Here is a 72,089-nt window from a genome sequence, read left to right on the forward strand (position 1 = left end):
ACTTCCTTCCCCATCCTTTCCTCCATCCGGTGGGACTGATCACTTCGCTGTCTGGTCCTCCCCGCTCCCTCCTCTAGAACCAACCAACGACCAATCGGAGCATCAGCCGCACTAGGTAAGTTCCGTCCCATCCGTCGACTCCCGTTAATATCATAACAAAAACGGCTGCGTTTGGAGTAGTGTCCTGATCTGGAAGCGTGGACTCCGGAGAATGGCGTCGCATTATGTTCAGTGATGATCTGCGATTTATCACTACCCTGGATGACCATCGTCAGCGAATGTGGCGGTGACCTGTGGAGAGATCCCGTTCTTCCAATGCTTTGAAGAGGAGTGATACTCCTGGCCTCATGATGTGTAGTGACATTGGTTATGACTTCAGGTCAAGGCTGGTAACTACTGCACGAACTCTGATGCCTCAACTGTACAGGGTGAATCAAAAAGAATCATCCAATTTGGCACGAATATATTTCTGCAACTAATAAACATATACAACGAATTTCGTTTTTTGGTGAACGGGAAACTCAAAAAGTTTATTTTTTCACGCCTTTTCATAGGTGTTCAGTATGCCCGCCTTGAGATGCATGGCATATTTCAGTGCTGTATTCAAATTGTTCCCACACTGCAGCGAGCATGTCTTGAGTTACAGCTTCCACAAGCTGTTACGCGATGTCTCAGTTCATTCATTGTTGTTGGTAATGGGGGCACATAAACAGGGTCTTTTATAAACCCCCACAAGAAATAATCACATACAGTCAGGTCCAGTGACCTTGGAGGCCGGTAATGTATGGCTGAATCATTTGGTCCAGTGCGACCGATCCATCGTTCAGCAATCCTTTGATTTAAAAATTCCTGCACTTTCAGATGCCAATGTGGCGGTCCCCCATCCTGTTGGTAGATAAAGTAGTTCGAATCAGTCTCCAAATGTGGGAAAAGAAAGTTCTCAAGCTTATCGAGATATGCGCTTCCTGTAGCAGTGTTCTTGGCAAAGAAAAGGGAACCGTACACCTTTTTCCCTGAAACCACACAAAAACACATTAAATTTTGGAGAGTTCCTCTCATGTTGTACGACTTCATGTGGTTGCTCCGCATCCCATATTCTCACTTTATGACTTACCTTTCACTTTGAATGGAATGTTGCCTTATCACCGACACTAAGCGTGGAAGAAAACTGTCATCCTCCATCTTGCGAAGAACAAAATTACAGAACTCCACACGTTGTTGTTTGTCACCTTCACGAAGAGCTTGCAGTAGACGAATTTTGTATTGTTTCGTGTGTAAACGTCGACGCAACACACTCCAGACGGACGTTGGGGGAATGTTGAGCTGTCGAGATGCACGCCGAACGGATTTCTGCGGACACCTTGTGAAACTATGGCGGATGCGTTCGATGTCTATGTCAAACTCTCAGGGACTGCCCGGCGATTTGCCTTTACACAAAAAACCCGTTTCTCATAATTGTTTATGCCGTCGTCTAATGCTCTGTGATGTAGGAGGATCCACACCATATCTAGTACGAAAGTCACACTGAACAGTTATTACTTTAAACGCACTGCGTGAAACGTAGAACTCAAAACGCTTTCTGTTGTCTCGATACCATTTTTACTAGAGGTGAAGTGGGCGTACACTGCTGCCATCTAGCGGGAACCATGTGAAACTCGTGAGTTTGTTCTTTCCAACAGTATGTTGTTCACGTACACATCTCCAATAACATAACAGTTATGATTTTTAAAATCGGATGATTGTTTTGATACACCCTGCACATCACGGACATCTTGCATCCTCATGTGTTAGCCTCTCATGCGACAGTATCGTTGTGCCTTTTTGCAACAGGTCAGTCAGTGCTCGTCCACATATGACACATGTCTCTATGAACAGTCTCCGTGATGAAGATATTCTCCAGTGACCGTCAAGATCATCAGATCTGCCCTTGAAGGAACGTGTGTGAGACTAGCTCGGACGTCAACTCCACCCCAGGGCCAGTTTCCAGGACATCAAGGAACAGTAAAAACAGCTGTGGGCCAGACTGCCTCAGGAGAGGATACAACGGCTTTATAACACCCTGCCAAACCGAAGCAGTGTGTGCATGCACACCAAACGGGGTGCAACGTAATACTGATTACTGGGCTCATGCTGCCAAGTTATTTGTAAATTTCTCTTGATTTTTAATCACTGAAATAACATCACAGACCCTAACAGCCTGTGAAGTTTCATTTTTTTCTCCTTCTTTTCGAATTGCTTCATTTATTTTGTCAGGCAGTGCATTTCCCATCTCCTAATACGCCACATACAGATTTCAGCCACTCTATATCTCGTTTTCCTTACTGCTTTCTTTCCAGGTATACCCTGAGCCACAAAACTCACCCACAGGTTTCATTGCTCACGACTGCAAACAGCCGATCCTTTTATTATTTGTATTTGAAGGATCCGTTTTGACCGTCTGGGTATTCAAAGAAACGACGTGTCTCTGGGAAGAACATCACTTGTCTGGATAAGAATAACAAAAATGAAGCTTGCACATATCCCTTAAGTTACACCCTGCCAATCTTACCCGTAGACACCGATTTGCCTCCTTGATTCGTTGCCCGCCCTAATGATAATGTCGTGTCGCTATCAGCCAAGTGCAAATAACATCGGCGGCTTGTGAATCACAAGCATCGCTATTCGTTTAGTGTGACAAGGCTGTGTGTACCCCACTGTATAACTCTGAAATGAACGCGAATGGGACCCAGGCTCTCGGCACCAGTAGCCAGCAATGGTCTACAAGGATTCGGCCGCTCACCCCGCTGATCAACATTTTTTGGCTTCGGAGTTAATCCATATAGTGATACAAGTAACGATGAAAAATCCCCACACATTAATACGGTGGTACGCCGTCGCATGCAACAACAATCGGTATTCCGAGAGCAAAAATTGCTCAAAAGTGTTTTGCACCATCTGCATATCTGCATAAGACGCACCAGGATGAGAAAATAAACTAGAAAACTAACTTTACTGCAAAATAAAAACAAAACAATAACAAAAATAAAGGCACGCTGTTCGAAAGTGCACATCTTATGTACATCAGTGAAATATAAATTTTCTGTTGGTTAACATTCAGTGACACTCTGTGTGTTATGACAACCTTAGATCCTCCTTGGAATGCTGTCCACAATGTGGTCGAGACATTGCGTTCCCAAGAGTAAGTAGAACTTTCATGTAAGTGAAAAGAATCATGGTATTAGTGTAATTTCGTGATGATGTTACAAACTTGCTGGGATGATGAAGAAGAAGGGTAAATGTGTCAATTTACAGTCGAAAGAGGCCTTGGTCTAGAAACGACCGAGACAGAAGTCTTAAGAGAAAATGGTTCTGATACCTCTGTCAGTTGAATGCATGTATGGGTACTGCTGTTGTTTAAGTCTGTAGCATAGGCAATCCCGACGAGGGGTTCCAACATGACGGAGCCCCACCTCATTTGGAACTGAGGGTTCGTGAACAACTGGATCTAGAGTTGCCAGATTAAATTGACAAAATTACCGATCACCGCCTGGCGAAACGATTTGCTGAGCGGAGAGTAAACACAATAAAACAGTCAGTAAAAATAAAAAATTATATTTATTATTGTTAGTTTTAGCTTTAAACAATTTTTTTTGCTTTTAATTTTTTGGTAAAAGTCGTTGCATGTTGCAAACTTCAAATTACAACGAATACATAATTCTGCTTTTACCACATCTATACTCCTGATACTTTGTTGCCGGCCGCAGTGGCCGAACGGTTCTAGGCGCTTCAGTCTGGAACCGCGCGGCCGCTACGATCGCATATTCGAATCCTGCCTCGGGCATGGATGTGTGTGATGTCCTTAGGTTAGTTAGGGTTTAAGTAGTTCTAAGTTCCAGGGGACTGATGATCTCAGAAGTTAAGTCCCGTAGTGCTCAGAGCCATTTGAACCATTTGATATTATGTTTTTATAATAGGAGTTTCATCTCCGCTAAAAACGATTTCGTCCAAACGAGTTTGTGGCCGTAGAAGTTTGACTTTGTAGTAGTTCAAAAGTTTTACTTAGTTAACGGACATCTTCGTAAAAACTGTGTTTATCACTGTCGTCTTCAGTGAACGAGTTACCAAATGTTTATGGATTTGAGTTTGCAAATCAATAAATAAATTAGTGACCTGAATGGAATCCTGAAAATACCGAACCACATCCACTTCCGTACCGAACACGGGGCTGCAACACCGAACAGTTCGGTAAAATACTGAACGCCTGACTAGCCAGCCTGGATCAAACATTCCCTGAAAAGTGAGCAGGCAGAGAGACGCCTGTATCGTGTCCAGCATGTTCACCCGATCTCAGCCCACTTAATTTCTTCTTGCGGGGCCACGCGAGAAGTCTTGTGTATGAGACGCCTATCGAGTCTGAAGAGGGTCTCCTGGCAAGAATTCTCGCTGGCTGCGATGCTGCTCAAACGACACCGGGGGGGGTATTAAAATGGGTAACACAGGTCGTTGTGCAACGATGAAATGCCTGAATTGGCGCTGGGGAACGCCATTTTGAACACATGCCGAAAATGTAGGAGCTTGAGAAACTTGTACAGGTAAATGGAATTCATTATTACTGTTCCGTATACTTACGATTGTCGGTCTGTCTGACATTAAATTACATGCGTCGTTACTAGTCCATCAACAGCGGAAGTTATCTGAAGGTATTGAGGAGTTTTCAGCGTGAATTCTATACGTCATGACTAAGGTTCGGAAGTTGTGGCCCTTGGTTTGAGCGATACACAAGGCTAAGGCGGAACTTGAGTAGATTTTCGCTTATACTTTTCGAATCGTTCGTTTACGGCCAAGGATCCCTTACCTCAAACTGATAAATTCACCCTTCTCCATCAACCCTGAATGCTTGTTACATAATTTCGGAATTAGCCTGCGTAATACAATATATTGAATTAACAATAAACTAGCACTATAATGCTTTACCTCCATTCATACCTATGCCAGCTAAGTTTAATGAAGTAAATTATAAGGAAAGTTGCTACTCTGAAACTGTTCAGTCTGCTGTTTGTAGAATACAATACTGGCCATTAAAATCGCTACACCAAGAAGAAATGCAGATGAAAACGGTTATTCATTGGACAAATATATTATACTACAACTGACATGTGATTACATTTTCATGTAATTTGGGTGCATAGATCCTGAGAAATCAGTACCCAGAACAACCACCTCTGGCCGTAATAACGGCCTTGATACGCCTGGGCATTGAGTCAAACAGAGCTTGGATGGCGTGTACAGGTACAGCTGCCCATGCAGCTTCAAAACGATACCACAGTCCATCAAGAGTAGTGACTGGCGTATTGTGACGAGCCAGTTGCTCGGCCACCATTGACCAGACGTTTTCAATTGGTGAGAGATCTGGGGAATGTTCTGGCCAGGGCAGCAGTCGAACATGTTCTGTATCCAGAAAGGCCCGTACAGGACCGGCAACATGCGATCGTGTATTATCCTGCCGAAATGTAGGGTTTCGCAGGTATCGAATGAAGGGTAGAGCCACGGGTTGTAACACATCTGAAATGTAACGTCCACTGTTCAAAGTGCCGTCAATGCGAACAAGAGGTGACCGAGACGTGTAACCAATGGCACCCCATACCATCACGCCGGGTGATACGCCACTATGGCGATGACGAATACACAATTCCAATGTGCATTCACCGCGATGTCGCCAAACACGGATGCGACCATCATGATGCTGTAAACAGAACCTGGATTCATCCGAAAAAATGACGTGTTGCCATTCGTGCAACCAGGTTCGTCCCTGAGTACACCATCGCAGGCCCTCCTGTCTGTAATGCAGCGTCAAGGGTAACCGCAGCCATGGTCTCCGAGCTGATAGTCCATGCTGCTGCAAATGTCGTCGAACTGTTCGTGCAGATGGTTGTTGTCTCGCAAACATCTCCCTCTGTTGACTCAGGGATCGAGAAGTGGCTGTACGATCCGTTACAGCCATGCGGCTAAGATGCCTGTCATCTCGACTGCTAGTGATACGAGGCCGTTGGGATCCAGCACGGCGTTTTGTATTACCCTCCTGAACCCACCGATTCCATATTCTGCTAATAGTCATTGGATCTCGATCAACGCGAGCAGCAGTGTCGCGATACGATAAACCGCAATCGCGATAGGCTACGATCCGACCTTTATCAAAGTCGGAAACGTGATGGGTACGCATTTCTCCTCCTTACACGAGGCATCACAACAACGTTTCGCAGGCAAAGCCGGTCAACTGCTGTTTGTATAAGAGAAATCGGTTGGAAACTTTCCTCGTATCAGCACGTTGTAGGTGTCGCCACCGGCGCCAACCTTGTGTGAATGCTCTGAAAAGCTAATTATTCGCATATCACAGCATCTTCTTCCTGTCGGTTAAATTTCGCGTCTGTAGCACGTCATCTTCGTGCTGTAGCAATTTTAATGGCCAGTAGTGTAGTAATGCTAAGTAGCTGGATTAAGATCTTCGAAACAGGCAGTAGCCTAATACTTGAAAGGAAGAGACGATTTAAGATCTTCGGTTTGTGGAACTCACACTTAGCCGGCAAAGTTCTTGAGGTACTCGTCTGTCTACACTATCCACTGGAGTGTAAAGCATAATACAACGATCTTCACCCACTATTGGTAATGAAACCCTGAAGGAGCACTCATGTGTTGCCGAAACTATAACTACAGACGACGAACTCAGTAATGACAAGGAGGGTTCATGACTTCCATTGCGCCCTCGGTACGCACACACCAAGAGTGAATCCCTCGGCGCAGATACCAGGATTATTAACCTAAGAGCCGGCAACTGTTTAGGAAGTGTTCCTTCAAACTTCTTACTTCCCAATACACCATCCTTCTCCAGCCTCTGTAGATAAGGCGAATTTTGATAGGAGAAGCCAACAAAGACGCCGAGCGCAGAAGTTGGAGATTAGTGGAGGGAATTGTTGGTGGCAGTGGGTGGGGGCCGGGGCCATTGGTTAGCGCAGCAGCCCTCCCCCCTCCCCCCTCCTTCCCTCCCTCCAGGGCCACGCTTTCGCTTTCAAAAGGCGGCCGCGACCAGCGCAGTCTGCAGCACAGATCTTCGCGGACAACACTCAGGTGAGGGCCAACCACTGCGCTGCAGCGAGAACGCCTCTAGGTGGCAGCCTATAACAGAACGCTCTAGGGCAGCGTTTCTCAACCGCCCTGTCGGGACACTTTGGTGTGTTGCGAGATTTTTAATGTCTTCGGGTCTTTCGCAGATGAAATGTCTACAACATAAAAAAATTTATCGTCAAATTTTTTTTGGAATAACCCAATTTACAAGGAATCGCCCCTCGTTATGCGCGACTAACACAGCGCTCGCTGCTTCGCTCATGTTTGCTTAGTAATCACAACAAAAATAATTTTATAAGCGTATTTTTCGCCTACTGAAAAATTGATGTATTATAGAGTTTCTTCTTTTTCCACGCGATTCTGGCTAAGTCGACTTACAGTAGTAACTTGTAAATAGTTTTACGTGATTTAGTCCATAAATTACAACACCTTCTAAACTTTTCACACTAATTAAAGCCATTGAAGCTTGATCTTTTCCTAATGTACTTCTGACCAACAACCAAAAAAAAAAGACAAATCGGATAAGTGCTTTGTAGTTATTAGCGCCTGTCTTACACCTAGAACTGAATTGCCGTGTCTTAAACAGGTATTCTTGTGCATAGTATCTCCCTTAAACGTACTTTCATACTGAAATATTTTCATCTAACTTTTCATCCCCTGTTTCACTTCCTTAGGAGATGCAAGTTTCAAAAGCGCTGCAAAACGTACTTTTTTATTTCTGACCGAGAAGTCAAATGCTAATTTTCATAGATGCAGCTTTAAAGATGCTTTAGCAGTTTTTTTAACAACACTTTATTTTAAAAATAAACTTCTGCCTACTACTTGACCCCCGTAGAGGTTGAATTTCCAAAAACGTGGAATTACGTTTTTTTTTAATTTCCGACGGAGAAAGCAAATACCAATTTTCGTGGTTGCAGTGTCAAAACTGACTTAATGGCGATATATTTTCAAAAAGCCTTTCATCCCCTATTACAACCCCTTAGTGTTTGAATTTCGAAAAACATTGAAACACGTTTTTTTTAATTTCTAAGCGAGAAGTCAAATTCCAAATTTCATAAATGTCGCTTTAAAAATGCTGTAGCAGTTCTTTAATAAGGATTTATTTTTAAAATAACTTTCGCTTACTTTTTCATCCTTTTAGTGGTTGAATTTCGAAAAATGATAAAATAGGTGTTTTTTTATTAATGTCGACAAACCAGATTCAAATTTTCGTAGTCCTATCTCAAAATCGACTTAATAGCGAAAAACCTTCAGTCCTCTACTTCTCCCACTAGGGGAGAAACGACGCCTGCAGTAAAAGATTAACCCAAATTCCAAGTTTCTGTTCTTAGCGTTTTGGGCTGGGCGATAATGAGTCAAACAGTCAGAACATTCCCTTTTATATATAGAGTTTATACACATATTAATAAAAAATCTATTTTATGTACTTTACGCGTTTGCTCTTTTGCATTTAGGGTAAAAAATCAGATGTAGGGTGTCGCGAAAAAAAATAATAAAAATTGAGAAATGCAGCTCTGGGCACATTCTAGGCAACGAGACATCTGGGAGCAGCCACGCGAGACAGAAATCGAAAACGTCGATTCTGAATGCTTTTCGGTTACCACTTAAAGCTGGCAGACAGCTCAATGTTCAATGCCTATAAAGAGAGACAGCTTATCGATGTATCGCATGTAGCACAACTAAGGTCCCAGCAGCTGTAAGTGGCCATTTTTGTTGGGGGGGGGGGGGGGTGGAGGCAGGGGGGAGAAATTAACCATTGGACTGAAAATAACACTATTTAAGATTATGTGCGTATGATTGAGCAGCTCTAGAAATGACAGATTAATCACATAATGCTCCATGTAGTTTAACGTTTGAAGAATATGTTCCACGTAACTGTACATTACTATATCACTTCTTACTTATTACCAGTTGGCACAAGAACTTTATTGACAAGTTGTGTTTTACTATGTTCGGCTGTGCATTATTAAGAACCTGCACCATGACATATGACTAACAGACTGTCTGCCTCACATTGTCAAAATAGCTCGCCTAAAAATCGATTGCTAACATACTCTCGTGCCAAACGATGTATGCCACTCGGCGAAATATTCGGATAATCGCAATATATCCCGAAGTCTTGACAGCTGTTCATTCGAAACTGTCCACAGCCCGGGGTCTACTATATATTAGTTATAGCAAAGGTTTGTGTTGCTGCCTGTTTGCGAGGTACCGGGTTCGATCCCCGGCCGGATCGGAGATTGTCTTCACTTGGGGACCAGGCGTTTGTGTTGGCCTAATCATTTCATCTCACCTTCTTCACAAAGACGTGCAAGTCCTTGAAGTAGCCTCAAACTGAAAGCATTGTACCAGACAGCCGAACAACCCCAGACGGGATCTCCTGACCGATAATCCTATACCATATCTCATCTGAAATAAGCTAGGCCGTAATGTAGCTCAATTATTGCTGCTTTTGCAGTCATGGCCTACGCTGCTTTCGCTGATTGTGAGTTCAGCCACAGTTGAGTTTTTACTGTACAGCGTGTGTATTTACTATTTTTCAAAGCTTCTGTGTGAAGTTATCACGAACGTTAGAAGTTAAAAATTTTAGTCACAGCATGTATAATTATTCCTCAAAATCATCAGATGGAGCCTATTGTGCCGCGACTATTGCTATTACTTTCCTATCAATTCTACTTCTACAAAACAAGCTTCAAAATACTAATCACTACAAAATCAGAGGGTGTATTTTGTATTATTTCTTAATTCAACTCCACATTACTTACCAGACTAGTTCGTGGTTCCGTAATAACTACAAATTCCAGCGCACAGTTCTTACTCAACTAGGGCGAAGTGAAACGAAACAAAACTGCACGACAACACTTAATAACTAGAGAAATGAGTCGCAGCCATATTGTCACACATCGCTGATAAGCAGCCAGTTAAACACAGCAACCACGAATCGCAGGTGATCCATCATCAGACTGCATGGGATTTTCATGTGATCAGTACTGATCGCAGTGATTTGCCAACACAAGTGCGATCTACGAAGTGATCGGTTGCCGATGCGACGGATCGCTACATACGTCGCTGGCATGTGGAGCGAGCGAATAGTACTATTATTTGACGAAACAGTGGGAAGTTAGTGTTCATTAGCAAGCAAGCAATCTTGAGAACAATATTTCAATAGGCGGAAGGTCCAACGTGAAGAGCAAAGGAAAGTGATGAAAAGTTGAAAGTCTTAGTGATATTTAGGCAGTCTTCAGCCAGCTGAAAAGCTATATTTGTGATCCGCCATACTGAAGCTTTAATTTTAAATTCTATTTTTTTTTATAAGGTAGTGTAGTTTCTATTCTAATGGGAAGAACGCCAGTACTTCATTATAATCACCCTGAACAGTTTTCTCAGTTTATAGGTCGTCTCCGCGGTCTCGGAGTACTGCTACCCGGTACGCTAGAAGTCGCGGGTTCGAATTCAGCCTCGTACATTGGTGGGGGTTTCAAATATGCCAATACTTTGTGTACATAGAGAGTCAGAATTAAAATAGACAGAAATGGGCAAAAGATTGTGTGTGACTGCGTACGAATGAATAACGAGTCTAAATATTAACGTTCTTGTTGTTGGGGGGGGGGGGGGGGGGGGAGGGGGTTGGGGTTGTTTGGGGGAAGAGACCAAACAGCGAGGTCATCGGTCTCATCGGATTAGGGAAGGAAGTCGGCCGTGCCCTTTCAGAGGAACCATCCCAGCATTTGCCTGGAGCGATTTATGGAAATCACGGAAAACCTAATCAGGATGGCCGGACGCGGGATTGAACCGTCGTCCTCCCGAATGCGAGTCCAGTGTGCTAACCACTGCGCCACCTCTCTCGGTCCTTGTTGTTGGTATTGTCTTTAGGCTGAACAGTGGTTTGATGCAGCTCTCCGCGTCGTCCCATCTCTACAAAACTAGTACAACCTACATCGACTTCAGCTGCTTACTGGAGTCAAGGCGTGGTCTCTCTCTACTGTTTTCAAACCCCACACTTGCCCCTGTTACCAAATTAACATTCTTCTTTTATGTCTCGGGATGTTTCCTATTAATCTACTCCTTCTTTCAGTCAAGTTGAGCCACAAATTTCTTCATTCTTCATTAGTTATGCGTTGTACCCGTCTAATCTTCAACATTCAAATGCTTCGATTCTCGTCATATCTGTACTGTTTATCTACCTATTTAGTTCTCATGTAAGGCTGCAATTCAAGAAAGACTTCCTTCCACCTCTATATTTATTAGATGCTAACGTGTCTCCTTAGTTTTCATTGAAAAAATGATTCAAATGGCTCTGAGCACTATGGGACTTAACTTCTGTGGTCATTAGTCCCCTATAACTTAGAACTACTTAAACCTAACTAACCTAAGGACATCACAAACATCCATGCCCTAAGCAGGATTCGAACCTGCGATCGTAGCGGTCATGCGGCTCCAGACTGTAGCGCCTAGAACCGCCCGGTCACTCCGGCCGGCTCGTTTGCAGTGAAGTTTTACTTACTCTTGTCATTTTGCGTGGTATATATTCTTTAGTTCTGCTATAGTTAATCCAGATATCAAAACTCGTCTACTATTTGTAGTGTGGAGACAACAAGGACTAATGCACTGTAAGAACCAGATGACCTAATTGAATGGCTACGTAGCCGAAAGCTAGTTTTGATAATAATAAAAAAACTGGTTAAAGCGCCCCGTGATGAATGATGGGAAAATTTCAGCAGTTCTGACAGGTTTTACCACCTCCGGGTATCAAGACTTGTTGCTTTATACGATAGTGAGTGATTAGGTCAATAGCTCGCAAACCGAATAGGTTGACGCAATTGTGCACTGAACTCGCATTCACCAGGAATTCGAATCCCCGTGGTTTCTTAAATCGATAAGTCAAATACCGAGACGTTTATTTTCAAATCGTCATGGCCAAATTCCTTCCCCATGTTTGTCCTTGTATTGATGATCTCTCCATCGACGATCCGTTAAATCTTGATCTTTCTTTCTTTCTTCGTCCATTCCGTAATACCGCCAAACTAAAGTCATTATTGGGTTATGTGTTCGGTGACAGTTGAAAATTTTGGAAAGTAACAAAACATCAAAACATCATTTCCTATTCTTGCAGTGTCAGGAGGATAGAACGGATAAGGTCAAAAGATACCCGAATCGAGGAGTGTGTTATAACTGTGTCGTTGTTAACACAGTATGCATTTTCTATCTGAAAGGACTCCATTGGAAAGAAGTCTGCATTGTAAGGTCGTTAGCCTCAGATGACCTCTGCAGTTGAGGGAAATGTTACTCGTTTTATCGTTTTGCAGGGAAGTCTCGTTACCAGAAGAAAACGTTTGATGAAATTGGATGCATGAAGGTTTTGCCCGTATTCGTCTTCAGTTGTCCACCTTGCTTTCCTTGTCAGGGCAGCAGACAATTACGTGGCTGGTCCACTCTAAGCCTCACTATGCCTTCTGAGTCGCCAAGCCCTGTGGTACACGTATGGCAAGAATATTACACTCTAATGTACACATGAGCGATGGCGCTCGCTTCAGATGTTACAGATTCTAGTTCTCGATAGTAAAAACATTTTCAACATTAGCATTAGGGCGTTACGGAGAGGACAGGTGATAACGAACGACTCTGACCACCATACTCTGTGCGAAATCCTGGGTTAAATTCCATATCTCCTGCAGTTTGCCATGGACTGAGGAAATGACAGCGCTAATGGTAATCTTGTCAGTCTGATGGGGGATTTGATCTCGGCGGCCGCCTTGATGTTATTCGAGAGGGGTACGTTGTGTGAAAAGCACCGTGTTTCACCCTCTACCTTCTTTCATCATCACGCGACATTACACTATACATACCCTCTTTGCATTCACCTGCGCTCAACAGATAACTTAAGACAATGCTCTAACACTTCGAGAAGGAATAGAGGCATTGTGTGTTAAGGAAGAAAAACCTTTCCAGTTAGGTGGCTTAACTTACCCCTCGGGGGTCTGCCAGCCTTTCATGCCATAAGACATTGGTTTCCAACCTCTCTGAGACTGTTACCCACGAGTGTAATCTGATATTAGCTAATAACCCTCTCCTACCTTGCACAACCATTATCAGCATTAGCGCCTAACTAAACTTTAAAATGAAAAAGTATTTTCTCTGAGCACTTGAAAATGACGAAAGATAAATAATATTTATGTAGTTTTATGGTTGTTTTATTAAACCACGAACTAATGAGTCAATGAGACAACTGATACTCCTTATTTCTAACTATCTTTTTTAATAGCCTGGCTAGCTGACAAATCTGATATTGCCCAGGTATACATTTTGCTAAATTTCTATGACAAACGAAAAACTTCCTTTTCGTGTACACACCTTTGAAATTATGAAGCGGTGGTATAAAGAAATATGCATAATGTACAAACGTATAAGTACAGCATCCAAATTAAGACACACTGTAAGCAAAACACAAATCCTGTATAACGTTTATGTAACTCAGAATTTGAGTATAAACGACATTTCTAGTAGGCCGAGTGCAGCTGCTTCGAGGGTCTACAACGCGATTTTGTTAACGTCTCTATGGCAACGCCTCTTCATAACTCTATAGGCAGCTATTGTTTCCGCCTACAGCCGTTGGCGTTTCGCAGCTGAAAGCTGTTAATTGTGCTGCCAGGTGTCAGGGATTTCCTTGAGTTGACTCGATGTAGAAGTGTCTTAGTAGTAAGGAATAAATGTATTAAAACGAATAATGAGACATTTTTTGACGCGTCTCAGTGTTTATGACGTCTTATATCTTGAACTATGTGTTGCCACAGAAGAATGCTGAAGATAAGGTGGATAGATCATGTAACTAATGAGGAGGTATTGAATAGGATTGGGGAGAAGAGACGTTTGTGGCACAACTTGCCTAGAAGAAGGGATCGGTTGGTAGGACATGTTTTGAGGCAACAAGGGATCACAAATTTAGCATTGGAGGGCAGCGTGGAGGGTAAAAATCGTAGAGGGAGACCAAGAGATGAATACACTAAGCAGATTCAGAAGGATGTAGATTGCAGTAGGTACTGGGAGATGAAGAAGCTTGCACAGGATATAGTAGCATGGAGAGCTTCATCAAACCAGTCTCAGGACTGAAGACAACAACAACAATGTGTTGTACAATGACATGTTTGTGTAGATGCATTCAGCAGCATATGTGGATACTGTCTTCAAAATGTGTTGCGAATAGAGTCAGTAGTAAAGAAGTAATAAATGTAAACGTCATGCACAATGCGGCAGATTTTCACGCATCTCAGTGTTTATGACGTCATATCACCTTAACCGTGTGTGATACCATGATATAATTGTGTAGGAACATTTAGCGGCATATGTAGATACTATCTGTAAAATTTATTGCGAATACGGTCAGTAGCACAAAAGTAATTTATATTAACGTGGGCCATGATGCGGTAGTTTTTACTCACCTTATTGTCTATGGTGTTATATTTCCTTGACTGTGATAGGTAGGTGGCTCTTATCGCATAGCGATTGTTGCTCGACAGTAAGGCGTATGTGAACCAAGTTCGCTTGGAATCGGTCCGGTGGTTTAGGAGGTATGAAACACGGACACGTATGTACATCAGTTTTTGTAATATCTGTGGACGATGTCGCAGTTCTCGGTCAATTGCTAGTGCTACCTTTAACTTCTACGAAAAGAATGCTAATTATCCACCTTGAGGGTAGACAGTTGTTAACAAAGCATGCTTCCTCTGCACCACTCCTCTCTATAGCGACATTTGCTTCACTCACGCCCTGCACGCCCATTTGTAATCAACCAAATTAAAATGTGTGCACTATACTTCGGCCTTTCGTGTGTGTAAATCATTTGATTGTTGGACTCCTTATTTGTATAAACCAGAAGACTTCAGACTGTCAAAGCGTTGTGTCTGAGCACAGCCAATAATAATAATCATAATAATACAGTGTAGACCCTACAGTACTGCAGTTGTGTTGTGTTGTCAATTAGAAGGCATTATCATGAGATATTTAAGCATATGTGATGCACATATGTCAATTTTACTGTCATAGATACACGATACAAACTTCAAAGTGTGTGTATTGTGGGTAGACTGGGTGAGGAGGTTGATGTCCATACATTCGTTTCGCTAACTTTAGTCTCCACCACATTGCATCACGCATTAATGCTTGTATTTGAAAAAAAAAAAAAAATGTAACTATTTGTAACTTACATACACACTGTTACATACAGTCTTATGGAATACTGATATAAGTAATCGTCTTTCAAATGTAATTTAATTTCGTGACCGAAAAATATTTGAACCCTTTTATTTTTACCCTCATAAAATTAAATTTTACCCCTCACGGGCTAATTATCGCCAGTCCGCAGCTCGTGGTCGTGCGGTAGCGTTCTCGCTTCCCACGCCCGGTTTCGATTCCCGGCGGGGTCAGGTATTTTCTCTGCCTGGTGATGACTGGGTGTTGTGTGCTGTCCTTAGGTTAGTTAGGTTTAAGTAGTTCTAAGTTCTAGGGGACTGATGACCATAGATGTTAAGTCCCATAGTGCTCAGAGCCATTTGAATTATCGCCAGGTTGGGATCCACTGCCATAAGACTTAATTTTTACCACTACGCTGTCACGTATATCCCATGTTCTGTACAGTGTCGTCGTGACGTTTATTAGACGAAAAATTTTGCACACTGACAAGTAAAGTAACGACAACAGAAACAGGTCTGCTCTCTGCTTTAGTACACTAGGCACATTTCACTACAGTTTCGACGCACGCGCAGTAAAGCTTGAAGAGTTGTTTACGAATGCGGACTGAGTTATTTTAGTAGCGCAGTACACGTAACTTCGAATACTTTCACCAACAGCGACTGGGATAGTGTTGTCACGCTATTATTGCGCTAGCGATGCGGAACTGCTACCAATTCTTCCGCCAAAGTAAACTGCACTTACCGAAACGCTTCGGGCTTGACATAGCAGCTCCTTTTGCCCTTTATGCTCAAGTATTATGACCTCTTTGGAGAAAATCTGGAGTATAGGAATCGACAAAGTTCTTGTGAAACTTTTCTCGCTCTGTTTGCCCCGTCAGAGAGCCGCAGCCAACAGCATCCAAGCTGATGTCATGTTCTTGACTTCTGAAAAGTATTCGGTACAGGTACACACTGTCGTACTGTCGTTTAGAGAACGAAATACAAACTAACCGAGTACAGGACCAAGTTTGTGACTGGATTCAACGACCCCCTAGCAGATAGAACTCGACCCTACATTAACGGGACCAAGTCGACCGATACAACGATAATTTTTCGAAAGTCCTCGGGGAGTGTTACAAGATCATTCGTGTTTACTGCGTATATAAATGTTTCAATGGAAAACCTCGGAAGTCCCAAGTGACTTTTTGCGTTCGATGCTGTTTATACGAAGACTGCAATGCACGAGGACTGTAACGAAGTACAGGATGACCTGCGGAAAATCTACTTTTGGTATTGGGACTTACATTGACCCTGAACGTAAATAAATGTTAACATATTGCACATAAATACCCGTAGAGATCCACCCGTTTTGGACTATACTGATGGCGGTGTATTGCTGGAAACAGTAACAACAGTAACATACCTAGGAATAACCATTTGCAGCCCCCTAAAGTGAAATGACCACTCTTTATAAACGACGTAGCCTGTCCGATGTTTCTCGGTATGCGTTTATTTCATTCTTCTATTAGTCCATCTCCTCCTTCCATGTCTCTCTCTCCATCTCCACCCCCACTCCCCACTCTCTGCCCATCTCCTTCCCCCTTCCTCAGTCTCCTTCTCCCCCTGTATCCGTCTACCTCTACCCCCTCTGTCCATTTTCTCCTCCCCTCTCTAATTCCATCTCCTCCTCCCCCTCTCTTTGTCCATTTCCTCCTCTTCCCTTTCTCTGTCCATTTCCTCCTCCTCCATCTCTCTGCCTATTTCCTCCTCTTTCCTCTCTATGTCCATTTCCTTCTCATTCTTCTCGTTGTCTATTTCCCCCACCCCTATCTCTGTCCATCTCCTCCTCATATCTGTGCCTATTTCCTTCTTCCCCCTCATTATCCTTCCCTGTGCACGTTATCTTACTCGCCCCAATAGAGGCGCTGCAGCTACTTACCCCTACAGTATTTTTTTCGAGTAGTGACTAATATGTGTACCAAATTTGACTGAAATCGTTCCATTGATTTAGGATGAGCTTTTTATCATGAAGAAGTAATAAATTAAAATTTCTTGCAGGGTGCGTCAGTTTCTCACGTTGGTCATTGTTTATGACGTTATATCTCCTGAATCATGAGTCACAGAATGATACACAATGAAATGACAAAACTCATCGGATAGAGACATGCCACATGACGAGAATTAACAGACTTAGAACATGGAGCGGTAGTTACAGCTTGACGCATGGGACATTCCAATTTGGAAATAGTCAGAGAATTCAGTATTCTGAGATCTACAGTGTCACGAGTGTGCCCACAGTATCAAATTTCAGACATTACCTCTCACCACAGACAACACAGTGGTCATTGGCCTTCACTTGATGACCGAGAATAGCTGCATTTGCTAGAGCTGTTAGTGGTATCAGACAAGCAACACCGAATGAAAAAACCGCAGAAATCAATGTGGGATGTACCATGAACATATCCGTTAGGACAGTGCAGCAAAATGTAGGGGTTAAGGTACTATGCCAACAGACAACCGATGCGAGTGCCTTTGCTAACAGAGCAACATCGCCTGCAGAGACTTTCCTGGACTCATGACCCTACTGGTTAAACCCTAGACTATGGTAAAATCGTGGCCCAGTCTGATGAGACCTGATTTCAGTTGGTAAAATGAAATGTCATGTGACGAGGGACTCCCATGGTAGACCGCTCGCCTGGTGCAAGTCTTTCGATTTGACGCCACTTCGGCGACTTGCGCGTCTATGGGGATGAAATGATGATGATTAGGACAACACAACACCCAGTCCCTGAGCAGAGAAAATCTCCAACCTAGCCGGGAATCGAACCTGGGCCCTTAGGATTGACAGTCTGTCATGCTGACCACTCAGCTACCGGAGGCGGACATTTCAGTCGGTAAGAGCTGCTGGTAGGGTTCATATGTAGCACAGATCCCACGAAGCCGTGAACACCGGCTGTCAACAAGGTACTGTGCAAGCTGGTAATGGTACCCTACTGTTGCGGGTTGTGTTCATCGTAGGATGGACTGGGTCCTCAGTTATGTTCAGCTGCTTGGAGACCATTTGCAGCCATTCATGTACTTCATGTTCCCAAAGGAATTTTCGTGGATGATAATGTGCCATGTCACCAGATCAGGATGGCTCACGATTGGTTTGAAGAACATTTCGAACAGTTTGAGAGAATGATCTGGTCACCCACATCGCCCAACATGAATCCCAGTGTACCACATTGAGTTGCTGCACTATGACAGGCAAAACCAGGTCTTATATTAGGAGGTATCCCATGACCATTCTCATCTGAGCATATTTTTCTACATTCATTCAGAGGCATATGTGGATACCATCTGGAAAATGTGTTGCGAATAGAGTTAGTAGTAAAGAAGTAATAAATTGAAACATGCAATATGTCACAGTTTCTCATGCAACTCAGTGTGTCATACTATGATAAATTTGTGTATGCACAAGTGGTGGCAGATATTGTTACTGTCTGCAAAAAACGTTGAGAAAATAATAGCTATGAAGTAATAAATTAAAACTTCTTGCATGATGCAGTAGTTTTTCACTCATTTCAGTGTTTATGATGTCTTATCTTGTAAACCAAATGCCATATAATGATGCAATTTTTTTGGTACATTTAGTGGTATATGTGAATACTGTATGCAAAACGTGATATGAATGTGGTTAGTAGCAAAGAGGCAATAAATTAAAATGTGGTGCTTCACATACAACGAAAATATAGTAAGTGACAAAATTTTGTCCTTTCATTATTTTGTGGCAGTTGTCAGAGAGAAAAAGTGTCACATATGTTTTAAATTATGTGTAAAGTTTTGTGTAGGTTTCTAAGTGCTCTTATTCTCAAGTATTCTCACATCATGTGCTACACTACTTTTTCACCCCCAGCCCCAACTCTTTGATAGTTGGGTGATTTTTACTACAACAGTGATTCTTTCCAGACAGTAAATAAAATGAGTACAAAGTTTGATTGAAATTGATCTAATAGTTTAAGAGGAAATATGGAACATACTTACTTAAATTCATACAAATGTACATACATCCATTATTATACACACAACAAAAAAAGTTTTGCTTCACCCCGGTTCCCAAAACTCCTGGAGATAAAAACGTTGACTAGGATGTTGTATCATAGACACAGTCCCTTTGCCTGTTCAGAGATTTCACTAAACCCACTCAAAGAAGTAAACAACCATGCATGAGAAGCACCTATTAGACAGACGGGTCCAACAGCCGATCAGTTCCAGTCATTCCACCAGGAAGGACGTACAGGGCTTGTGTTGTCTGTAGTTCAACCATGCCTCGGCGATCAATACCATGCTTCGACCGCGTCTTCATTGTTACTTTGTGCCAAGAGGGGCTCTCAACAAGGGAAGTGTCCAGGTGTCTTGGAGCAAACCAAAGCGATGTTTTTCTGACATGTAGGAGATACAGAGAGGCAGGAACTGTCGATGACATGCCTCACTCAGGCCGTCCAAGGGCTACTACTGCAGTGGATGACTGATACCTACGGGTTATGGCTTGGAGGAACCCTGACAGCAATGCCACCAACATGAATAATGCTAGTCATGCAGCCACGAGACATCATGTTACGACTCAAACTGTGTGCAGTAGGCTACATGATGCACAACATCACTCCTGATATCCACGGTGAGGTCCATCTTTGCAGCCACGATTCCATGCAGCACAGAACAGATGGGCCCAACAACATGCCGCATGGACCACTCAGGATTAGCTTCACGTTCTCTTCATTGATGAGTGTTGCATATACCTTAAACCAGACAATTGTCGGAGGCATCGTGTTTGGAGGCACCCTGGTCAGGCTGAATGCCTAAGGCACACTGCCCAATGAGTGCAGTAAGGTGAAGGTTCCCCACTGTTTTGGGGTGGCATTATGTGGGGCTAACATATGCCGCTGGTGGCCATGGAAGGTGTCATAATGGCTGTACAATACATTAATGCCATACTCTGACCGATAGTGCAACAATATCGGCAGCATACTGGCGACGCATTCGTCTTCGTGGGCAATAATTTGCATCCCCATCATGCACATCTTGTGAATGACTTCCTTCCAGACAATGATGTTGCTTGACTAGAGTGGCCAGCATGTTCTCCAGATGCGAACCCTATCAAACCTGCCTGAGACATATTGAAAAGGGCTGTTTATGGATAATGTGACCCACCAATCACTCTGAGGGATCTACACCAAATCGCCATTGAAGAGTGGGATAATCTGGAACAACTTGTGGATAGTATGCCATGATGAATACAGGCATGCATCAATTCAAGAGGACATGCTACTGTGCATTAGAGGTACCAGTGTGTACAGCAATCTGGACCACCACCTCAATTTAGTGGTACAACATGCAATGTGTGGTTTTCATGGGCAATAAAAATGGCGGATATGATGTTTATGCTGTTCTCTCTCCCAGTTTTCTGTATAGGTTCCAGAACTCTCGGAACTGAGGTGATGAAAAACTTTTTTTTATTTGCGTAATTTGTATGGACATACAGGAAGGTATATTATTCACTATAGTACCTAACTCACAACTCTGCAAGACTAATAGTAGTATTTCTATTACTCCTCTGACAAGCAAATGCAGAGGATACATGTTGACAGAAGTTGTGGTATTTGGAAGGAAAGAAGATTAGAGTTAATGTCTCATCAGCATCAAGTTCATTAGAGAAGGAACACAATGTCTGGTTATGAAAGGATGGAGAAGAATATCGGCCATGTGCTTTTCAAAGGAACCATTGGGGCATTTTCCTGGAGCAATGTAGGGATATCATGGAGAACTTAAATCTGGATGGTCGGATGGGGATTTGAACCATATTCTACTGACTGTGGGTCCAGTGTGCTAACCTGTATGCCATCTCGCTTGGTCATGCGATTTCGGAAGAATGAGTTACAAATCATGTTCTGACCATCTTAACTTAGGTTTCTCGCTATATCCTTAAATTATTCTAAGGTTCTTTAAACGAGGCCTAGATTTCCAGAATGAGATTTGCACTCTGCAGTGAAGTGTGCACTGATATAAAAACTTCCTGGCAGATTAAAACTGTGTGCCAGACTGAGACTCGAACTCGGGACCTTTGCCTTTCACGGGCAAGTGCTCTACCAACTGAGTTACCCAAGCGTGACTCACGCCCCATCCTCACAGCTTTACTTCTCCCAGTACCTCATCTCCTACCTTTCAAACTTTACAGAAGCTCTCCTGCAAACTTTTCCAGAACTAGCACTCCTGAAAGAAAGGATATTGTGGTGACATGGCTTAGCCACAGCCTGAGGGATGTTTCCAGAATGAGATTTTCACTGTGCAGTGGAGTGTGCGCTGCCATAAAACTCCTGGCAGATTAAAACTGTGTGCCGGACTGAGACTCGAACTTGGGACCTTTGCCTTTCACGGGCAAGTGCTCTACCACCCAAGCACGACTCACACTCTGGCACACAGTTTTAATCTGCCAGGAAGTTTCATATCAGTGCACTCTCCACTGCAGAGTGAAAATCTCATTCTGGAAACATCCCCCAGGCTGTGGCTAAGCCACGTCTCCGCAATATCCTTTCTTTCAGGAGTGCTAGTTCTCCAAGCTTCACAGGAGAGCTTCTGTGAAGTTTGGAAGATAGGAGACAAGGTACTGGCAGAAGTAAAGCTGTGAGGATGGGGCATGAGTCATGCTTGGATAGCTCAATTGGTAGAGCACTTGCTCGCGAAAGGCAAAGGTCCTGAGTTTGAGTCTCGGTCTGGCACACAGTTTTAATCCTTGGGGGATGCTAGATATTACTACTGTAGTGCTCAATGACTTTTTGTCAAATACTATGGACCGTCACCTTTCTAATCACAAATCTAGCCGCAACACCTGTCAATAGCACTCATTTCTACATGAGAATAAAGAGCTAGTTGTGTTTCACAAGAACGATATTTTCTGAATCTGTGTTGGCTGTTTGTCAATAATTCATTTCCCTTGTGTAATTCATAATGTTCAAGCACAGTATATGTTCCAAACTCCTACTGCATATTGATGTTAACAACCTAATTATCTCCTAAATGCCCACTTTCCATGTAGGCAAATGGCCTGAAGTTCACCAAATGCAATGCCTCCACATTCACTGGACTTGATGCTTCTTGTTTTTTGTTTTTGGGATATCTTCAAGGGTATCTTGTTTGTTCCAACCTTATCAGCCTCTCTAACAGAGCTCAGAGCTAGAATCTGCCTCACAATTGAACAAGTCACAGTTGACATGCTGAAGCAAGTATGACAAGAAATTGTTTTCAGATGGCATATGTGTGACACACTCAGTGGATCTCACTTTTAACCTATTTAGGTATATGGTAAAAAAATGATATGTTTTGCTATAATATGACATTAAAACCATGTTTGTAAGTTAAATTAATAAATCAATATGAGTTTTCAAAGTTGTAAAGTCCTTTTTGATATCGGAATGAGATTTTCACTCTGCAGCAGAGTGTGCTGACGTGAAACTTCCTTGTCGATTAAAACTGTGTGCCAGATCAAGACTTGAACTCGGCACCATTGCCTTTCCTGGGCAAATGCTCTACTGAATGGGCTATCCAAGCATGACTCATGATCCATCCCCAAAGCTTCACATCTGCCAGTATCTCCTTTCCTATCTTCTAAACTCCACCAAAGCTCCCTGTGAAACTTGCAAAACTAGATCACATGGAAGAAAGGACATTGCAGAGACATGGCATAGCCATAGCCAGGAGGATGTTTCCAGAATGAGATTTTCACTCTGCAGCAGAGTATGCAGAGATATGAAAGTTTCTGGTAGATTAAAGCTGTGTGCCAGACCAAGATTCAAACTTTGAACTGTTGCCTTTTGTGGGCAAGTGCTCTATCAACTGATCTATGCAAGCATGGCTCACAATGTGTCCTCACAACTTTACTTCCACATGTATCTCATCTCCTATCTTCCTAACTTCACCAAAGCTAACTTGCAAGACTAGCGCTCCTGAAAGAAAGGATATTGGGGAGGCAGGGTTTAGCCACAGCCTGAGGGATGTTTCCAGGATGAGATTTTCACTCTGCAGCTGAGTATGCATCTTCCTGGCAGATTAGAAACAGTTGTTTTTCAGAAGAGATAAATGCTTTTTTTTTTACCTTAGTAGCAGTTCCCCAGAAGATTATGCTGTAGGACAGTACTGAGTAAAAGGATGTAAAATATGTAAGAAAAATGGTCTTCTTAAAGTAAACTTGCATCCTGTCCAGTCAAACAGACAGATATATCAACTCAGTTTCAGTTTCACAATAACCAGAATGGGCATTTTCTAGTAGCATGTGTTCCCAGAGACATTTGTTGTGAAATCTAACAACTATTTCACTATTCAACACAACACTAACATGAGTAATACCTCCCCCCTCCATGATGCTCAATCCCAGCCCAACTCTTGCACACCCCCAAACCCCTAGACCAGATGCTACCAAGTGAGATGGCACAGTAGTTAGCAAACTGGACTCGCATTCTGGAGGATGACAGTGCAAATCCACATCCAGCCATCCTGATTTAGGTTTCCCGTGATTTCTCTAATTCACTTCAGGCAAATGGTGGGATGATTCCTTTAAAAAGTAATGGCTGGCTTCCTTCCCAAATCTTCCCTAATCTGATGGAACCAATGACCTCACTGTTTGGTCCCTTCTCCCATATTAACTAGCCAACCAACCAATCTGGGTACACTCTTGCTTTGTAAGATTAAGGTTTAACTGTTTGTTATGAACCAGTCACAAGCTTCTTCCCTTGTTCTTCTGGCTGTGTCTGTTATGAATGTGTTTTGACCTGATATTGATGTATTAGTATCATCAGAAAACGTCAGAGTTTTTGAAGAACCTTCTGATGTTGCAGAAGAATCATTTATTTATTTAAAAAATGACAGTAGGCCAAGTGTCAGACCTTGTGGGACACCTCAAAATTTTCCCCATTTCACATTTATTCATTTTCATGTTGTACCATTTGTTAATGTGACCTTGGGTCTTCTGTTGTTTAGACACAATTCCATCCATTAAAGGGGAATGGTACTGACAACATACAATTTTAGTTGCCCTGGTAGAATTTCATGATCTACAAAATCAAAGGACTTGGCAAGAACACACAAATTCTCAGAACAGTAGTTTTTCTTATCTATTTCTACCAGAAATGCATTTGTGAGACAATATTGCTTTCTCTAAAGAATGCTTTTACGCAAGTTAAACTAAGTTGTGACTAACATGTTCTCAGAGAAGCAGTTTAATACTTCTTTTAAAGACAGCTTCTGAAAAATTTTTGAGAACATGAGAAGAGAAAGATTTTATAAGTAGAGGATCACTTATTTGTTTCCAGTTTTACAAAGAAGGTTCCTCTCTATGCTTCAGTCTTTCAGGATATACACCTAGATTAATTAACTGACTACAAAAATGGGCATTACCAAATCAGCACAATATTTGAGTAATTTTGTTCATAAGTTGCAACAAAATGCTGTTGAAAACAAGTTTTGAACATTTTTGACATTCTTGACCTGCCTCATATAAATTTTTAAAGTAACCTTTGTCTAATGCTTTTGCCCATCTTCATGTAAAAAAAAAGGCAATGGACTTGCCGCAGTGGATACACCGGTTCCCATCAGATCACCAAAGTTAAGCACTGTCGGGTGTGGCCGGCACTTGGATCAGTGATCATCTGGTCTGTCATGTGCTGTTGCCATTTTTCAGGGTGCACTCAGCCTCATGATGCCAACTGAGGAGCTACTCGACCGAATAGTAGCAGCTCCGATCAAAGAAAACCATCATAACAACTGGGAGAGCGGCGTGCTGGCCACATGCCCCTCCTATTTGCATCCTCAGCTGAGGATGGCATGGCAGTTAGATGGTCCTGATGGGCCACTTGTGGCTTGAAGATGGAGTGCTTATGTAAAAGAAAGCTGTATCTCGATATTGAGTCATATTGAGTGTTTACAACTTAGTCAGCAATGAAGAACTTCCCATCAATTAAAGAATTCACTGGTGTCCATACATAAATAAGATTCAATGTCTGCAGATATGTGGTAACAGCATGACATGTAGCAATTGTTGCTCTTGACATATCTCTGTCTTGAGCAACTAGATAACATCTATTCTTCAGAAGCTATTAGTACCACTATCATTTGCAAGAAGGGAATGGGAAGAATATGTGGTGCATTGGGAAGTACCTTCTGTCGTGCAATTTACAATGGTTTGTAAAGTATAGATGTAGATGTATAAAATGAATAACAGAACATTATTCATCCATGGTGACCGTTGCAATTGTAAAGCCATCATTACACTGTATCTTTTATAGTGTTTGTTCATCTGCATGATACTGCCTCCTTCTGACTATGTGTCACACTATTAGGAACACACCTGGCATTTTATAGGCTGCAGGTGCAATTTTAGGGTTATTTTATGAAACATCTAAAGTTTTCATTTGACCTGCCAACACATCTGATGTATCCGATGAAGGTGGCACACAAGAAATACCCAAGTATAAAATAAATATGAAGTTTATTCTAACACACAAAAACATTATTCTCTACTGGGAAACAGTTTGGAACACAATAACTGGAATGAAGTCGCTTCTTGAATACTGAAAGTACAATAACAATCTCTGAAAGGTAAAGGCCTGAAAATGTCACAGTAAATTGAAAGTTCCAGAATCTAATGTCCATCCACCAAGCACACCACAATCAAAGTCTGGAAAGGACATGCAAAAATTAAATTCCTAAAGTTAAAGTCCAGCATATTGCTAATGAGAAACAAAGATAAATATTACAAAGTCCAATTGCTGATCATGGCACTTTGGTGCAGTGGCCATGAATGGTGCAGGTGCATAGCTGGCAGCTCTGGAAGATGAAGATTGGTGTGGATGGAGGCATTGCCATAGAGTGAGATCCCGTTTGTGGCAATACTTTTGCAATAGGCATATGCCCCAGGAAACTCACTCAGAGCTTACTGGTCAAGTGTAGGGCAGAGAGCCAGCCTCAATACTGCCTAGGCAACAGGATACTGGAGGTACTACTTTCAATTACATGGCTCATGGAGGAGATAAGGTTCACAGGTCCAGTAACCCCTTGTGGCACTTGGGTTTGTCATGCCTGGTGGTTTAGCAGAGTGCAGCCATCCTTTGTCTGTCATCTGAAGAGCTGTTCTCTGTGAAGTCTGTGTTGTTGGTTTCTGGATGAGTAGGCACAAGGACTCACCACAGTAATCCCCCCTTACCCCTCCCTCCTGCCCCCCCTCAAAGGGGAGGAAATGTGGTAGCATATCTCCATGTCTCTGAAATGGGCTGAGTTCCCATTGTCCCATTGGTGGCTGGGGCAGCTGAGGTCTACCTCCATCAGCGTTGGTACTGGTATGGCATGTGGGGCAGCTAAGTGCCCCTTCAGGGACTGGCCACAGGCTGGAGCTGAGATAGGCCAGCAGTGTCTGGGATGGCTACTGTGGAGGATTCTGCCTCTGGAACAGAAGATGATAACAGACTAACAGACCCAGGAAAAGGACCACAAAGAGGCCACAATTGCTTAATGTGTTTACAACATACTGTGCCATCTTGAATGTCTCTTTGGCCATGGCCTGACCAAGAAGATTGGAAATGACTGCAAGAAACCAATGCTGGCATTCTTTGTTTTGAAGAGAAGTACCCACACAAGTTGTTAGAGAGAGAAACAGTGGTGGCTGGACCAATGAGAGGAGGGGTGGGTGCAGGTGGGATGTATGACAGATAACTGCAGCCAATGTGGTTGCTGTGGAGTTTTTCTCTGTGTTGACCTGTCCTGGAGAATAGAACAATAAGGATCCAGAAAGAGCATAAGGACTTCATGAGGTGCAGTATGTATCAGCACTATACTACTTGCTTCACAGAAAGCAAAGATTCCATGAAAGCAAATTGAGGGCCATTATATGTGACAATAGTTTCTGGGAGCACTCCAATTGAAAAGAAATTGAGATAGGGGTTGAGTGGTGTGCCCTGCATACATGGTAGACTTGTGAGAGACACAGCAAGCATCTATGGCAATTAACCTGGGTTATCCCAGAAAATGATCCACAAAATCCATGTGTAGGCACGACCAGATGGCAGAAGGGCCTGGCCAAGGAAAAAAAAAATCTTGGAGGGGTAGCCTGCTTGCACTGCCTACAGGAGGCAACCATGTGGGTGATCTCTGTGTTCATGCTCTGCCAGTAGACACAGTGGCAGGCCAGGCACTTTGTCAGCACAACTTCCCATTGCCCGATTTGCACGAGAGACAAGATACACTGCTCAAGGGCCACTGGGATCATAACCCTGGTCCATCCATTGTCCCCCTGGAGCTGGAGCATATCATTGAAGATGGAGAGCTCAATCAAACAATACAAGTAGACCTGGACCCCTGGATGTTGCAGCTGCTTGCAGTCTGGTGGCCAACCATGTAGCACCAGGCAGAATACCTCATTAAGCACTGGGTCCTTGGCAGTGTGGCATGCGACAAGGTTGGCGTCAAACTTCAGCAACCTCAGCAGTGACTTCCATGTGGAAGTAGACTGTGGGATTGATTTGGAAGGCTGGGTCCTGTCCAAAGGCATGAGGAGATCAGCATTAGCGCGCTTCAAAGAAGTAGAGCCTGGCATTGAAGGCAGCATTCCATTTTGGCTGGAATATTTACTGACACCTTGGAATGAGGGAGTAAATACTTCTGGTCTGTGAACAGCATGAAATGGCGGTCATAGACATAGTCATGGAACCTTTTCTGAGCCAATTTTGAGTCCTAGAGCTTCTTTTTCTATCCAACTGGAGTTATCCTGTGCAGCGGAGAGACTCTTAGACACAAATGCAATTGGCCACTCCATCCCATCAGTCACATATGAAAGGACCACCCCAACCCATTGTCTGATGCTTCTGCTTCCAACATTGGACACTTGGAAGGGTCGTTTTCTGTGAGGCATGTGGGGGTGGAGGAGGGCACATACCAAGTCCTGGAAGGCTTTATCACATGCCAGTGTCTGATGACAGTGAACATTCTTGCATAAGAGGTGGTGTAATGGTTCTGCAACTGCTCATGGGAGCATTGTGTCCTCTGCCTTGGGAACAGGAAAAGTGTCTATGACTCACTGGGCATTAATTGTTGTCTTGAAGTCCCTGCAAATGCAAAACGTGCTGTTTGATTTCTCTACAAAGTTGATGGGGATGGCCCTTCAGCTGTTGGAAACAGGAGAGAGAATACCCTCATCCTGAAACCACTGTAGCTGCATTGTCTCTGAGTGCAAAGGGAACATTTCTGATTTTGAAGAACTTCTGTGCTGCTGATGGGAGAAGAGAACCATGTGCCTCGAAATCTTTGACAACTGAGGAGGGTTGCATGAACACTGAGCTTAACTTAGAAAAGAACTGTTCTAGGTGGTGTTTGGCAACTAGCAGCTTGACAGTACTGTGGATTTCTAAGCCAAGATAATTGAACAGATCCAGGCCCAAGAGACTGATGGCTCCCAGAGTGTCAACAACCAAAACCTGGCTGTGAGGGCAGTTGAATGGTACTGAACTTGGGCTGTAAATTGGGCACTGACTTCAACGATGTAACTGCTATAATTACACAGCGGAGTGTTAAAATGTTGAAGGGGAGAGGACATCACACGATTATAAGATTGCCAATTTATCATGGTTGCAGAGGACCCAGTATCTAGCTGCAGATTGATGAGTGCATTTTTTATGGCTACCATGAGTGATGGAGATTCCTCTGAGTGTAGGAGCACAGACTGAGGCTATGATACATCTGTAAACAGGTCCATCCTGTGATCCATCTTTGCATCCACTCACAAGAGGTGCATTAGCATACTGGTAGGAGCACAGGTGTCTCTAATGACTAATAAAATGCTAGCTACAGAAGTAGAGCTGTTGATGGTGGCATCTGGCTGCTGAGTTTTTGCCTGAATTGTGTGAATCTGACCCAGATGGGGTGGGGGATAATGACTGGGGCTGAAGGCAACATGTTTGTTGGGTGGTGAACACTTCTGATGGGGCATGCAGGGTGGATGATGATCTGAGAGACTGTTCAAAAGCTCTGACAATGTGGAGACATGTTTGTAAAGAAGGGTGATTTACTTTAAAGAGATCCATGTGCAGTCTGACATAAGGAGCATGCATGAAAATCATGTTCCAGAGGAAGAAAGCCACATTCGATTACTGACACTGAGGATTACTACACTGGAAATGGCAGTCATGAGATAAACCATAGAAATGGGTGTTCAATTCCCAGTAAGACAGTTCATTAAATTTATAGTAGCTGGAAAACTTGGGGCGAGCTGCTGCCACATGTGCATGGGAGTCAAAGTATTCTAACAAACTGGATTTCAGTCTTTCATAGGGCAGAGTGTGGGGTTCCCCTTCTGGGTTAAATTGTTGCAGGAGGTTGTAAATTACTGGGTCCTTGTATGCCAGAAAGAAGGCACACTGCTGCAGATCACCTGTGATGCTGTGGGCTAAGAAGTGCTGTTCCATGTGTGCAACATAGTGTGCCCACAGACTGACCTTCCTGTCGAACTGCTAGAACAGGGGGGCGCCATCCAGAAGCTTTGACCATGGAGTTGATGTGGGAGAGGCAGTTAGAGAACTCTGTAGGTGACATGGAAAAGGCAGGTTGCAGGTCATGAGAGTGCTGCTTCTACTAAAACATTAACATCACCCAGTCAGAGACATCTACTGATTTCATCATGAGAGTAAGTCTACTACTAGAAAGTGGAAGAAGACACACAAAAACACTATCTGCATGAGTCAGAGTAAATATGAGAGACACTGGCTCGGGGCAGGAATTAGAAGGAGAAGAGAAGGAACCTCATCACCAGACAATGTGTCCACTGAAGCCAGCATAGATGAAACCAAGTCACGTCTTTAATATTGGGAGAACAATAATAATCTCTGAATCCTGAAGATCTGAAAATGTCACAGTAAACTGAAAATTCCAAAATCTAGTGAGTATACACAAAGAGTGTTGAAGATCAGCATATTGCCTATGAAAAATAAAGACAAATATAACAGAGTCCAACTGCTGTCATGGCACTGGAGGCCATGTCTCTTTGGTGTAGAGGTTATGAATGGTGTAGGTCCATAGCTGGTAGCTCTGGAAGGCAAAGGCTAACATGGATGGTATTGGTGTCATAGAAGTGGCTCCAGAGTGAGATTCTGTTTCTGGGAAAGCTTTTGAAATCAGTGCCTGGCCCATGAAACTCAACTACTGGTCGAGAGTAGCCCAGGCACTGACCTAAATACTGCCTGGGTGTCAGTATGCTGCAGGCACTACTTTCAGACATGCAGCCCATAGAGGAGAAAAGGTTTGTGGGGTGAGTGACCTCTGGTGGTGCTTGAGTTGCCACTCGGTGGTCACATGGTATGCAGCCATTCCTTGTCTGTCATCTGAGGAGCTGTCCCCTATGAAGTCTGTGCCTGCATAATCCGTCTGGGTTGTCGGTTGCTGGATGAGTGGGTGCAACACCTCGACACAGCAGTATCTATGTGCACAACAATTTCTGTTGTCATCATTTACTGTAAAAGATAATAATAATTACATAATTATAACATTACCATTATATGCATAACACAGTCATGAACTCATTCCCTCAATATTCATTCTCATTACAAATGGACTTCTCCTTATCCTCCTGCATTCTTGTACAGAAAAGAATAAATGGGCTAACAAATAAATCAAATAAAATCGCTTACATTGTTTTGTCTCACACATGTGGAATTTCTTGCTAATGCGATTAAAAAATATTGTCCTTCTTGCAGATTATATATATGTATGTTACATACTCTAACATTGCATTACTAACTGTTCCCCATAACTGTGCTATTGTACATGTAACCATTTTGATATGAAACTGACAGTGAGCAAACACCTTGTTTCAGAATGAAGGCATTTATTTTGCTGGGAGTAATATGCTTGGTTGCACTGATGCACCATGCAGCTGGCTATAGCAGTGGTGCACCCACCAATGCTTGTGAAGATCTTGTGCCACAACACAGAGTACCAGCCCAGAAAGACCCCTGTCCCTATGTTATCACTGTCAGTAAGAGGGAAATTAAAGTAGGTGAGCCGATTAAGGTCACCATCACTGGTAAAAAAGGTGAAAAGTTCAAAGGATTTATGTGTCAGGCACATGAGCAAGGACGAGTGGGCGACTTTCAAGAAGCTGATGGAGTCCAGATTGTTAACTGTAGCCCAGGAAAGCAGGTAAGGACTTTACTCGAGAAGTAATTTATTGTACAATGAGCAGTAGAAATAATTCTGAAATTTGATAATATCATCTCTCTTAGGTGTGGGAATGGGGGTGATGGCTGCAGTGTTTTAATGGACCTCACTGATAAATGACATATTAATGTACACCATGAGCCGCACTTTGAAAATATTTATTTTCAAGTTCAGTATTCAGGCACATCATCTGTGAAATGGTTTTTATTGTTTCACAGTAACAACATGTACACATGACAATCTGTGAACCACAAAGATTCACATAATGTTTAATGGACATAAAGATTGTATACTTGACAGACATGTCAGATGATGTAGATGCACACAGTATGTGTCAATGATGAAAAACTATATACCCAAATACCAGACTGGCATATAAATACTTCTGAACTGCACCTCATGATGCACATCAAGATGTTCTTTATCAAGCTACGAAGCACTGAACATGCATGTTCTGGGCCTCATTGATGAACAACAAGGCCTTTTCAGATCTGCATGAAGAGCTGAGTTTCAGAGATGGGGGTGGCATTTGAAAGTTATACACCAAGGTTGTAGCAAATCTCCACCTTTGCCCAGAATTATGTTGGGCTGACAAACTTTAAGAAGTAATGTAGTCCTGATATAACTTTTAAGTTTATATTTTATTAATATTAAAAATGAAAACACTTCTGAAAGTTCTGCAAAATTATATTTCTTTGTTCATGAACTGGATTTCATTTTCTCAGGCCATCTTCAGAGAAACAACTGCACATCGCAAACATAGATAAACATGTTGTGCGCCTTACACAGACATTATTTGAACAGGAGACACAAAAATGACAAAATGTTTACACAGGAAAACATTGCAGTAATTACTTTAACTAAAAAAAGGGGTTAAACAAAGTTTTGATAAGGAGATACATTCACCAAATAATGAGAAATAAGATTACTGCTCAGTTTGACTCTAGTATTTGCAAGAAAAACTTAATTTAACAAAGGGTAAATGTAAAATTAGTCTGATCATTTAATACTAGGCTGGCATTCTTTGTCAAGTGTTTCTTGATTCCCAGTATTCACAGTAGAATAATCTTTCTGCTTTCCTTGACAGAATATAAAATTTCACATTTGACATCATATTAATTATTTCTGCTAAAAGATGAGCAGAAAAGGTCCAATCTTTCTTCGTTAACCACCAGCTTCTCTTGTGTTCATGTAGCCTAACTGCCACAGTTTTCCCTGACTGACCAATATACCCTTTGTCACACTGTTTGCAAGTGATTTTATATACACCACTCCTTGCCAAGGATTGTAATTTGTCATTACTTCTGATTAAAAATTATGATGTGTTATTAGTATTATAAAATTCAGATCTGTAGCTGTGGAACTTTAACTTTTCTTGCAAGATTGTCTGGAATGTAGCCAATAAATTGATTTTTGCACCAGGCCTTGTAAATGCTGAATGACTGCTGTTGACCAGAATATAGAAGTCATGTAAATTTATTTTTATTCGTCTTTGTTTTTTCTTAGAATACTATCAATCAAGGCAGTGCTTTGGCCACTGCTGGAAGCAATTTGTTTGATGGTTTGTAGTTCTGTTTGAAAGGCTGATTTGGATAGTGGAATAGATTGAGACAATGTACGGTTGAATGGAAAGTTGCATGTTTGTGATTGTGAGGATGCTGAGAACTTGCAGGATTCACCATATCAGCAGCTATGCTAAATGCATGCTTTCTTGTAATAACATTTATGTTAAGATCCATGAAATTCATAGAAGAGCCTCCCAGACCTATTATGAACTGAATTTTGTTATGTTGTGATTTTAAATGCAGTAGTAATGTATCTAATTGTGTAATGTTACTACTCCACAAACACAGCCCTCATCAACGTCTCTGAACCAATACTTGATTTTACAATTCAATGGCCCTTTTGGTAAAGAAAATTTTTTCAGAACTCTCCATGAAAATTTCAGGTAGTACAGGACTAAGAGGTGAACACATCCTTAGACCATTATACTGACCATGATATTTGTTTTGAAAGTAGAAGTAGTTCTGTCCTACACTCATTTGAGTAGCATCAATTATGTCATGTAATTCTATGAGATTTACTTTGGATTAGTGGAAAAGATCAACTGATATGTTTACAGATTCATTAGTAGGAGCATTTGAAAATAAGCTAGCGCCATTGAATGATGCTACTTTAGAACTGGGTGTGATTTGCATATCTTCCATTTTTGTCAAGAAGAGTTCAAATGGCTCTGAGCACTATGGGACTTAACATCTATGGTCATCAGTCCCCTAGAACTTAGAACTACTTAAACCTAACTAACCTAAGGACATCACACAACACCCAGTCAACAAGAGTCATAGAATTTTTTATGCCAAACTTAGGTTTAAAACTGGTTTTCATTTTAATAGTATAACCAAGCTCTTTCAATAGTAGGTAACATGAGAGCAAACAAAGATACCACTAGTGGACATATTAGAACACTATCTTTATGTAATTTGGGTAAGCCATATAATTTAGGAGCCAAAGGATTCATATTAGCTAGCATACAACTGTCAGTTTCAGATATAATACTTTTGCATGAACTGATGGCAGTTTTCATTTGTTCACTGAAAGGAGCAACATGATATTTTTATAGATGTTGGAAATTGGAACTATTAAGGTGCTGGTTCACTTTTGTAATGTAATCACCTTTGTTCAAAAGAACTTAACTGTGGATTCATCTGCTTTGGTAGCAATGACACTACTGGAGATTATTTTCTTCTTGACATACTGATCTCATTGCTTAAGAGTTCGTCACTAACAGCGGCAGCAATTTTTAAATCTTGGGCTAGCAAATGTTTTGTAGAAACATCATCACCTTTGTTAAATGTATCCCCACATAAAAATTTGTTTTCCTTATTTTCTAATTAATGTAATCATTTTAATGTTTTCTTATGTAAACACTTTGTCATTTTTGTGTCTTCTGTATAAATAATACCTCTGTAAGTTACACATAATGTACATCTGTGTTTGCGACTTTCAATTGTCACCTGAAGATGACCTGAGAAGCTGAAAGCCAGTCTGTGACCAAATAAATCTAATTTTGCAGAACATCAGGAAGGGTTTTCCTTTTGACTATTATAATCATGATCTGCCAACCACCGACAAAAATTCAGTCAATGTTTCCTATTTTATTATTTTATAAAATTTTAGATAGTCACCACTATTTCAATATAACATACTGTACACTGAGGTTTAAACCAACTACCAGTGACTACCAGTCACATATTCAGGATTCACCTTACTAATGTGTACACTCTATTTAGCGTAGAACAGCACTCAATTCTCAAAGACACTGGAGAAAATGACATGTCATCAAAGTTTCTCATATGATAAAATATCCCAAGTGCCCTCATACACTCTAGGAAATGTATCCACACAAAATATACAGGATTCATTCATCCTTTTTCAACAGCAGGGTAGTCGCTATCATTCTGCTGGGTTGCAGGGAACCTCAGGAAATGAGCAAGCAAATTTAGCAATCAAAGTGACCTACAGGGAACAAAATGTGACATATTGAATGATTCACCTGCTGACCATCATCTCTGTGCATCACTGTGTTATGCAACTGTGGGAGGAGGAGTCACTGGTAGTTGGGGACTATTAACTGTATTGGAGAAACTATCCAATGATGTGCTCACATTAGACTCCAATGGGATGAAGTAATCCTGATCCACCTCTGAATTGAACACTAACTATTAATGCATGACTTCGCACTTTCAAAAGAGGTCCCTTGAGTCTGTGGTGTAAAAATTGCTGCATTCCACATTTTAACTGAGTTACTTTCATCTTTTGCTGAGGGGCAGAAGCCAATTTAAGTGGGGGCCTGCCATCCATTTTACCTATTGGCAGCATAAGTGTGGTACAACCGGACAGTAGTCTAAGATTTTAGCAGTTAACTTTAATTCTGGATGAGAAGAGTGTAGCAGATAATATAACAGTAAAATGTCTTTGACATATGTGCTGTGTGAGTATTTTCTGTGCATCTGCAAGTAAGAGTGACAGTCATATATTGTGCAGAACATCATTGTCAATTGCATTGACTACCAGCATGTAAAGAAGACAAAATAGTTGGGATGGTGTGCAGGGATTGAGTTCTTCATTGCAGAGCAATTTTTCACGTCACTTGGCTTCTGACTACAACAAGCACATGTTTGATAGAGACGGATTCTTCAGTGCATGATAGTGAAGCTAGATGTCTTGTACTTCCATACTCATCTGCTTCTTATGTGCAGCCACCACATAACTATATTCAGTTTCATGTGAGGTGATGTGAGCCAAGAGAAACTGGCTTTCCAGTTGTGCAAACCACAATACTGGATTATAATGATAGGAAGGTGGGGGTTTCATCACAGTTGGACTAAGGATCATGTTTGCTGAATTCTGTATGCTTATCATTTGTTTGAAGTTCACAGACAACATGAATAACCAAAGAGTTTACACAAGTGTCAACAATATTTAGGTTGAAGTGTACACAGTGCCCAAAATGAGTTGTGACTGGATGTTTACCAAAAGCACAGGCATCTGGTGTCCTTGTGGAATCACTCGTAGACAGCATTTCACTGTTAGCTGCTATCCCTAAACAGCTGGGGAAAGGGCTGACTTAAGCCTGTCAACAGATATCATGAACGAAGAGTCATTGATGTCAACATTGAGTATTCTGTCTGTATATGGATGATCGTATGGTGCTTGGAGAATTTTTAGAATGTTGTGATGTCAGATAAAGCCTGTTTATAGGACTGTAAGTCATAGAAAATAAATTGTCACTTGATAAAATTTCCTTCTGAATCAGCTGGATGCAGCTAGTAAACTTGTGAGTGTAGATGTTGTACAAAGTCTGATGCTTCAATAACATTGTTTGACATTTCAATGAAGAATTCTCTAGGTAGTCAAAGTCTTTGTCCAAACATCAATTCAGCTGTTGTTGCACTGAAATCTTCTTTTAAAGCTGTTTGGTGGCCTAGTGGGACAACAGGGAAGCTGTCAGTTCAGTACTCTGTGAAGCATCTGATTGAGACCTTGAACTGTTTATGGAGCTCTTCCACGAGACCATTAGCAGAAATGTGGTAGACACAGGTTCGAATTCAGTTCATGCCAAGAAATTCTGAAAGTGCTTTGAAGAAGTAAAACTCAAATGCTTTAAAGAAGTAAGACTCAAATTGTTTGTCCTGATTGGTAGTGATGTGGAGAGAGATGCTAAAATGTGGAATTCACTCGCAGAAGAAGGTTGTTGCTGCTGTTGTATCTTTCATTTGATAGGTTTCAGGCCAGCAAGAGAAATGATTCAATTGTCAGGCAATACTGATATACTTTGGCCAGTGATAAGGATACAGTAATGTCAAAGTGGGCATTGTCACACTGTTGATTCAGTGGGATGAAAGTACAGAGCAGAACAGTAATGTGCCAATTTAGCTCATTTCTCTCAGAAGCATTGCACTGGCAGAGAAATGCCTTGAAATCATTCTTGATATTTGCCCAAGCAAATGACTTCTTTGCTAGTCATACAATAGTCCTTACTATAGATGAGAGAGGCTGTGAAGAGAGGAAAATGTTTGCTTGCAGAGATCTGCTGCAACAAACAGTCATGCTTGTGACATTGATAGATCATATTGAGGCGATTAGTCTGGGAATAGTATTTGAATAGTATTGGAACTGTAAGCCTGACAATGTTTCAGGAAATGCCTTCAGTTCATTGTCTCTTTCCAGGTCATTGGTAAGCACTATGAAGTCAAGCTCCTTTGAAGTGGCTTCAGTATGAAATAGTGCATCCGCTGGTCCATTCTAGTCACCATCAATATGTCAAATATCCACAGTAAATTGCACAATGAAGTCCAAATACTGTAACTGGTGTGGTGATGTACTGTCTGGCTTCTGACAGAATGCAAACATGGATGGTTTATGCTCTGTAACAATAGTGAAATGTCTACCTTCAAGAATTTGCCTACACTTTTTGATCGAGACACATGCCCCATAAGAGCTTGCAATCACATGCTGACCAATTTGCTTGTGAAACTGATATTTTTTTACTAACCAGAGCGAGGGGTTGCAAGTCACATTGTACATGTCACTGTAATACAGCTTCAGTGGTAGTTGACGATTCATCCACCATAACTTGAGAGATGCGTCAGGAAGAGAATAGGCAAACAATGTAGCCTCTGCAATAGCAGCTTTCATAGTGGCAAAGGCTGCTGTCTTTTCATAAGTCCACTGTAGCACATGTCTAGGTCTAGGCAAACCTTCTAGTATTTCATTGAGGTGTGCTACCAACAATGCATGATTGTGCATAAAAGTCAATAAAAACTTGCCAAGCCCAAGAAATGGCATAGTTCTGATATGGCAGTGGGCAATGGGAAATGAGAGATAGCTTCAACTGTGTCTTGAGGTGACAGGATTCCTTGTGCATCCTAAGAATTTTATTTGCACCACTTCAAAGACACATTTTGATGGATTAATAACCAAGCTATACTCTTATAGTCTAGTAAATAGTTGCTGTATATGTGCTAGATGCTCTGCCTTATTGGACAACATTACAAGCACATCATCAGCATACACATAACAGAGCTCTAATTTATTTCATTCATTAGGTGCTGCAAGGTACAGATGGCATTGTATAGTCGAAATGGCATTTGCAGAAATTCATAAAGTTTGAATGGGATACAAGCAATGATTTTCAGTATATCTTCTGGTGTGATGGGTATATGACAAAAAATGTGGATGAAGTGTATCATGGAGAAAACTGTCTTGCTGTGAATGTGCATAGCAAAGGTTTCAACATATGGCACTGAGTAATGATCGGGTATTTTTATGGTATTAAGCTGTTAATAGCTGCCTCAAAGGTGCACCCATTACTGTTCTTAGGAACAATATGTAGTGGTGAGACCCAGATACTATTTGAAAAGTGACAAATTCCTTGTGATAACTTGATGAGAACTCTTGCTCTGCAATCTTCAGTTTATCTTGAGGCAGATGACGAGGCCGTGGGTGGACTGATGATCCTGCCATGCTGAAAGTGTGATGATCTTTTGAGTATTTTTCCAATACTAGAGTTGGCAATGGATGGGTGACTTCAGAGTACTGGCAAAGCAGGGTGTAATATGGTAAATTGCCAGAAATAAATTTGGCTCCAGCATGGATGGCATGGTGTAGGTGTCCATGATGAGACAACTGTGTTGTAGACTCAAGCAGGCATTGATTGTGAAGATCTGGGAAGAGGCTGTGAACGATAAGGAAACTGCTTCAACAATTCATCATAGCACAGTGGCATCAATGGATATCCGTAGGAGCTTGAATCAAAAATTTAAATTTAAGTGTAATATGAGACAGCCACAAATCTTGATGGAATATCCATTCGCAGCATGCACATAGTTGCCATCAGTACTCTGTCATGGAGGATGAGAAGAAGGGTGAACTGAGAGATCAACCCCTGTGTCAATGAGGAATTGTAGTTTGGTAGAGTGATCTGTTATGAACGGTTGACGACTGGGTCTGCTTTGAAATCAACCTCCATTGCAGCTGATTTCCAGCAGCATTTCCCTTATTGCAGGGTGATGCCTTGATGTAAATAAATTTTCATAACAAAAAAAGATATTTTATGGATAGTCTAGGACTTCAAATGTCTGTAATATTATTGTTCCATTTTAAGTTTTCAATATTATATTGCATATCACTGACTAGTGATATTACTTAGAAAGTATTCCTGCACATAAAACTTAAATTTACAGTCAGTTTCAATCATTTGCAGGATGCTGTAACTCACATCAATGCCGACGAGAAATCAAAAGTAGAATTCACCTGGGTAGCGTCTGAGAAGCTCAATAAACCTCTGACATTTGTGTAAGTTGAAATATTTCCTTTATTTTGAAGTTATTATATTTAATAAACATAATAGATAATATGGATTTCTTTAGTATAAGTCTGAACATGTGTCAAATTTCTGAGAAAACAGCATCTGAAAATAAACAAAGATAAATTAATAAATCAGAAACTGTGCAAATACAATGACACTAAACTGGTGATTACAATTTAATGGCAACATACATAGAATCAATAATAACAGGTTCACAAAGAAAATTCTAAACATTGCTCTACTGATAAAGAACCAAAACAACTGAATAACAGAAATTCATGAATATGTATAGGAAACTGAAGTATATAAAGATATATTTCATGATTGAACAAAATTTTGAACCATAATTAACACTCACAAATTTGCTTTAAACCCCACCCCCACCAACAAATTATATTATCGTCAGAAGAATAGAGAAGGAACACAGTGAATGAATGAAGATATCTTGCAAGGAAGAGGAGAAAAGAAGTGCTACACAAATTCAAATGTGCACTGCAGTTGGGAAGAACAAAATAAATAAAAAAAGATACTAAACTGATAAAATGTTCGATAATGGTTGCCAGTATCCTTAGACCTTCACAACAACTACAGATGCTTTAAATAACCAAGACCCATGCACCAGACACTTTTCATTTAGGTGAAGTATTGTTTGAACAACATTCGTCAAAGTTTCTGCTGTGATAACTGTGCATGCTGTTTCAATTTCAAAACAGCTCATTAAGTGTAGCTTGTGTTGGTGTATAAAATTCCTTGCCATACTCCTCTCAGTTACAACTGGCTCCTTTAAGTGACTTTAGATGTTTAAGTGATTGCTTGATAAAGGTCATAAATGATTATCTCTCTGTCCCCCTTAAGCCATCTGAGTTTTTTCTTCACATTCAATGTCCTTAACAATATTACTGAGATCTTCCTTTAGTTTCACCTTTCCCAAACATGAATATAGAGCTTTAAATGTTGCAAAATTTCGTTTATAGTGCGCATCATATTGGAAATATATTGAGCAGAAAGAAAGGGTGGTAGGGTACTAGGAAAGCATGGATGAATAAGAGATTTCTTACTTGCTTACACATGGTGGCAGGAGGGGCTGAGCTGGAGGGAGAGAAAGACACCCACAACATTGACAGAACTTATAGTGTGTCATTGTAGACAACAATGAATGTAATTGTTGACATGTTTCACCACTGAAGTGTGGCCAGAGCACATTTTGGAGAAAAATAGTTACTACTGTTCATGACAAAGTGCCCAGAAGGACATTAAATACCATATTTATCCCCCTACATTGGGGAAGTGACTTTTAAGTAAAATGTTTCCCCTTTATGGGAATATACATAATGAATGTCTGAGCACCGGTTGTAGACACATGATTGGCAACATGTGGAAGTTTGGGTCATGCTCGGAGAGCCAAATCATAAGGCAACAGCTCACAATAAGCAGGAAAACCCAGTTCAAGCCATGGTCCAGTACAAATTTTCATTGTCGTCAGTCCATCTACAGCCGATGGTAGTCCATATTCACAGCTGTGAATACAGTTCATGTCCTTTGGACACACAAAGTACTGGTGGTTTTTTCCCAGTTTGAGGGAAGACTTAAAATGTGTGGCATTTCACATCTAAGACAGAGACTGCTTTACACAATATCAAAAGCCATTTTTCTAAGATCTGAAGCATTTGGTGTGTTCGTTCATTGCAAAACCACTATAATAAATCAATCAAAATGTTTTGTTGATTATTTTGATGCAATAGGCCATGTGACTTATCCTCCTTGTTTCCACAAATGCAAATAAGCTAAAATAACATAATTATTTCAGAGAAATAACTCTCTAACCTTGAGTGTATGAACTGATTCAATCAATCATAGTGAGCCCATCCAGAAGGGAACCTTTAGGGATGTGGAATGAACCAAGGTATACTTTACCAAAAAACAAACAAAAATAGAAACTTAGGTTGTATATTGTATTAACAATAAACTGTGACTACACTACTTAACACTGTTCATTTTTATGCCATCTAAATTTAATACAACATAGTAGAAAGAAAGGTTTTACTTTGAAGAAATATACTCCTTCTTCAATTTTTATAAATTTCCTTTTGGTAGCTTGATATTTATTTGATTACAATAATATTTTTCAAAGAAATTATTTACCTATATCTGTAAGTACTGAATCTTATTTACAGTGGCCTGCATTACTACTCATCATACTGCTTTATAACAAACCATGCTACTTGCCATGTAGCTAACAGAACTTTTCAGTGCTTGACTCTAAATATTCTGGTAATTTGTAGGGAAAATGGCAAATGAGGTATGTTTTTAACTTTAATTACAAATAGTGTGGATTGCAATTGCCCACCTCCATAGCTGAATGGTCTATGAGACTGACTGCCATCTGGAAGACATGAGTTTGATTTTTGGCACTGCCAGGAATTGTTCCTTGATGGGAGGACTGGAACAGGGTGCACTCAGCTTCATGAGGAGCTACTTGACTGAGCAGTAGCACCTCAAGGTCACAAAAACTGACAATGGCCAGGAGAGCAGTGTGGTGGCCTCACACCCATGCATACTACATCCAATGACACCATTGGAAGACAATAACACGGAGGTCAGTTGCTACAGATGGACACGCCAGGGCCTATGGGCAGAATTTATGTTTTTCCAGGATTCCCATGACTCAGTACTGACCCTAAAACATATTTTGAAGATGGATTGAAGAAAGGCAAGCCTACATTTATAGAATTTGTAGATCTAGAGCTTCTGACAATGTTGACTGGAGTACAATCTTTGAAATTCTAAAGCTAGCAGAGACAAAATACAGAGAGCAAAAGGATATTTACAATGTGTACAGCAAACAGGCTGCAGTTATAAGAGCTACAGGAGATGGAAGGAGGTGCAACAGTTGCAAAGTGAAAGAGATGGGGATGTAGCCTACATCTGACTATCATCTGTACGTTCGCAATGCAGTAAAGAAAAACCAAGTACAGTTGAAATCTGGTTATAAAGTGAGGTCAACAAAAGTGAAGCAAGGGCAGTGGAAATTAGTGAATTTAAATCAGGCAATACTGAAAGAGTTAGATTAGAAAATTGCATACTTAAAGTAGTAGGTAAGTTTTGTTACTTGTGCAACAAAATAACTGATGCTGGGCACAGGAGAGAAAACATACACTATGTGATCAAATGTATCCAGACACCTGGCTGAAAATGAATTACAAATTTGTGGCACCCTCCATTGGTAATGTTGAAATTCAATATTGTGTTGGCCCATCCTTAGCCTTGATGCCAGCTTCCACTCTCGCAGGCATATGTTCAATCAGGTGCTGGAAGGTTTGTTGGGCAATGGCAGCCCATTCTTCACGGAGTGCTGCACTGAGGAGAGATACTGATGTCAGTCAGTGAGACCCGGCATGAAGTCGGTGTTCCAAAATATTCCAAAGGTATTCTGTAGGGTTCAGGTCAGGACTCTGTGCAGGCCAGTCCATTACAGGGATGTTATTGTAATGTAATCACTCCACCACAGGCCATGGATTATGAACAGGTGCTCGATCGTGTTGAAAGATGCAATCACCATCCCCAAATTGCTCCTCAACAGTGGAAAGTAAGAATATGCTTAAAACATCAATGTAGGCCTGTGCTGTGACAGTGCCATGCAAAACAACAAGAGGTGCAAGCCCCCTCCATGAAAACCAAACCACACCATAACACCATCGCCTCTGAATTTTACTGTTGGCACTACACACATTGGCAGATGATGTTCACCAGGCATTTGCCATACCCACACCCTGCCAAAGGATTGCCCCATTGTGTACCATGATTTGTCACTCCACTGTTCAATCATCCAATGTTTAAGCTCCATACACCAAGAAAGGCATCATTTGGCATTGACCAGCGTGATGTGTAGCTTTGAGCAGTCGCTCGACCATGAAATCTAAGTTTTCTCACCTCCCGCCTAACTATCACAGTACTTTCAGTGGATCCTGATGTGGTTTGGTATTCCTGTGTGATGATATGGATAGATGTCTGCCTATTACACATTACAACCCTCTTCAACTGTCGGCAGTCTCTGTCAGTCAACAGATGAGGTCGGCCTGTACTGTGCGTGTCCCTTCATGTTTCCACTTCACTATCACACCAGAAACAGTGGACCTAGGGATATTCAGAAGTGTCAAAATCTTGCATACAGACATATGACACAAGTGACACCCAATCACATGACCATGTGCAAAGTCCGTGAGTTCTGCGGAGCAACCAATTCTGCTCTCTCATGATGTCTAATGACTAGTGAGGTCGCTGATATGGAGTACGTGGCAGTAGGTGGCAGCACAATGCACCTAATATGAAAAACATAGGTTTTAGGGGTTTTTCAGATACTTTTGATTACGTAGTGTATTCTTTACTACTAAGGCACTTCAGTAATCAAGTCAGTTTAAGGATATCCCTGTTTTTGAGGGCATCCGGATACTTTAGATCACATAGTGTAAAATGCAGACTGGCAACAGAAAGAGAAACATTCCTGACAAAGAAGAATTTGTTAACATCTAATTTAAATCTAAGTGATAGGAAATCTATTGTGAAGGTATTTGTCTGGATTGCAGCATTTTATAAGTGTGAAATGCAGATCCTAAGCAGTTCAGCCAAGAAGAGAATAGTTTTTGAAATGTGGTAGTACTGAAGTATGCTGGACATTAGATATGTAGATACAATAGCTAATGAGGAGGCACTGAAACAGACTGGAAAATGAAATTTATGGCACAACTTGACTAAAAGAAGAGAGTGGTTGGTAAGCCATATCGTGAGGCGTCAAGGAATAGTTGTTTGGGAATGGAGGGAAGTTTTTGAGGGATGGGGGTTAAAATTTTTAGAGTGAAACAAAGGCACGAATTGCAGTAGTTATTCAAAGATAAAGAGACCAGCACAAGACAGACTAGTGTGGAGAGGTACATGAAATGAGTCTTCTGACTGAAAACCGCTACAGCAATAGTAATCTCCAATTTTGAGCTTTATGTTAGATTCGACTTTGTTGAATATCTTCCCCCCTGGGCATATAACTTCATTCAGTGTAAATCATGGTGCAGCTTTAACTGATTTTTATTGTCAGCAAAACAAAACAAAACAAAATTAATAGAGAATGTGATGGGAAGCCACTGTCAGAATTCCAAGATCTGAAAAAGGCTTATTCAAGGCATATGGTAACAGTATCTTCTCCACACCATGTTCTTACTACTCACTTTTGCTAAATAAACTCCCTATTTAATTAAAGTGCACTGACCAGAAGATACATTTCATACGACACTGAGGAACAGAATTATCCAAAATAAGCAAACACTCTTGGTTTTCATGCAACACAGTGAATTATGCTTCTCAGGGTAAAACACTGAACTGAGCATTTTGATTACTTGTCTATGTATTGGCTCCCTTTTAAATTATTATCCAACTGGAGTCAAGGAATGTTACACAGGATGTTTCATTTAGTGTGTGATTATTAATGTCTACTTATGGTGATAACATGCCATTATTGCTTTTTAGAAATTACATAATATTAGTCTTTGTTAGATTCAGGCTTAAACTGTTAGTTTTAATCACTTTTAGGTTTGTTTGAGCTGTGTCTGATAAGACTTGCCAAGGAAACAAAATATATTAATGTCATAATGTTTCTTGTTAGCTTTGCCAGCATTTCATTTATGAAGTCCTGTATTGTTTTCCCTTTGTAAAATTCCTTAAAAATGACAAACTCAGGGGCAGTTAACATGTTCTGTCCTGTTATATGAATCAGTATGCTGTCATAGATCACTTTTTCAAATACTTTTGGAAAGGCTGGAGTGAAATTTGACTGTAATTAGAGGTGGTTTGGTTATCTGCAGTTTTATAATTGGGTTTTACTACAGAGGGTTCAAGTCTTTCAGCTGATTTTTTCCCATGAATCACTGACTGATTACAAAGATGGCATATGGATAATCCTATTATGTCAGTGAAAGAGTTTAATAATCAGCAGAATTACTACTTTTTGGTGATCCAGTGAATTCTTTATTTTCCTCGTTGGCTATATTTATGACACTAAAGCTTACTGCTGGTCTATGTAGTGTTTGCCCAACTAAATCTAATGCATCTGTTTTGGTTGTTTGTTAGTGGATGCACAATTCTCAGCCACTGTGAGAAAATAATCTTTGAACTTGCTGACCAATGATTTGAAAGTGTCACCATTTTTACTGCGGCTGGTTTTGAGAGTGTAATTTCATTTAGATACTAATTTTTATTTGTTTTTTATTTAATAATCTCCAAACTATTTTTGCCTTATTCTTGGATTATTTTATATTTCGAACATCAGCACAAGAACTCATGTAACAGCCAAAGTCCCTTGTTGAAATCTTACAGTGAATGACACAACTTGACAAAGATGACTGCATAGTCAAGAAGTTGACAAACATGTTCTAGATATCTATAGCTAACAAAATTATGTAAAGAAAAGTTGCTACTCACCATGTAGCAGAGATGCTGAGTTGCAGATAGGCAGAACTAAAAGAATGGTGCAAAAAAAGCTTTTGGCCAGTAAGGCTTCATCAAAAATAGATGACAGATACACACACACACACACACACACACACACACACACACACACACACACACACACACACACACACACACAAATGCAACTCACACACACATGACTATAGTCTCAGGCAACTGAGGCACCAGTGCATGATGGGATTAGCAACTGGGTGGGGGTAAGAAGGAGCTGTTGCCACTCCCATCACCCACTAGTGCTACACCTCACAGTGTGGGCTCAGTTGCCTGAGACTTCAGTCACATGGGTGCGAGTTGCATTTCCATAAGTATGTGTGTGTATATGTCGTACATTTCTTATTAAGGCCTTGCTGGCCAAAAGCTTTTTTTGTGACAGTCTTTTTGTTGTGCCTATCTGCGACTCAGCACCTCCACTATATGATAACAAGCAACTTTCCTTTTCGAAATATTGTTACATTCCATCCTGGATTTCCATTGTTTGATAGATGATGGTATCTGGTGATGATGTGTGTAATTTGAGGAAAACCATTTATGAAATTTACCAGGCGGGTTGGCTGTGGCACACCAAATTGAATGCTACAACCACAGAGGATTATATTCATCTTTCATTTGGGGAATTGGCTGGAGATCTCATGTATATTGCTGTAACTACACAGTCTTACATATCTTATGCAGTCAGTAAGTTAAATCAGTACAGCAACAGTCAGAATATTATTCATTGGCAAGTTACTAAGTCAATCCTGAGAGATTTCAAAAGAACAATCAACAGGAAGCTGGTCTATATCAAGGATAAATGTACCAAAACTGATGGAGCATTGTATTATGGGTTAGAAATTCACCTTTTCCAAAGTAGTGATCTCATGATATTCAAACAATCCAGCAATTCACCTGTCATTATTCATTAAAGAACTGGGACTGAGGTACGTGTAAAATGTCTCTTTGTTCAAGAACAATCACCCTGTTGGAAAGTTAACGTACAACCAAGTTTTCTCTCAAACACATAATATATTCAAATAAAGTTTCATTTAATATGTCAGGCTCTTTGAGAATTCCCACAAAAACTGGAATATCAGCCGACAGAAGACATGCATCCAAGCTTGAGAAGTGTGTTGCAGGGCATGGTCATCAAGTCTAAAATTATCAAATTAAGAATTCTTCCTTAATTTATATCATGGCTGTAAAAACTGAGGGAGCACTGTTGCTGCTACATTCTTTCTTTAGTACTTTCAGATGTTTCTTTACTTGAATAGTTCTGCCTTTTTTCTTTTATTTACAATGTGCATTGTGACTCAGTTCTCTTTAACGTTGTGTGTAGTATACATACACAGTACAGCTGTTCTGGCATTACATGTCATGGCCACATATCCATAACCTCCCCATCACTTATTTCAGGTTTTTAACTTTGCTGCTATACAGACAGCTGTTGGTGTTCTGTGATATCAGTAAAGTGACATAAAAGGTTATATAAAGTAGCACACAAAAACAACAGCTGAGTAGCATAGGAGGAAGGGAAATGGCCTTTTCTTAAAGTACTATTTTCCTCCTAATATTTATGTATATATGCATAGAGTAAACTAAGAGTATTTTCTATGATTATCACTAAGAGCAGATTAGCATTAGTTGTAATTGGTTGTTACTAGATTAGATTAGATTAGATTTACTTTCATTCCAATTGATCTGTAGTGAGGAGGTCCTCCAGGATGTAGAACATGTCAGAAAAATAATAATAGATGACAAATATTCACAGCTGAAACAAATAAGATAATGTACCTTCCACAGGTCCCAAGTGGAATGATCGTAATTTTTTATGAACACTAAATGAAAGAATCATTTTACAAACACTAATGCACTGAATTTAAAATAAAAAAAGTTTTTTTATTTGTAAGGTAATAGACATGTAATAGAACTACTATAATACTTATTTACAATAAACACATTACTGCACTGAAATGGTGCGGAAGTTAGATTGTACTTACACACACACACTTATTTACAATGTACACATTACTGCACTGAAATTGTGCAGAAGTTATATTGTCAGTTGGTTCTGCTGAGAAATTCATCAATGGAGTAAAAGGAGTTGACCGCCAATAAATCCTTTGGGTTTCTCTTAAACTGAATTTCATTGGTCGTTAAGCTTTTTATGGCTGCCGGCAAGTTATTGAAAATGTGTGTTCCTAAATACTCACACCTTTTTGTACAAGAGTATGTGACTAAATGCTTGTGAAGATTATTCTTATTTCTAGTATTTATTCCAAGAATTGAGCTGTTGGTTTGAAAAAGTGGTACATTTTTAATGACAAATTTCATAAAGGAATAAATATATTGGGAAGCAGTAGTTAGTACCCCTAGTTCCCTAAACAGTCTTCTCCAGGATATTCTTGAGTTCCCACCACATATAACTCTTACCGCACGTTCTTGTGCCCAGAAGACTTCAGCTTGGCTTGATGAATTACCCCAAAAAATAATCCCATATGACATTATGGAATGAAAGTAAGTATAGTACGACGGCTTTTTCATTTTTATATCCCCTATGCCTGACACAATTCACATTGCAAATAGAGATTTGTTAAGATGCTTCAGCAGTTCTGTGGTGTGCTCCTTGCAGTTGAATTTAGTATCAAGCTGTAATCCCAAGAATGCTTCTATCTGCTTGTCATCCTATGTTAGGCATATACTCGTGGGACTCCCCTTACAAGTTCTGAACTGCGTGTAGTGTGTTTTTTCAAAGTTTAGTGACAAAGAATTATTGCAATGTTTGTATCATCAGGAAATAAAATGAACTTAGCATTTGGTAATGTTACTAATGAAATGTCATTGATATAAACAAGAAAAAGTAAGGGCCCTAAAAAGGAACCTTGTGGGACCCCACATGTAATTAGTTCCTGTTTTGATGATGCCTGATAGCTTAATACATGTCTCTTTCCTAATAACACCCTTTGTTTCCTGCCAGAGATATAAGATTTGAACCATTAAGCAACATTTCCTGTTACACCATAATATTCTAATTTACTTAAAAGGATATTGTGATTTACACAGTCAAATACCTTTGACAGATCAAAAAATATACCAGTTGCATGCAATTTTTTGTCTAACGAATTAAGAACATTTCCACTGTAAGTGTAGATAGCCGTCTCTCTATCAGAACTGATTAGAAATCTGAACTGCAAATTTGACAGTATGTTATTTGAGATAAGATGGTTATAAAGCCAATTGTACACTACTTTTTCTAAATTTTTGGGAATGCTGGCAAAAGTGAAATTGGACAGAAATTTGGTGCTATTTCTTTATCTCTCTTTTGAAACAGTGGCTTAACTTAACCATATTTTAACCACTGAGGGAATATTCCAGTGATAAACGACTGGTTACACAGATAAATGATGTAAATAAAATAGAAAGAAACTTCCACATGGGAAAAATTGGTAAGTCTTGGAATCTTTGTTTTTAATATTTTTTTCCCATGTGGAAGTTGGTTACACAGATAACTTAATATGTTACTTAACTCAGATCACATTCCTTAATTAACTTTGTTGATATTTCATCATACCAACTATATTTTTTTGATTTTAAAGATTTTATTATGGAAATTATGTCTGCTGGGGTCATGAGGGTCAAATTCACATTATGGAAGTTACTTGAAATGTCTGGTCTGAAGTATTCCATAGGAGCATCTACAGAATCTGACAACCCCATCTTTTCAGTAACAGTTATAAAATGTTTGTTAAAAAGTTCTGCAACACTATACACATCTGTCACCGATGTATCATTTACTCTTAATGCTATTTGTTCATCTTCATGTCTGGTTCTACCAGTCTCCTACTTCACTTTATCACATATTGTCTTTATTTTCTCTTCTGATATGACTATCTTTCCCATGTAATATATTTGCCTTGATGTCCGTATTACAGTCTTTAATATTTTGCAGTATTTCTTGTAATGTGCTATAGCTTCAACATCAGAGCTGTTTCGGATTGACAGAAACAGTTTTTGTTTTGTTTTACAAGATACCCCTATTCCATGAGTAATCCATGGCTTCTTTGTAGACTTTGCTCTAACCTTGGTTAGTTTTGGAGAAAAATAATGTAAGCACTTTATTAGCAAAAGTATTATATTTTTCACTCATGCCATGAGCACTGTAAACATTGTTCTGGTGAATGTCTCTGAGGAGTGTCCTAAAGTAATCAATTTGTAGCTTATTGATTACCCTCCTGAGCTCAGATTTAATATATTTTATATCCTGTTCAGTATTAACATTTAACAGAAGGAACTGCATTTCATGGTCTGAGAGGTCATTGACTATTGGTTTTGTAACACAATTTTGTTCATTGGACTTTTCTGTAAAGATATTATCAATGGCTGTTTGTGAGCAATTGGCTACCCTAATGGGAAACTTTACAGTGGGAATTAAGTTGAATGATAGTGTTTCTAGCTCAAATAAGTTCTTATTGTGAGAGTCTTTAAGGAAATCTACATTGAAATCACCAGCAACCACTATTTCTTTGTTTTTGGTTGTTAAATGGGCCAGTACAGCTTCAAGGTGGTTTATGAACAGATGAAAGTTACCTGCAGGTGCTCAATATATACTTAATATTGTGAAGGACTTTTTGTGAAATTCTACTTCTGTTGCACATGCATCCATATGTTGTTCTATGCAAAATTTATGAATAAATATGTTCTTAAATTTATGACAGTTCCTAATGAATGTGGCAACTCCTCCTTTCTCCATTTCTGCTCTACAAAAGTGAGGTGCTAACCTAAACCCTGTAACACTTAAAAGTTCTATACTGGTGGTCACATGATCTTCAGAGAGGCAGATTATGTCAGACGGGTTTGAAGCCTGTAATTCATCTATGCAGACAATTAATTCATTAATTTTATTTCTCAGTCCTCAAATATTTTGATGCAATAAAGACAGTTGACATATCACATTGACTAAGTTAAAATTGAGTAGAATTTAAATATCTGCTGACTGTTGAAAATTCTTAAACAATAGCTGTTTACACTGATGTAATAAACTAGAATTATGTGATTTGGTTTCTTTCTCAAACTGAAGGTTTGTCTCAGTCCTAACCTCTCTTAAAATTTGGTTTCTTTCTGTCCTCCCTACCCTAAAAAAGGGTCTTTTCTGAACCCTATAACCACTGGTATTTTATCACTCATGACAGTGCCTCCCCCCTTTAACTTTCCTGCTATTTTCCCAGCCAGTTTACCCTCCCCTTTTCTGTTGAGGTGAAGGTCATGCCTACTATAATACCACCTATTTAGAGAGTCAACAGTGACCACACCAATGTGTGGCCCTGCACCCGACATAAGCAGCCGTTCCAACTCCAAATTAACTCTTTTGACAGAAGAGTTCAAATGAGGTCAGTCTTTGCACCCAAAAACAGATACAAACTCAACACTGATATGCTTCGATGCTGATGCAATCTTTGCCAGGTCATACTCTGTACTGTACCCAGGATCTCTGTCAATACTAATACAGTGCCTTCCTTAGTGAAATCTTTGAAAAGTGATCCTAAATCCTCTGTCACCTGCTCAAGACCAGCACTAGGTTCAAAAAAATTGGTAACCTGGTATTCTGATCCTAGTTAATCCTGAAAAAGTTGGCCAACACCTCTTGCATGGGAACTACCTAACAACAACACTTTCTTTCTCTTTACTGATTTCCCCACATTCTTACTTTTCAATTTGCTGCTGAAAGTTTGTTGTGCCCTGTCTACACCTGCAACTGCTTGAGGCTCACCAGCTTCTAACTGAAGCAACAGATCAAATCTATTTTCTAAATTCACCACAAAGCTGTCAGACAAATTTCTAGGCCTGTTCCTCCTGTTGTCTGTTGCCACTTCCCACCTCTCTTTACCCTTCTCCTTTCTTAACCTGTCAAGATGTCCCCTGGCCTTGTCTAACTCAGCCTGAAGGGCAGCAATTTTCCCCTCCTTTTCTAGTATCTTCCTGTTTATACTACATATCCTACAAAACCACTGATGAGTTTCATTTACTTCCCCTACTCCCATGCCTCTACAGTCACCCACATGGAAAAAACTACAGCACCTTTCACACCAAAGCACCAACCTAACAATTCTACAACAAGTCAATCACTTTTCACTCATGATAAACATAATAGTTTATTAAGAATAAGTCAGTAAAATTACAGATAAACACAAAAATATGGTTCCACAAATTTGGCCTACACGTGACTGTGTGTAAACAAAAACAACAGTGCAAAGTTTCTGAAACAACAACTTAAACTTTACGCTACTTTCCACAAATGTGAGTTAAACAACGAAGAGGTACATTGCAGTTAAATTGCTGGAGAGTACAAAGAGCAACTAAATAAAATTCTATTGATTTTCTGCGGCAAAACGTAAACGGAAAATACGACTGTACAATCTTTTTGCGTTTTCTGCTATATTACGTAGAGAAAAATGAAACCTTTAATGGTACGCTTAAAAAGCACACTAATACGCCTATTTACCACATAATCAGTACTAAACTATTTGTTTTTATAATATAAAATGACTTAACTTTACGAGAACACCAAATCGCGCTAGTCGCCTGGCTGCAGGCTATACTCTATAGAAGCAGCCTGCTGTGGGTGCTTGACATATAATTTGTCTCAGTTCATATCCTCAAAGGCTGCCCTTCATGATGGAGTTCAGAGAACATGATGTGTGTATGAATAAATGAAAGGTTTTGCAATCTTCAGACAGTTAGAACTAATTTAAAGCGACAATCTAGTAATCTATAAAATTGACAAAAATGAAGTAGGAGAAAAAAAGTGAAGTTCCAGAAATTAAACTCATGTTAAGGAGTGTGGAAGGGAGGATTGCTGTGTATCAGCACTGCTGTTTAAATTGTACACCAAAGAATCAATGAAGGAGGTAAAGTGAAAATTTGGAAGTGAAGTGAAAGTGCTAAGCAAAAATGTATGATAATGTTCAAGATAACATGGGCCATCTGGCTGAAAGTAAGGAACACCTGCTGAATGGAGCAGACAGCATACTTAGTAGATGATATGGCTTAAGGATAAACAAAACTAAAGCAGAGGTTAAGAAAAGTAATAGAAAGACAGAAAGTTCCATCCTGACATACTTAACATCAAAATTAGGAATGTCATAATGGGGTTTGTTTAGAATTAGATAACCACTCAGGACACTGGTGTTTTCAGCAGATTAATTTCGAAAATTAATGGGCTCCCTAAATCTTTGAGTAGCCTTTTTAAGGAATTCTTACACTCGCTACCCAACACATTAACTCCTCAATGGCTTTTGCTGCTGATACAAGAAATTAATTTCAGCTGAATTGTGGTCTACACAAACTACAGAAAACACAAAAATAATTTGTATATAAAGTTGGCTTCCGTGTCTAGGGATCATAAAGAAAATATTTAACAGGTCCCCATCAAAGACAAAACAAGAAATTGAGGATCCCAACCACTCCAAAAGAAAAGTAAATATGTACCTCATGAGCTATTTTATCGACAAATTATCTGAATATTTGAAGATTGAAAATTTCTGTTAGCTGTATCTCAAGTAGCAGGGTTCATTGTAAAGGTGTATGACAAGTACTTACGTACTGTAAACAGGGTTCCTTATTTAAAGATATAGTTGAATATTTTCTTTTGAAACACACCATTGTAATCAAGTAAATATTAAGCTTCCAATTGGACAGAAGCACTATCAGACAACAGCTATTTTCAAATTAGCAACTTTCTTTCTACCTAACTTAGTGACTAATTTAGTGACTGGAAAGAAACCACAAAGGAAGGTCCCTGGGTTCAATTTTGGGCCCGCTCCTATCCTTTATATATGTGAATGACCTTCCACTTATCATTCAACAAACAGAATTGGAGCTTCTTGGAGACAATACTTGTGTTATAATAAATCCCATTAGAGAGACAGCAACAGAAGAGATGGTAAATGATATTTTCCAAAGAATTATAAAGTGGTTCTCAGAAAATGGACTCTCCCTCAGTTTTGAAAATCATACGCTATATTCAGTCCTGTACATCTAATGGTCATACCAACAATGATGTAGCACATGAACAGGAATCAGTAAATAGGGTAGAATGCTCCAAATTTTTGAGTGTACATAATGATGAAAATTAGAAGAAGCATATTACTGAGTTTCTTGAACAATTAAGTTCAGGTATGTTTGCTCTTCATATAATTCCTAGTCTTGGGAACAAACAAGTCAACTTCCTGACATAATCTGTGTATTTACACTCAGTAATGTACTATGGCATACTTTTCTGGGGTACATCATCACTTAAAAAGAACCTATTGACTGCACAAAACTAAGCATTTTTCAAGGAGCTAGGCATTTTAACTGTGGTTTCACAAAGCAATAGTAAAGTCCATACCTACAACACTAGAAGGAAAAATTACCTGTATGACCAAGCTGCCAGTAGCTTGGAAAGGAAATCAATATGTAGCAACAAAAGCCTTTGATCATTTAACCAATAACATATTAAGTTTTATATCTACCTTCAGATCATTTGTGCTGGTCAGCTACTTCCCCATTGACAAATTTCTACTTAAAAACTGGGAGCCTGTAAACAAAAAAACACCTTGTTTTTAATTGTAGGACTAAAATAATAATGTGTTCATTAATGTTAACCCTAATCATGTATATATATCCTCTAAAGTGACTCATTCCACATCATTTTGGAAAAAAAATCATTCAAATGTTATATGGAACATGTAACTAACTAACTAACTTAACATGAACAGCATTAAATAGTATAGTGATACTTTATTGTTATTGCAGTATACAGATTTCTGTTGATTGTTTGTCTTTTGTTAATGTGTACCTTGACTTGTTTCACATCTGTAGAAGTTCTCCTTTTGATGGGATCTGCTGAAAATTAGTGAATGGATGAGTGATTCAAAAATAGAAAAAGTGAAATAATTCTCCTATCTTGGGAGCAAGGTTATACAGGATGATTGAAACAATGAGGATAATATAAGAATTATCTGCACAGACAAAGAATACTTTCTCAAATATAACAGCTCTCATAGTGTGAAATACTGATACATTACTGAGGAGATAATTTCTCTAAATCTACACCTAGATGTAGACTGACTGTATGGACAGGAAAAATTGTGTATGGGAAATCTGGAGAAAAATAAAATAAAACCACTTGAAATTTGGCATTATTGAATAATGTTAAAAGTAAGTGAACATCTTAAATATGAAATACGGAGGTCCCAAAGAGAACGAGCAAAAAAAAGAAAAAAAAGAAGATTGGAAAAGGTAATTGTTGGCTTCAAAATAGTTGTCAATTGGTTTTAAAAAAATTATATGCATATGTGCTTCATGAAGAGTAAACATGGTTCCACAAAATAAGTGCTTGCATAATTCATATTGATCTTACAGAGTTCTTTAGTTATGACACATATGGAAAAATTGCCTCCAAAATTCAGGTGTGTGTTATACCACACCCAAAATTAATATAAACATGTCCACTGTTTGATTTAAAATTCCCATCAGTTTTAAAAATGTCTGCAGAAGACCTATCTCTATCCAGCAACATTAGATTCAACTGGGGCAGCAACAGTGTACCAATGCAATGAACATGAGTTGCAGGGATTCACAAGCTTGATAACACTGTCTCCCTCTCACCCCACCATTACAAACCCAAAACACTGTCTAGTCTATGATGCCGTGTTGCAGCCTATGGTCCCAGTGAACTTGAATTGAAAGTGATTTGTGTTATCGGTAATAGTACAATATTTTCGTTAGTAGCTAGTTTCGTAATGGAAAAAAAATAAAAGATATTCGTATAATGTGGGCCACAAATTGAAACCAATAGCCTACGCAGAATAACATGGAAACAGACCAGCTGTGTGAAATTTCAGCATTCCACCAACACAAAAAAACCATTTGCAATTGGTGGGCTAGTACATCTACCTGGATACTCCCCAAATCACACATAAGCACCTGGCAGAGAGTTCATCAAACCACAATGAAGAACTGAAAGAAATGAAGAAGACTACATGTGCAAATGGAGGACTGACTGCAAAATGGCCAAACCAGAAGAAGACATATTGAAATGGATTCTAGGACACCATCAAAATGGCATTGGAATTAATACAAGAATGATTCAAATACACTCTCAGAAGCTGGTACTACAGTGGAACTTAACAGACTTTAAGGGTGCAGATGGTTGGTGCTAAAGGTTTATGAAGTGTCATGGACTTAGCATGCAAATCAAAACCAAAGTATCTCAGGAGATGTCACAAGACTTCATTGCATTATCATTCAATCTTTCATTGCATTATTATTCAATATCAAAAGAAAACCAGTGTGGATCTAAGCCATATAGTGAATATCGATGAAACTTCTATAAATCTGACATGCTGATTAACAGAACTACTGCCATGAAAGGTGCTGAAATCGTAACTATGAAAACAAGTTGACATGAAAAAGTGCACTACACTGTGGTCCTTCCAAATTGTGCTGATGGTGCTAAACTTAATCCAATGATAATTTTCAATGGCAAAACAATGAAAAAAACCTTCTGAAACACCGCCAGATGTTGTTGTTCACTATGTAACAAGAGTTGAATGGATCAGGCTGGTATGAAATTTTGGATTAAGAGAGTGTGGGAGAGAAGGAAAGATGCTTTATTGAAGAAGAATTCTCGTCTTGTGTTAGATCAATTTAGTAATCATTTGAAAAATTATGTGACAGAGATTTTGGGATGACTTACTTCACAATTGCAAACTCTTGATGTCTTGATAAATAAACCATGTAAAGTGTATATGAAAGAGGAATGGAACAAATGCATGACATATGAAACCCAACATGAATTCACACTGCACGGAGCTTTAAAACAACCTTCAATCAAACAAGTGTGTCAGTGGATAAAACAATCATGGTCTAGAGAGAGAGAGAGGAGACATTATTGCTAAATCTTTCAAGAACTGCAACATAAGTGATGCTCTTGATGCCAGTGAAGACCATATTGCATATGAAGAGGACAACAGTGATGTTGAAGATAAGAAGAAGAAGAAGATGAAGATAAGAAGAAGAAAGTTCAGATGATAATTTTCAGGCATTTTAAAGATCAGTTCAGTTTTATAAACTAAGAATTTTTTTGGTCTGGATTTGCAATCTATTGATAAGAATGGTAAATTTAAAAAAAAAGTGCTTAAAAATTAACATGTGTTTTGCAGCCCGTAGTGACTTACAGTCCATAAAACACGGTAACTGACCTCTCTGCTTTTCCCAGCCATACAGGACACTGGTGCTCTTCAGTGGATTAAGAAAATTAATGGGCTGCTTATTTTAATTAAGTAATCTGCATGTTTACAAAATATCAGCTCAGGTCATCTCAATAGTTCTGAAGTATTGATTGTAAATTAGTTAATGATATTATAAACCAAAGTGTATCAATGTTAACCTGTTTGTATCCTTTGTCTTATTGATAATTTTTTTTTCACAGATGTACAGTTGCTAAAGATGGAGGTACCTTCTGGGTTGCTGAGAAATCTGAGCCCATTTCAGTGAAGTAGATGCAAGCAGCGAGTGCTTTCTATACAGTACTGAAACTGTGGGAAACACTTTAATACCACATGAACAAGAAATGAAAACTCTTAAAGTTCAATGAGACTGTCAGTCCATGGCTGATGGAACTTTTCTCATGAAACAATCTTTGTGAAATCGCAAGGAACATGTTAGGCAAAATGATGATATCTAACACTAAAATATTAAATGCAACTTTCCACAATGTGACACATTGTTTATTTACAGAAGCTAAAGGACTGAAAGTGTATTTATGGGTAAATAAGTGTGAAATAGACAGACACTAGTCAAAAATAAAAATCAGTACAATGAGTACATCATACGTTCAAACTAAAATGACTAAGAACTGTTCAGGTGTAATAAATGGAAGACATCAGTGAATCTGTGTATGTCATCAAGAAATATTTCACAAATACAGAATTCCCAAAACAAACTATAATTTTCTATTTTCAACAACACTGTTGCAAATAATACCATAAAATATAATTTTCAATGACATGAAAAGAATTAGAGTATGATATTCTTTGGTAATTGCAGATCAAAAGTTTAACAACAATTTGTCGTAAATGTAAAGACCCTTCATGAGACAAATATATCTGGAAACCTCATTCTACGTATATTACTGTATTACTTACTTCCATGCTGTTTAAAATTATTTTCTTAAACATAATCTTATGTTTCTTTTAGTGGAACACATTTAATCACCTATAAAACATAAAACAACAAATATTTGCCTTTATTTTGTGATATAAAACTAACTACTTTAAGTTAATAACTCCTGCAGTGGTAAACAATACTAAGTGGTGTGGAGAAGAATAAGGGAAAAAATAGAATGAGAAAAATTATGTAAATATGGGAAGAAAACATTGGGCAAGTCAAGAGCACTAAGTAAATTCTAATGGAAGATGAACCAGAAAATATTTGTAATAGAATTTTATTATTTATGATAAACGCTATAGGGAAGTCACCCTACAAGTTACTATGACACATTATCTGTCACTTCTCTTGAAGGTAATTACTGAGCAGCAACTATGTCTCACAATTTTATAGCTTACTTGAGAGAATTTTCCTTTTGGTATAAGACCATATTAAATATCAAATGTCGTATTTATTACTCAGAATGTCAGTCTTAGTGCAGCTGGAAACATTCTATGTGGGAAAAATATATCTAAAAACAAAGATGATGTAACTTACCAAACGAAAGTATTCATATGTTAATAGACACACAAACACAAACCACAAACCACACACACACACACACATACACACACACACACACACACACACACACACACACACACACACACACACACACACACACACTCTCTCTCACTCTCTCTCTCTCTCTCTCTCTCTCTCTCTCTCTCTCTCTCTCTTCGAGCTTTCGCAACATAAGGTTGCTTCATCGGGAAGGAGGGAAGGAGAGGGAGAGACAAAAGGATGATGAGGTAGTGTAACAAACACAGATACAGATAGTAAATAGGGGGCATGTTGCAATCAATGCAATGCACAATGCACCCTCTATACATTTTCTTTTCATGTGTGCTGTTTCTTTTCCATAGGTTGTATGAGCTTCCTGAGACACTCAGTATTGTCATACATTTCTGACATTTCCTGGCTGTCCAGCTTTTAGAAAACATGAAAACCACAGAACCATATGATTGTTTGATTTGGGGTGTAAAGAGACCAAACTACAGGGTCATCCATCCCTTTTTCCTCATTCAAACAAGGCTCAAGTTAAAACAATTCCCAATGGGACTGGGAAAGGAAAAGGGAGGGAAAGTAATGGAGAACTGCTCAGAAAGAGAAAACGAAAGAAGCTAACCAAAAGGGGAAAATGTACACTAACTGGAAAAGTAGTGGAAAGTATTAAAATAATATAACAGTAGGTTGAGGCTGGCTGATCACAAGAATAAAAAAGGATGAACCAGCTGCTCTGCAACAGACTAAAACACCAGCCTAAAAGAGAAGGCGAAATAGGACAAGAAGAACACTAAGGTGATCAGACCACACAGAATGCTGTGATGGCTGCCACCATTTATTTCATTTTTTACTGCAAGGATTTCTCTGCCACATTTACAATACAGAATCTTCCACAATGTTATATCCAAAGGATAAAAATTATTTTTTAATATTTTTTCTTCTTTTCCTTGTCAAAGGATAACATCAAAGGTGTTGATCAACATGAACTGCTCCTCTCACAATACTATGTAACCAACAGTTCTCTACAAGCACCACTTCACAGGTATGTGCTGAACTGATAATTGCAAAGTCCCAGTTACCCCTCTTCATTGGAAAGCTGTAGTGTGTAGTGTCTTTCCTTTTCAAATTCTTGCTCTTTATTCCTAGTGGCTTATGATTCCAGTTCAACTTGACAGTGTCACAAAAGTTTCTTCCACTAGTTGCCAAAATATCTACTATGTGATGTACAAAAATTATAAGTTGTCAGGCAATATCTTGGGTTAAAAATGGTTTTATCAGTATCATTATAACTTCTACAGACATACAAAGATCTTTGAATTAAGTACTGAAGTGACAAAAGTAAAATATTTAACAAAATCTTATTATTTTTTTAAACATTTTTGTTACAACTTGATTAGAGTTTATTTAAAGTTTAGTTTATTAATTAAGTGTTTCTTTATATTTATAAACTGCTTTTGTTGATGCTAGCAGATATCAAAACTTGCTAGAAATCACTGTGCTAGATTCTGAGGGTCTTGTACACCTGCAGCAACACAGCCAAAATTTTCTCAGTTACCTGTAACTCAGAAATATGCTTTAACTGTCCTCATAGAATCAGCAGAGTTTGCATAGGTCCAAGTACAGTTCTGTGATGAGATCTGGATTACCTTTATGGCACCATAGGATTTCATAAATCAAGAAATGGGAAAATAATATTGCCAAAAGAGTAAATCACCATGTAAGCAGATTCAGCCTTTGAAACATCCTGCAAACGTTGTTCAGAATATTCTACGGGTGTAGTCCATAGCCACAATATTAAATCAGTCACTTTTTAAGGAAATAAACTGCTTTATGCCATTTTCAGTAAGAAAATATGTCCTTCACACCATTTTTGCATCATGGAAACTGAATTAACTTAAGACAGCCTTTAATGGCTGCTGGAAACAATACCCTTATTCAAAACATTGAGACTAACATCAATATGCATACTTTTTCATCAGATTTTAAGAAAAAAAAAGGGAGTCTCTTCACCAGATTAACACAGCAAGGAAATTTACTTTACACAGTGTAGCGCTAGAGTTCAAAGTGTGTAAACCTCTCTCACAGTTGATTTGTATTTCTTGTCTTACAACAAGTAAAAACTGTTTGAAAATACAGAAGGTCACTGATTCTGTGTACATGTCACAGAACTCAGAATTTCCTTTTTCATATTTGCAAATGACACCAACACAATTATGATATACTATATGGTCCCTCATAGCAGTGAAATTTTGTTTTAGGAACATTTTGCATCCACTAAGGACTGTGTCATGTTCAAAAACATGTTTTGTTTGTAATGATTTCTAAATGGCACGATTGACTGCTTATGACAATATTTGCAGCTTACTAGGTAGCTAGTAATAAAGTGCTACCATTTTATAAACAAGGTTGAAAATTATATTTACTAACTGTTTTTGTAGCATATTGTGATTAGTATGGCCATTGCCATTTATTTACAAAGAGTGTCCCATTCAGGCAAGAGTTCCAAGGAAAACCTGGAACAAAGCTCACTCAACCATGTTTCCCATTCAGTAATTTACAAAGGTGTTAATCAGGAATGACATTCATGCAAAATCATATAAAGTTGTTTCAAGTTCTTTGCAGCAAATAGATAATAATATGTTGATGTATGTTGAGAGGAAATCATTTTGTACATTTGGTTGCAACAAAGTGTATTAATTTTGCATTAAGTTTTGTAAATATTCTTGTTGGAGCCAAATGTGTCAACACTGGCACACGAAAATAAAGCATCTGGTTTAGTAATACACTGAAGGAGGCATTGGCACAACATCATGTGGTCCATTTGATTCATTTGATTCATTACATACTTAAACAGAACATTGAAGTTCGGCTGAAGACCTAGATGGGGAAATGAAGAAAGTCCTTCTTGACATCAGACCAAGGATGATTCTCAGACAGGAAGATACTGGGATCAGACCTCATAGCACCACACTTACAGTGTGATGTGAGAACATGGAACTGTTCATGCATATATAAGTAGTTTTTAAAGGTTAATTTCCTATAAAAGAATGGTATACATGTTATAACGTCAAGTTGAACACATATATTTCAGAACGACACAACACATATAAGTCACTGAGCAAGTTGACAAAGCAAGACATGTGAACAAGGTAACATTCGAATGAATACTGAGTCCAAGTCTAGAGGCTGCTGCGTGGCTGGCTGCTTAGGTGGCACGGCTGCTGCATGGCTGGCAGACAGCGCCACATGTAGAGGACACATGTAATTGTGCAGCGGCAATTTGAATGATCGGCGAGTCACAGCACTTTTCCCTCCTTTGAAATTTTTGCACAGGTCTTGATGGAGGTGGCCTGGAGATTGCTAAAGTCGATAGGTGTTGTTTGTCTGGCCGTAAAGTCTTGAGGAGGAGGCTTCCCGTACGGATGAAAATGTCCCCGATGATAACGGGTCGAGATGACAGGAGACGTAGGGGTCAAATCTGCTGGGGCCTGTTGTGGCAAGTCCAGTTGATATAACAGGTGATATGGGTGATGTGTCGGTGTCCGTAGGGAGGAGGAGGCGAGTAGATTGGCTTCGACAGATGATGGTCATCCTGTTCGTGCATGGGCACGTCTCCTGGTGGCGTCCGTTCTTGTGCTGGCACTGAGATGATGGTGAGAGGGTTGTGTTGTGAGTATTGAGAGATGCCAAGATCCTGAGCGTCAGGTAGAGCCAAAGGTGGTGTAGTGGCATTTGGAACAGGCATTGCTGGCACACAAGGCCAAAGCTGGCAAAGCTGGTCCAAATGACGCACTGCAACACCCGTGTCCATCTGGATTTCATACAGGCGTAGGCCACGGTGTCTTAAGATGCAGCCCAGACTCCATCTTGGCCGCCTGCCATATGCCCATACCCAGACGAGGTCGTCGGCGCTGAACCAGCCAAGTGAAGGCTTAGGTGGCGTGGCTGCTTCATCGCTGGCAGGACACGCATAATTGCGCAGTGGCACTTTGAATGATCGGCGAGTCACAGCAATAAGCACTTACGACTTGACCATCTTGTATCTGTTCTGAATGGTTAGATTAGGAAGTAGCGGGTTATAAAAAAGTATAGCTCTGCTTTCATATCTGGTAACCTTTTAAAATAACAACAATGTTCCATGATTTCTCTCTTTTAAACCATAGATAACCTGATCAACAATCTCTGGTTGTCCTTGGTACACTGACAATATCATACCTCTGTCATATAACTACATCCATGTAGTTATCGGTGACTATCGCAATTATTGCACAAGCTGAAGTTTTGTTTCCACACACCTGTATTTACTCATGGCACTGCAAATGCATAATTTCATTAACTGGATAGTGTTTATCGTGATGCCTCACAGCACTCCATCATAAGTTCATTGTTGGTAATTATAATTTGTGATGACTTCACACTTGTTAGTTGGTTGGTTGGATAGTTTGTAGATTAAGGGGATTAAACTGCAAGGTTATCAGTCCCTTTTCCCTTAGTCACACAGATCTCAGATTAAAACCATACCCTAAAAGAATCCTATTGCCTGAAATTAAATAGAATGATAAAAACCCAATTCACAGTTAAAACTTGTATGTTAGCTGTTAAGACATTGACACCAAAAATCAAAGGAAGCACATCTGGGAAATTAAAAGTCCACCTCAGGGCTGCTAAATTTGGACAGTCCAACAAGATGTGGACCACTGTCAAATGTGAACCACAGCGACACTGAGATAGGTCCTCACAATGTAGGAGGTGACCATGAGTATGGCCAAAACAGAGCCAGTAAAGGACAATGGATTCCTTGAGAGAGGCTCGCATAGAGGACCGCCACACATTTGTCATCTCCTTTATCACTCATAATTTACACTCCTGGAAATGGAAAAAAGAACACATTGACACCGGTGTGTCAGACTCACCATAGTTGCTCCGGACACTGCGAGAGGGCTGTACAAGCAATGATCACACGCACGGCACAGCGGACACACCAGGAACTGCGGTGTTGGCTGTCGAATGGCGCTAGCTGCGCAACATTTGTGCATCGCCGCCATCAGTGTCAGCCAGTTTGCCGTGGCATACGGAGCTCCATCGCAGTCTTTAACACTGGTAGCATGCCGTGACAGCATGGACGTGAACCGTATGTGCAGTTGACGGACTTTGAGCGAGGGCATATAGTGGGCATGCGGGAGGCCGGGTGGACGTACCGCCGAATTGCTCAACTCGTGGGGCGTGAGGTCTCCACAGTACATCGATGTTGTTGCCAGTGGTCGGCGGAAGGTGCACGTGCCCGTCGACCTGGGACCGGACCGCAGCGACGCACGGATGCACGCCAAGACCGTAGGATCCTACACAGTGCCGTAGGGGACCGCACCGCCACTTCCCAGCAAATTAGGGACACTGTTGCTCCTGGGGTATCGGCGAGGACCATTCACAACCGTCTCCATGAAGCTGGGCTACGGTCCCGCACACTGTTAGGCCGTCTTCCGCTCACGCCCCAACATTGTGCAGCCCGCCTCCAGTGGTGTCGCGACAGGCGTGAATGGAGGGACGAATGGAGACGTGTCGTCTTCAGCGATGAGAGTCGCTTCTGCGTTGGTGCCAATGATGGTCGTATGCGTGTTTGGTGCCGTGCAGGTGAGCGCCACAATCAGGACTGCATACGACCGAGGCACACAGGGCCAACACCCGGCATCATGGTGTGGGGAGCGAACTCCTACACTGGCCGTACACCTCTGGTGATCGTCGAGGGGACACTGAATAGTGCACGGTACATCCAAACCGTCATCGAACCCATCATTCTACCATTCCAACAGGACAATGCACGTCCGCATGTATCCCGTGCCACCCAACATGCTCTAGAAGGTGTAAGTCAACTACCCTGGCCAGCAAGATCTCCAAATCTGTCCCTCATTGAGCATGTTTGGGACTGGATGAAGCGTAGTCTCACGTGGTCTGCACGTCCAGCACGAACGCTGGTCCAACTGAGGCGCCAGGTGGAAATGGCATGGCAAGCTGTTCCGCAGGACTACATCCAGCATCTCTACGATCGTCTCCATGGGAGAACAGCAGCCTGCATTGCTGCGAAAGGTGGATATACACTGTACTAGTGCCAACATTGTGCATGCTCTGTTGCCTGTGTCTATGTGCCTGTGGTTCTGTCAGTGTGATCATGTGATGTATCTGACCCCAGGAATGTGTCAATAAAGTTTCCCTTTCCTGGGACAATGAATTCACGGTGTTCTTATTTCAATTTCCAGGAGTGTATTTGCAAAGTCATAGAACAGAGCACAAAAAATTTGAGGCATAATACTGATAGAAAATCAAATTCTGGTATGTCAATTTACAGACTCAGTTTGAGAGAAGCCTCCATGGTTAGCCTGCCAGCAAGTTCACTTCCCAGGATTCACACATGTCCAGCAGTCCACACAAACACCACTGACCACCCATGTTGTTTGATAAACAGACTCTTGGGTGGCCATTACCAAAGGATAGTGAGGATAGGGATAGCACTGGTTGAGAGTATGCAATGTGCTCAAGGAGTTGGTACAAATGAGGAAGGACTCCCCAGCACAGGAATGGATATGCTGAAGAGTGCGAGAGAAAGCCACCAGCTCTGCTGTGAAAATACTGCAGCCATCTGGCAAAAAGCACAAGTCAGTATGTGCTGCATGAGCATACGTCAACCCAGCGTGATCATCAGCCATCAAGCCATCCATGTAAACTACCTCTGAAACCTGGGACATGTTAAAAAGAGTGAGAAAGAGGCAGTGGAGAGCTACAGGATGAACTGAGTCTTTTGGGACTTATGATAGGCCCAGACGAAGCTGTGGCTGAGGTAGGCACCATGGAGGTGTATGTGAGTGGACCTGGAAGAGATGTTGTAGAGGAAAAACTAGAGTTCAGTGAGAAGGCCCTGGATACGGACTGAAATTGTAATCCCAGACCTGGGCCACTATTGCAGGAGATGGATCATCATGGTAGGAGGAAAGTAGATGGTGATTTGGATGTTGAGGTGAGCTGTGAATGTGTGCAGTATGATTGGTAAGCAGTTGTTGTCACTGGATCTGCAATGAATGAACCCTACCATCCATGATTAGGCTGTTCATAGGGCTCATTTGGAAAGCTCCCATCGCAAGTTGAACTCCACAGCAGTGTATAGGGTCCAGCATCTGCAATGCTGAGGGTGATGCTGAACCTTACTCCAGGCTCCCCTAGTCAAGACGGGACTGTACAAGGGCTGTGATATGCATTCCATTCAGTGTGACTCAGGCAAAGAAGAATGTTAAGATGCTGCCAGCACTTTGAAGATGAGGAAGCCAAGTTAAGTGGGCATCAAAAACCAGTCCTAAAATGTGATAAGAGTCCACTACATTAAAGAGATGGTCATTAAGAAAAAGCTGTGGGTGCAAGTGGACTCTACAACTGTGACAGAAGTGCATACCGTAAGTCTTGGCAGCTGAAAACTAAAAGCCATGGGTAAGGGCCCATGGCTTTGTCTTTCATACGGCACCCTGCAGCTGACATTCAGTCACACCAATAATAGATGAGCAAATAGAAAAGCAAAAATCATCAGCATATAAGAAGGGTGATACTGAAGACTCCACAGCTGCTGCAAGAACATTAATGGCCATTATAAAGAGAGGGACGCTCAGTACAAAGCCCTGCAGGACCACATTCTTTGGACATGGGGGAGAAGTGTGTGAAGCGATGACTTGAACTCTGAAATTGCAGAGTGACAAAAAGTTATGTATAAAAAGTCGGAGCAGGCCACAGAACCCCAACTCATGTAATGCAGTGAGGATGTGGTGTTGCCAAGTGGTGTCATGGGGTCTCAACAGGTCAAAAAAGATGGCAGTAAGGTGATGATGCAGGCAAAAGTCCATTTGAATGACAGACTCCAGGTATACCAAGTTGCTAGTAGTGGAGCGACCTAGGTGAAAACTGCTCTGGGATGGAGCCAGAAGGCCCAAGACTCAAGGAGCCAACACACTCACTGGCTCACCATGAATTTGAGCAGCTTGCACAGCGTGTTGGTGAGGCTAATGTGGCGACAGCTATCCATATCTAGCGGGTCTTACCAGTTTTTAGCACTGGAACGATGACACTTTCTTGCCAGTGTTACAGTAATTCGCCATTGTTCCAGAGATGGCTGAAGACGGCAAGGATGTGGTCTGGCCCAGGGATTGTGTCAGGACAATATGCCAGGGCATTAAGAAATTCCCACTCACTGAATGGAGAATTATATGGCTCAGGGTGGCATGTAGTAAAAAGTAGGTGTTGCTGTTCCACCCGCAGTTTTTGGGGTACAAAAGGCAGCCGGATGGTAATTCTCAGATGCAGAGGTTCAAACACAATGCTCAGCAAAATGCTCTGCAATTGTGCACGGGTCAGTATATACAGCTTCATGTTTGGAAATGCCAGGTTTTTATACCTTCAGGGGTCTGATATCTGTAAAGGCATATCAACTTAGTCCAAATCTGAGAAGGAGAGGTTTATGCTCCAATGGTGGAGACATACCATTCTCAGAATTCTGGCTTCCGTCTTTCGATTAGTTGGTTGACCCGGGCACAGAGTCGTTTGAAGGCAATGAGGTGCTCCGTTGATGAATGCCACTTACAACATTGTAGGGCCTGCCTATGATCTCTAATAGCTGCAGCAATTTTCACTGACAACCACGGCACTGTCTTCCACCAGGGACAACCTGAGTGACATGGGACTGCTGATACAGCTGCAGAAACTATGGTCGTAGTAATATTCTGCATCACCACATTGGTGTTGCCATGCAAGGGAGATCCAACAGTGGTAGCAGAGGTGAAAATGCCCCAGTCAGCCTTGGTAAGAGCCCATCTGAGTAAGCGTCCAGGCCAGTGATGCTGGGGAGGGACAGGAAGAGTGGAAAATTGTCACTATCACACAATTCGTCAGAAGCTCTCCAGTATATAGATGGTAGAAAGCCAGAATGGCCAACTGAGGAATCAGTGGCCGAGTATGCACGATGTGCCACAGTGAAATGATTGAGGGCACCTCTATTTAGGAGGCAAAGGTCGAGTTGTGCTAGAAAATTCTCGAAATCATTACCACAGCCAGTAATCTTGGTTGCTTTCCACAAAGTGTTATTGACATTGAAATCAGTAGGAAATGTGGAGGGAGTTGAGAAATTAGTGCAGCCAATACATTTTGTGGTACTTCACCTTTTAGAGGAAGATAGGCATTGCAGATGGTAATTTCTTGCATTGTCCTCAACCTGACAGACACAGTTTCTAAAGTTGTATTGAGGGGCACATGTTCACTATATACAGAGGTAAGGACATATACGTATTCCACCTCACACCTTGTTGTAATCATTACAGTTTTTGTAATACCCTCGATAGCCATGACAGGTGGGGGTCTACACTGCTGGAAATCAGATTTCCTGAAGGGCAATGCTGAAAGCAGGTGCAATGCTTAAGAGCTGTCATAGCTTAGCCAGGTGGTGGAAAAAACTGCCATAATTCCAATGGAGGACGACAATTTCTGTAATCTGGGAAGGCATGAAAGGACAAAGGAGACAGTTTATGCCACAGGGTTACCAATGCCATGGTTGCTTGTATCTATTACTATCACTGTTGAGGTGTCAGCTAGATTTAGGTCCTTGGGGGATGCCAAAATCTCCACCTCATCCTTAAACTTGGAACTGGTAGGGAGTGGTGGCATGGGGGCCTTTGAAGTTTCTTGTTTCTTCCCATATTTATTCTTCATCTGTTTGCCCTCTTTCTGCTCTTTAGGGGCTTTCTGGGAGGGCTTCTCTGAAGTAGCTTCAGGTGCATATGAAGAGCATGAAGACCTTCAACTGGCAGCCTGTGGGCCCTTCAGCCACTGGCTGGTGCCCACTCTTGCACGGGGAAGAGGCCTTGGAAGGTAGAGTCCCAAAGGACCACTTCCATGCAAGAGGAGCCATAGGAGGCTGTTGCTTCTCCAGCTGGTAGTAGAGGACTGTGACCCCGGCATTTGGGAGGGGGCGGGGGGCATTGTTCCCAAAGTATGTGCTTTTGGAACAGCAGAAGAGAAGAAGAAGTGCCCCAACTACCAAGTGAGGGGGGGGGGGGGGGGCTACAGTAGGAGGCATAGAATAAGGGCTATCATCACCACTGACTGCGACGTCACTGTAGCTGCAATGTAGAAGTATGTCATTAGAAACAGGGTTCAAGTGGTCATATTTATTTTTAGCCTCTTGGTAAGTCAGCCTGTCCATGGTCTTGTGTTCTATAATTTTCCTCACCTTTTGAAGAACTGTGCAGTCTGGTGAGCAGGGGGAGTGGTGCTCTCCACACTTGACACAGGTGGGAGGAGGGGCACCAGGAAGACATGTACCCGAATTTCCAGCACTTAAAACACAGCAAAAGGGAAGGGACCTAAGGTTTGACGTCACCTCAGTGTACCATCACCTCGACCTTTTCAGGTAATGAATCGCCCTTGAAGGCCAAGATGAAGGCGCTGGTACCAACCCTATTATTGCACAAGAGGAAGTGAACACCCCATTGTTCTACATTGGCATGTAGCTCATCATCAAACACCAATAGAATGTTCAATGAAAAATAATCCTTTGGACCTTTTTTAGGCTTCTATGAGGAGTGATCAAAATGGAAATATCACCCAGCTTATCACAGATGAGCATTGCCCATTACTGGCTGGGGATGCTGTCTTAATCAGGACTGACTCATTTTCATTATACACAGTGACATCACTTCCTTAAACATATCCTCCAGGTTGTCAACAACAAATAAGAGGCTTTGTAGCCTGAAAGGAGTCCACATCAGTTCTTCTGCAAATAAAATATTGAGGCAAATATGACTCTCTTGTTTCTGTGGCCCTATGTGCCTCCCATGGTTTAGCTATGGAGGGGAATGATTTGGGGTCATACTTATCAGCCATTCGGCCACCAGCAAAAGATGACTTGGTCTGCTTCACTTCGGACACTCATAAGTGCTACCACTCTACATTAGATTATAACTGATATAACTGCTACGTATGAATCTCACTTAATTCAGGTCAGGAACCAATTAGTTCATCAAAATAGATCACATCACAACCGAACATCACAAGCTTGGTAACTGGCTTCGAGAAGGATCATACACTGTAAGTGCAGAACACAGATCAAAAATGTCAGAACTCACTGTCTGTGCCAGCTTGATTTAGCTTCTCAACATGTACATAAATTCAGACTCATTTCATAAAATGCTCCAATGGAGTAAGTTAATCTGTCTTGTCAATAGTATACCTCAGTGGTCACAAAAGATGTGTCAGTTGCTTGTGAATTAGCCTTAATTTGAGAATTCAAAGAAGTGTGTTTGAACACAGAAATCTTAATGCTAGGAAGTCATATTAAATAGATTAAATGGGATAACACTAATCCCATTTTATCCTTACCATGCACATGACTCCCTGACACATTGCAAGAGACTGAAAATCATCATTATTCAAAACAAATCTTTTCATGTGATTCAGTTTCTTAATTACTTACTGACTGAAAGAAAATATTTGTAAAACATGTTTATGCAAAAAGTACAAATGACATTTCTGTAAGACAAAATCACATAATGGAAACTCCAGACTGGAATATCAACAATATTAGGAAAGGATAGATTGACACTCACCATTAAGATGACAAAGTGAGTTGCAGACATGTACAGTGAAAAGACTGTTACACATTTAATTTTCGGCCAGAGCCTCCTTCAGAAAAGAAAACACATGCACATTTATACAAGCAAGCACATCTCATATTCACAAGACTGCCATCTGTGGCAGTTCGGTCCGTTCTACCCACACCTGTCCTGATGTCAGACATGAGGTGTGCTTGCTTTTCTGAATGAATGTGTTCTTTTCTGAAGAAGGCCTTAGCCAAAAGCTAAATGTGTAACAATCTTTTCATTGTGCCTGTTTGCGCCTCAACATGTCACCTCTACAGTGAGTAGCAATCTATCCTTTTTCTAATATATTTGATATTTCTATAAGCCACATTTTCACAGGTACATGTAACCATTGCTGCAAAATTAAAAGGAAAAGAAAGATTATACTACATCTTATATACATATCAGCCTGGCATCATCATCAACATATATCTTTTCTCTTATCATCAGACAAATCATTTTAACTTTTGCATCAAGCGTAATACTTCTTGATGTCTTGATGTGGGTATAGCCCCTTCATTCTGTGTGTCTCAGGGTACTCAAATAGATATGGCCCTGGATGTGGTATTCTTAATATCCAAAATGGGCCAATGTTCAGCACTTGCCATTTCTTATGGGCATGTGGGGTGTGTATGCAGCAACGCTTTTTCTCATATGTGGAAGCTTTACAGTCTCTTTTTTCCTGGTCATACTCATTCTTCCTTCTCCTTGCTTATTTATAAGTGCCATTATAACTTTAACTTGCCAATTTACCTCTTCGTTTGGTACCTCAGTTAACTTTTCCGTCCATTCATTTCTTTCTACCCTCCAGGTTTTGGTACCAGAGGAGCACACTACAATAAAGACTGTTGGAAGGTTCAGATTCCACTTAAGCATCCTTTGTGTCTCTTCATCAACAGCTTGTCACTGCTTCCAAGGGATTGGATAGGAGCTATGGCGGCATGTGCTATGAGAGGAAACACCTAAATTGCATGTAAATCCATGTACTATTACAGGTTTCACTTTGAACACTCTATAATTTTTGTTTAGAAGTTATGACAACTGTCTTCTTTGTTCTATTATAAGGTGCTTCAACTCAGCTGACTTGCACTGTACTTGTTCTGAGAATCCAAATAAGTTTATATCATTTACTTATGACTTAAAGGTTGGTTGGCTCTCCTTCACTATTAATTGTATCCCTGCCCCTTGGCAGTGTTGACCTTGGTTACCCTTTACCCTTATCAAATCTACTTGAGTGATGGCTCCATCAACCCGAAAACTGACCTTGCCTGAAGAGAAGTTTATTTGTACACCTTTATTTTGGATCATTTCAAGCCTCAGATTACATTCAACCATCAATTCATTTACTAGAAGGAACATGCATTTAATCACTGTACATCCCACTTTAATTTCCAACACTGCCTGTATTCATATGTTCTGTGATCCCTTGTCAATTGCACCTATAATTAACAATTATGGATAGGACAGGTGATTAACTGAGTTCTTTGTGATACCTCCCAGGTGAAGTTGCTTGATACAGCATTTACCGAACGCTCCTACATCGAGCACAACCTTGGCTGGAATATCTTCTACAGAGGACGTGTTGCTGATATTGGTACTGAAGAATATCGTCCCTTACAATCATTTACACCTGTACAGAGTTCCTCAATCATATCCTTTCTGTCATTTTGTCAAAAGAACTGAACCTTTGGCCCATAGCCCCTATTCAGATCCATGCCTTGTCCTCTGGAGCATGATTTTGTTGAATCTAGTTTAATGAATGGTGCTCATTAGAGTGGGTAATCTCATCAATGACTTCAGTAATTTCTGGTAATTGTTCCCTTC

At 40.5% G+C, this 72,089-nt stretch overlaps 1 protein-coding gene across 1 annotated transcript; it reads left to right on the forward strand.

The window, feature by feature from the left end:
- Positions 1-7,035: 7,035 nt before the first annotated feature.
- LOC126337000 (putative defense protein Hdd11) lies at positions 7,036-58,010 on the forward strand. The gene is made up of 4 exons (XM_050001241.1): positions 7,036-7,101; positions 31,151-31,475; positions 39,259-39,350; positions 57,323-58,010. The coding sequence occupies exons 2-4, from the start codon at positions 31,152-31,154 to the stop codon at positions 57,390-57,392; spliced, it is 486 nt and encodes a 161-aa protein (XP_049857198.1). The 5' UTR covers positions 7,036-7,101; position 31,151; the 3' UTR covers positions 57,393-58,010.
- The last annotated feature ends 14,079 nt before the right edge of the window (positions 58,011-72,089 follow it).

This window comes from Schistocerca gregaria, chromosome 2 (assembly GCF_023897955.1).
Source record: "Schistocerca gregaria isolate iqSchGreg1 chromosome 2, iqSchGreg1.2, whole genome shotgun sequence".
Lineage (NCBI taxonomy): Eukaryota > Metazoa > Arthropoda > Insecta > Orthoptera > Acrididae > Schistocerca > Schistocerca gregaria.

Coding starts and splice junctions, on each gene's coding strand:
- LOC126337000 (XM_050001241.1), top strand. CDS start 31,152: ATGAAGGCATTTATTTTGCTGGGAGTAATATGCTTGGTTGCACTGATG. Junction 31,476..39,258: donor ACTGTAGCCCAGGAAAGCAG/GTAAGGACTTTA, acceptor AATCATTTGCAG/GATGCTGTAACTCACATCAA. Junction 39,351..57,322: donor AATAAACCTCTGACATTTGT/GTAAGTTGAAAT, acceptor TTTTTTTCACAG/ATGTACAGTTGCTAAAGATG.